At 39.9% G+C, this 60,948-nt stretch overlaps 3 protein-coding genes across 12 annotated transcripts; 2 read left to right on the top strand and 1 right to left on the bottom strand.

The window, feature by feature from the left end:
• Positions 1-1,368: 1,368 nt before the first annotated feature.
• On the bottom strand, positions 1,369-29,023 carry CPSF2 (cleavage and polyadenylation specific factor 2). 3 transcript variants are annotated; one of them, XM_030558892.1, is made up of 16 exons: positions 28,903-29,023; positions 28,138-28,239; positions 21,758-21,938; positions 19,214-19,373; positions 19,000-19,105; positions 17,120-17,249; positions 15,631-15,746; positions 14,847-15,034; positions 14,039-14,329; positions 12,128-12,228; positions 10,628-10,828; positions 9,791-9,943; positions 8,613-8,838; positions 7,482-7,784; positions 3,851-3,985; positions 1,369-3,741 (listed from the first exon to the last, which is right to left on the bottom strand). In XM_030558892.1, exons 3-16 carry the CDS (start codon positions 21,904-21,906, stop codon positions 3,649-3,651), a joined length of 2,352 nt encoding a protein of 783 aa, XP_030414752.1. In that variant the 5' UTR covers positions 21,907-21,938; positions 28,138-28,239; positions 28,903-29,023; the 3' UTR covers positions 1,369-3,648. The 3 variants fall into 3 exon arrangements, with proteins under 3 accessions (XP_030414752.1, XP_030414751.1, XP_030414753.1); XM_030558891.1 differs by lacking the exon at positions 28,138-28,239; XM_030558893.1 differs by lacking the exons at positions 28,138-28,239; positions 28,903-29,023 and having other exon boundaries at positions 21,835-21,919.
• Positions 29,024-29,223: 200 nt separating this feature from the next.
• NDUFB1 (NADH:ubiquinone oxidoreductase subunit B1) lies at positions 29,224-37,072 on the top strand. 2 transcript variants are annotated; one of them, XM_030558903.1, is made up of 3 exons: positions 29,224-29,359; positions 32,252-32,396; positions 36,975-37,072. In XM_030558903.1, exons 2-3 carry the CDS (start codon positions 32,257-32,259, stop codon positions 37,009-37,011), a joined length of 177 nt encoding a protein of 58 aa, XP_030414763.1. In that variant the 5' UTR covers positions 29,224-29,359; positions 32,252-32,256; the 3' UTR covers positions 37,012-37,072. The 2 variants fall into 2 exon arrangements, with proteins under 2 accessions (XP_030414763.1, XP_030414764.1); XM_030558904.1 differs by lacking the exon at positions 29,224-29,359 and adding an exon at positions 29,402-29,726.
• Positions 37,073-39,992: 2,920 nt separating this feature from the next.
• Positions 39,993-60,567, top strand: ATXN3 (ataxin 3). 7 transcript variants are annotated; one of them, XM_030558896.1, is made up of 12 exons: positions 39,993-40,085; positions 46,276-46,440; positions 46,883-46,927; positions 48,401-48,486; positions 48,975-49,041; positions 52,076-52,163; positions 52,459-52,591; positions 53,290-53,465; positions 54,172-54,295; positions 56,168-56,253; positions 57,141-57,162; positions 57,348-57,439. In XM_030558896.1, the coding sequence occupies exons 1-11, from the start codon at positions 40,014-40,016 to the stop codon at positions 57,143-57,145; spliced, it is 1,047 nt and encodes a 348-aa protein (XP_030414756.1). In that variant the 5' UTR covers positions 39,993-40,013; the 3' UTR covers positions 57,146-57,162; positions 57,348-57,439. The 7 variants fall into 7 exon arrangements, with proteins under 7 accessions (XP_030414756.1, XP_030414754.1, XP_030414755.1 ...); XM_030558894.1 differs by lacking the exon at positions 57,141-57,162 and having other exon boundaries at positions 57,348-60,567; XM_030558895.1 differs by lacking the exon at positions 57,141-57,162 and having other exon boundaries at positions 46,886-46,927; positions 57,348-60,567.
• Positions 60,568-60,948: the final 381 nt, after the last annotated feature.

The following is a 60,948-nucleotide window of genomic DNA, read 5'->3' on the forward strand; positions in this document are numbered from 1 at the left end:
TTTCCAACACTAGGAACATTCTTTGAAGACAACTGGAAACTTTGACTTGGCGGTAGATCTGGAAATTTCAGCCTCCTCTTCCTCACTAGATATGTCAAAACTACCCTCACATCTAGTTGTTAGCTCCTGAGCTCTGGCTGAGGAGTACCATCCAAATATTTGTTAACTCAGGTAACTTATGCCACGGACTAAACCTGGCTCCCCTGAATGGAAAGATTCCCCAGCAGTATCTAAATATATGTGTATGTATACATTGCATATATTTTTTCTCTAAATTTCCTCTCCCCCCCACTGTTTACTAATATCAAAGTGTTGCACACAAAAAGACCTGGATCATCTAAAGCCACCACTGAAATGCAACTATCTTTGCAGTACGATGTGACTACAAGGCAATGATACACTAAATAATTTTGAGGGCAGGGAAGTAACTCATAAAATAAGGGGAATTTAGGCAGGCAGAATGCAATGATCTCTTCCATAATTTGGCCATGATGGGTCATGCAATATGATATACATCAATAATCCATAATGCATACCAACCATTATCTCACACAAAGTAAGAAGTTTAATCTAGTTGGGCATTGTACCTTGAGGAAACAGACTTCACCATACAAAATTCTCTATAAAAAGCTTCACTTATTACATAGGTGTACTCAACCTTGCTGGAAACAGAGAGAGAGAAAAAAGCAGCATTTTCTAAAAATGAGTATATCAATAGATCAGGCCCAGTTAATTGCCCAATTCTGTGTCTACCAAACGCAAGAGTCACTATTCTACAGATTCTATTACAAAACAGAGCCTCAGAATGATTAACATTTGCTTTTGAACCAAAAATGTTTATTTTTAAACTCAGATGTCTTTTCAACCAGAAAGTTTCTCTGTAACACAGGAAAAGGTCTTTAGACCTCCATATTTATAACTTACCTTACACTGATAGTTTACGAAATTCTAAACATTTTAAAATATTTTGATGAGTAATGTCATTTACTGTGTGCACAGCGCACTTGGAACTTCCATTAAATAGTAATCCCTGACACAGATGATTTGGGGATTGAGCCCTATACCTCAAATCACCATCCAATTAAAAAGAAAAACCAACCCCTCCCCAACAATCATTATTTTTAAAGGGTGGGAAAAAACAAACATTGTGGTGCTTCGTATGAATTAAAAAACAAAACAAAACTGATTTCATCCTCCTGACTGGACAGATGTCTTTAACAGATTTGTATGCATAAAGGCTTTCAATTAATTTAACAAATTTAAAAAAATGAAATACCAGTAACAACCATGGAGTGTAAAGTACTATACGAGATTCTAGCTGCTTCTATCTTGAAATCTTACTGAAAGCCTTTTAAAAAAAAAAAAAAAAAATCTTATGCCTGACCTTAAAATGTTCTCCAAAGGCAAAATGCTTCCTTTCCCAATTGGAAAATTCACACACTTTTTTGAGCCATGCTACAGAGTGATTTTGATTCAGCATAGTAGCAATGAGTTTTATGGTGGAACTTTTATCACAGATGGGACCCAAAGGGGTTGTCTCTTTGCTTGTTTATATCAAATGAAGAAGTGTCTGACTACAATTACAATTAGATCAGGAGTACCAGACACCCCAATTTTCCAGCATAGTTTTACCAAACGATTGCTCTCAACTGTTCTCATAAGAACATTTCCATTTCAGTTTAATACTGGGCATATTCTCCTTCCCTCTGTTAAAACTTATTTTCAAAGGCTTCCCTGAATCTTTTGCCTTAAACAATTCTCAATATTGCTCAAGGGGCCGGGGGGGGGGGGGGAGAGTAGATTTTCAACTTTGGTACTGTGTATTTGGGTTGAAGTAAAGCAGAATGAATAAAAATTAGCCTTTCACACACATGAAAGTAAATCAGCTTCAAGGTAAACCTCAACTTAGATTATGGGGACTGATGATTAGAGCAATCTTCATTACATTTCTATATTAAAAGGCGTGATCCTACATTTCTTTCCCATAAAAAAAACCCGACTTACTTAAAATTCCTTCATGGCATTTCCTCCAAATTCTATGAAGTGGTGGTACGCAAGGAGAAGAGAATGAAGAAACTGAGGTTCAGCCCCCAAATACTGCAGATCTCTCATTATTTCAAGCCAGGAATTTGTGTGTATCAAAATACATACACTGCCTCTCGATCATATTTTAGAATGCATTACACATTTTTACATCTAGTATCAGAAGCTTTTGAACGCTTATCCCAGTTTTCTTTTAAGCTCCTATTCCAACTTTTAACTTTTAAACAGTATAAACAGGCAACTTGAAGAATAGCTATACAATGCCCAATAGTCAAGAATGAACAACAAACTAATCTTCACTTCAGCAGCCGCCCATAGAGCTGGTTTTTGCCCATATTTCATTAAAAGTTTGTTTGCCTTTTTTTTAATAAACAAATGAAAGCAGAACTAAAGTTTAAGCCACCGTTGTTGTAATAAACAAAGAATAATTTCAAACACTGGTTAAAACTAAAGGTCAAGAATAAAAAAGTAATTTCTCATTATAGACCACTGCTCTGCATGTGTTCCATCATTGTTTTCAATTCAGAAATGTAAGAAGTTAAGTGACCCAAGACGATTCATATTCAACTAAAAATATAACAAATTTTGGTACCAGTGGCTGTAATCCCACTGCCAGCAATAGGAAAAACAAGTAGTATGAATCCTGATACCAAGGGGATAAATCCACAAAGTGAAGAATTCAGACTTAAGGACAGAATACCTTCCTGAACTTAGCTCACTGTGCACTGCTTATTATAAGTAACAGAATGTAGATGTTTTTTTTTTTTCTTGAAAGTATTAAAATCAAAATTCTCAAAAGACAGATATAGCTGGCATAACAGATTGCAACAACTAGAAGTTATACATATTTACATATACAGTAGCGAGAAAATGCAAAAACATGTGATTAGCAGATCTGTCAGACAACTTTTGTTTTTCCAGTCATTCTGTATTAAAGTACCTTACAACATTTTAAAGCTGGCTTTTTGACCCAGGAAACTGAAATTTTATTTCACAATATCTTATGATGTACTGTATCAATCAGTAGCACAAAGCAGTTACAGTATTAACAAGGGTGCATATTAACCATTGCAGGAAAGTCACTATTAAGCACTTGGCCAATTTTCAATGGCCTAGAAACTTTTTACTGAAACTTCTACTGTTCAGTAGAAGAACCTCCCCACAAAAAGCAAAGACAACCCGTATATTTTTAAAATAGGAAAAATGATTCTTTTTCTATATTTGCATTCTTAGGCAGAGACTTGGAATGCCATGTCATGTGAAAAAGCATGTTTATGACCAGTTAAATCCTTCTTGGAAGAAAGTTCATAAAAGAAACTGTCAATCTCAGTTACAGCATACAAATGGTATTTGCAACAATATTCCTTACCAGTCTGAAAGCCAACAATGTGGAATGTACCAAGAGATGTCTTACATAGAACTGTGGTAGCAATTATTTATCTGTTCAGGTTAGTTTACTGGATTTTGATGTCTAACTTTTCTGAAGAATCAGTATTCTCTGAAGAAATTAGAAAACTACAAAAAGATACCCACAAAAATAAAAAGGTAGAAATCTCCACTATCTTTTAAAGTTTAAGTAAAGACATCATCTTCACAGCATCTCCTTTAGACAATGGCATATTGCTCGTATAAAAGATCTCTTATTCTATAGAAGTCCTGGCAAAGACAGCCTTCCAATCCAATGCGCCCTGTTTCAGTCTGAAACAAAAAACATACTTGAATCTATTATCTTTACAGTGAAGTGGTGAGGGAGATGCACATAATGCGCTGCATATATTCTAGATATTTTTTAAAACAACATACTTACCCTACGAACAGCCACTAGGTTGTTGCATACAAGCACTCCTCCTACAAATTCAGCTTGAATTCCTTCTCGCAGAAGAACTTGTTTAAAATCAGACAGTCTTGGCTCATTCATGAAAACAGACTGATGTCCAATAACCTTTCAATGAATAAAGATTGTAGTAAAACATTTTTATGAAGACTTTATAATAAAGTAACTCAGCATATGATTGGAAAAAATATATATTCTAGGGCTGTCAAGCAATTAAAAATATTATTGTGATTAATTGCACTGTTAAACAATAACATAATACCATTTATTTAAATATTTTTGGATGTTGTCTACATTTTCAAATATATTGATTTCAATTATAACAGAATACAATGTGTACAGTGCTCACTATTTTTATTACAAATATCTGTGCTGTAAAAAACAAAAATAGTTCACTTAATACAAGTACTGTAGTGCACTCTCTTTATCAAGAAAGTTGAACATACAAATGTTGAATTATGTACAAACAAAATAACTGCATTCAAAAATAAACCAACACAAACCTTTAGAGCATACAAGTCCACTCAGCCAGTCACTCAGACAAACAAATTTGTTTACATTTGCAGGAGACAATGCTGCCGGCTTATTTACAATGGCACCTGAAAGTGAGATCAGGTGTTCGCATGGCACTTTTGTAGCAGGCATTGCAAGGTATTTACATGACAGATGCACTAAAGATTTATATGTCCCTTCACGCTTCAGCCACCATTTCAGAGGACATGTCCACACTCAATAATGACCCAAGATGCATGTTCACTTTCATCATCTGAGTCAGATGCCACTAGAAGAAGGCTGATTTTCTTTTTTGATGGTTAGGGTTCTGTAGTTTCTGCATCGGAGTGTTCCTCCTTTAAGACTTCTGAAAGCATGACTCCACACCTCATCCCTCTCAGATTTTGCAAGACACTTCAGATTCCAACCTTGGGTTGAATGTTGTAGCTATCTTTAGAAATCTCACATTGGTACCTTTTGTGCGTTTTGTCAAATTTGCAGTGAAAGGGTTCTTAAAAGGAACAACATGTCATCATCTGATACTGCTATAATATGAAATACATGGCAAAATGCGGGTAACACAGAGCAGGAGACATACTATTCTCCCTCAAGGAGTTCAGTCAAAATGTAATTAACGTATTTTTTGAACAAGCATCATCAGCATGGAAGCATATCCTCTGGAATAGTAGCCGAAGCATGAAGAGGTATACGAATGTTTAGCGTATCTGGCACGTAAATACCTTGCAATGCTGGCTACGAAAGTGTCATATGAAGGCCTGTCCTCACTTTCAGGTGACACTGTAAATAAGAAGCCGGCAGCATTATCTCCCGTAAAAGTGAACAATCTTGTCTGACTTAGCGATTGATTGAATAAGAAGTAGGACTGAGTGGACTTGTAGGCTCTAAAGTTTTACATTGTTTTGAGTGCAGTTATGTGACAAAAAAAAAAATCTACATCTGTAAGTTCCACTTTCACAATAAAGAGATTGCATTATGGTACTTGTATGAGGTGAACTGAGAAATACTGTTTCTTTTGTTTATCATTTTTATAGTACAAATATTAGTAATAAAAATAATAAAGTGAGCACTGTACACTTTGTATTCTGTGTGGTAATTTAAATGAAAATATTTGAAAATGTAGAAAAACATCCAAAAATAGCTGTAAAATTTCAATTGGCATTCTATTGTTAAACAGTGTGATTAAAACTGAGTTTAATCATGATTAATATTTTAAATCAGAATTTAATTTTTTTGAGTTAATAGTGTCAGTTAACTGCGACTAATCGACAGCCCTAATTTATTTAATTTCCCCTTTAATAGGTGTAATGATTTTAAGAAGTCCTCATTCGCAACTCCTGGTCTGTGCTGGGAGCATGCACCTGTGGGACAGGGCATGGGAAACTCTGGTTTCTTTTTCAAGCTCTGTGATCTTAGCAAAGTCTACTAGGGTGAAATTCTCACCAATACTCAAGCCCTTTTATGCCAGATGAAAGAGCCCTATAAGCCCTGGATCTAGTCAAGAGATGATTTCCCCCTACATAGGCATTGTGTAAGACAGCCATAAGGCTACCCTTGTAGGATGTGCTCACATGCCCTGGGCAAAGGGTGTGTTGGGAGCGGTGCCCCGACAATCAACACTGTGGTTCATAGCACAGCCCAGGGAGGTTGCCATAATTTAGATAGCTCTAGGTGCCTTCCGAAATTATGCTCCAAGGGATACAGAGGCCCTCAGCAGTACTGGTTTTGGAAGATACAAAGGTGGCAACCTACCTCCATCTGGGCTAAGAATTGCAGCACAAGACCTTACCCTTAGTATCTGTATGTCTCAGTTTTCTCTTTTTTAAAAGAAGTTAATGGTATCTACCCAAATATGCAAAAGTATTTGAGGACTAAGGACGAAGAGTGCTGTTAAGAATTGCACTGTCTGACCCTCTGCTGGTCAGTTAGGTGCTCCTTTTTGAAATGATATTTGTGCATGTATCTATCTTTAACCTACATATGATAAGGAAACATTTACCAGTGTCAGATGAAATTTAAGGAGTAAATCCAAGGAGTGATACCAATTAGGGTTGTCAATTAATCACAGCAAATGCCTGCAATTAACTGAACACAAAATTAATGTGTTAATTTTTTAAACACATTAATTGCATACCTCTGGGTGGAGGGGAAGGGCAGAGAGGCATTGACAGTGAGGGGGCTGAAGCCCCAGCTCGGAGCCTGGTGTAGGGGTGGAGGCTTGAGCCTGGAGCCTCACGCAAGCCCCGTGCAGGGCTGAAGCCCCAAGCCCTCTGCCTATATTTGAAAATATAGAAAACATCCAAAAATATTTAAATAGTATTATGTTATTGTTTAACAGTGCGATTAAAACTGTGATTAATCGCAATTTTTTTTTTAATCTGAGGATTAATTGCAAGACAACCCAAATACCAACTGATTTCCAAAGCCATGTATGGTAAATGCACAGGTCGCATAATAAAATTTTTTTTTTATTGCATCAGTACCTAGAAGCCCCATCTGAGATCAGGGTCACATTGTGGTAGGCACTGTATATTATATATAATAGAGACATTCTCTGTCTTGAAGAGCTCACATCCTGAACAAAGAAAGCAGTAGCTGTGTAACAACTGTAAAAATGACACTAAGGACTGGTCTTCAATATGGGGATATAGACAGTGATCGATTTAGCAGGTCTAGTGAAGACCCACTAAATCAATGGCAGAGTGTTCTCTGGTTGACCCCGGGTACTTCAGCTCCCTGAGAAGAATAAGGGAATTCGAGGGGAGAGCATCTCTCATCGATGCAGCACAGTGAAGACACTGGGGTAAATCGACCTAAGCTGCCTAGCTGGAGCAGTGTAAATTAGGTCGACTTACACCCGTAGTGAAAACAAGCCCTAAGACACCAATTTACAACATGAACAGTCCGATACTGGAGGCCTTATTCAAGCAAAGCTCCTGACTTGAATGAGACTTTTACCTGAATAAGTCCCACTGAAAGTAAGGCTCTAAATGTTGAAAAAACTATACCAGCAAATCATCCCCACAAATATAAGACTCAAATCCCCACAAATATAAGAGAGCATGTAGCCAAGGGAAGGCAAAAGCTTTTCTACCTCATGTGGTGGCAGTGGTTCTAGAGTAGGAATGATCTCACTCTCCTCACATACTTCCTTATCATCATCATCAAACAAACTCTTCATAGCCCTTTGCTGTGCAATAACACTGGAGTCAGAAGAAGGCATATCCACTTGCATTTCCAAGTCTTCTCCATCTTCTCTCAGCTCTCCTTCTTCCAGAATGACTCCTGTGTCCACTTTTGAAACCCGCATGTCCAGGACACCATCTATCCAAGCTAGTTCTGCATCTTTCGCTTTACAGAACTGAAGGGAGCTGACCAGAGAATCTTTTAACCTGACCTAAGTTGCACACAGACAGAAACTGTAATGACTTATTTACATAAGCAAACCTGACAGCACGTTTCACTAGCTCTTTCGAGAATTTCGAGAAGCATTTCAGTTTGGATTTCCATTGGAGTTTCTCCAACCAGCTCTCGCATGCTCTCTTTCATACCCTACTCCCTTCAAACTGAGGTATGTACTCTTCTCTCTAGCCCCATTGCCCCGTCATTAGATCTCTACTTCAAAGCTTAGTTGGAACCATCTATAATGCTGACATGCTCAGGCAATTTCTCTAGTTTCTTTCATGTTACACACACACACAGAGAAACAAACATACAGAGTAATGGTATAGTTAAGGTTTTTAGTAAAATTAAGTTGTTCTTACTTGACATGCATATTTTCAATTACTACGTATGCTATTTCTTTTGCACCCAAAACTCTTATAGCAGTTTCAGTAAGAATTTTAGATATACGTGGAATGCAGGACTGGGACTCAAATGCATACCTAAATATATACAATGTGTTAAGCAGAGCAAGTTGAATGAGATACTTTCCTTTTGCACTTTATAATTGCAGGCTTCAAATGTAATCTCAAACATCTATTAATGCAGTGATTGCATTAATAATGTATTAGTATAACATATGTAATATCCACAAGAATATAATGGAAATGTTTCCATCTTTCCCCAGAAACAAGTTCTTTGTCTTGCCACAATATGACTAGATGTAAGTGCTCATACCATTATCTTTCCCCCCAAAAGCCACAGCCAAATGATGACAATCTGATCAATATAGGGCTCTCATAACCCTCAGTACTCATACAATTGATGAATTCCACCATCTTACCTGATAGATGTGAGTCTCACTGGTTGCATCTACAGTTTCATGCAGTTTAGGCATATAAACTTTAATATCTTTCCCACCAAAAGCTCTGCAAGATTCTGAAAGGTCCTGGCTAGCCTCAGGTGGACCATGGACAATGATCAACTGTCGTGGCTTCATCTGATTAATTATTTTTTTAATGGAGTCACCATCTGAGCGTCCTTCATAGTCTATGTATGTAACTCTGGCTCTAATTTGATTTTAAAAGAAAAAAAATAATTAATGCTTTGTCCTAAATTTTGAGAGAATAATTATGTTGTCTTATTGCTGTAACACTTGCTCTTCCTTTCCCATTCCCCCTCCTGCCCTATCCCACATCATGTATAAAAGTAGATCAACTCTTCAGAGTAGGAACCATAAGTCAAATTCTGTGCCACCTCCAGGAGGAGCAGCACAAGAGGTGCAGCCCACAGGAAGCTTTAAGCCACTTTGTGCCTTCTTGACTTCAAAACAGGCCCCAGCCTAGTTTAGGCAGCCTGAGGAGGTGGGTCTGCTGTAAGTTACAGAAGCTTCCCCAGTGTTGCTTGCAGCATAAGCCAGAATGGCAGTAGTTATGTGCACTATGCCCCTCAAAATGCCAGAGACTGCAAGAGGAAGAGAGTGGGGAGAAAGCCACAGTTGGGCCATATATGGCAGCCCAATGCAGCGCCTGCACCAGTGGAATTCTCCCCCAGCCCCTTTAAACCACCCAAGCACCATTTAAGGTGGGGGTGAGGGAAAGGGGCAAATCTTCTTTTGTGTCTTTTCATCTGTGCTACAAGGCACATAGCATCCTTCTGGGTGCCATAAAATAATGATTAATGCTACATTGCGGTAGGTTTCTTTCAATTAATTTTCTTTTTTTAAAAAAAGGATTTAATAGGTGATACTTGAAATACATGCAGCTATTTCAATGATTTTTCTACCCTTTTCACAAACTTAAAAAAAAAACAACAACATTATCTTCTAGTTCCCCAGAAAAATCTCCTTCTGGACTTGGAAAAAAAATAAGCAGCCACCATGAAGTTTCAGCCTGAAAAATATTTTTTGAGGAAAAAACAAAACAAAACATAAGCAACAAAACACTGTTTGCAATGCATCAGCCATTTCAATTGTGAATCCCTGACAAACAGTGCCCTCAAGCTTATCTAAAAATCACTCACTTTATTTCCATTGATTCTGTCGCTGAAATACATTTGGTAGGAACATCTGATAAATCTTGGTCCATAGGCTCATCTCCATTTGTCAGACCAGATTCTAATTTACTCTTTTCTTCTTCAGTTGCTTGAAGCTCTGGAACTAGGAAATCCTCAGGCCTAATGTTGAAATTTTTAATTATTTGTATTAAAGTCGCAAAAGGGTTCTAGGTGCTATACAAACAATATTTAGTATTACACTATATTACTGTTGAGTTGCTTTGCAATTAAAAGTATATAAGCTCAGCAGAAACGCTTTTAAGATTTCAATATCTAAACATGCTCAAGGATATTCCACCCCGAATTAAACTATATCTCTGCCAGATTAATATCTTTTAGATATTCCAATTTCTGGCATTTACATTCAGCCAACAGTCTACAAGATTCTCTCTCTCTTTTTAGTATGAGTTCCTTAGAAGGCAGATAGCCTCTTTGCTGGAAGACAGCGGTTTCTGTTTTCTCTCCTTTTCATTTCAAAGTTTACAAATCAGATTGGGTATTTTAAACAAAAATCAGGTTCACATTGAACAGAAAAGAATTTAATCACTTCTCTCTTCTAGGAGAAAGAAAGTGCCTAGAGAGGCAGCATGATTTAAATGGATTGAGCATCAGGAAAAAAGGAGGAACTTCTTAATTTCAGTCTTGGCACTATCACTAATTCTCTGTGTGGCCTACAGCAACTTGTCTTAATTTCTGTCTGTTATCCTTTGTCTAAAGTGGGGAAATACCTACTTCACAGGTCTGTCGCAAGTGCTTAAAAAAAATACTATACAAATAATAATATTATTTTTTCCTCAAACATACTTGATAATCTCCCCATATTCATCCCATTTAATTCTTTCTTCTGGGGCTGGAAACATCGGATAAGACTTCTTGGCCTGTTTGAAGAAGCTTCCTTTTCGGCTTCCTTCACCTTTCATCATCAAGTCATGTTTAGTTTTATGCACTGATGGCTGATCAATATCCTCTTCAACATCACTCTCATCACTGGAATCAATATCTACCCTGAAATGTCACCCCAAAATGGATTTTAAGTTATTTCTTTTAAGTTTCATTTTACACACCCACTCCCACACATATATAAAATTTCATTTTAAGTTACATATCAAACATTTGCTGGCCATTGCCTGCACTCAGATGGTCATATGCCTAATTTTGCAATTAATGAACACTTAGAAACATTTAAAATCAGTTATTGCTGGAGAACTAAGATGATTTACAAACTTCAGAAAGGATTTGTGACTGTTAAAGAGATCAGCTAAAAGAGGCCCATTAAAACAAAATTCCATAGCTGACTAATGAATGATCTGATATACATAGTAACTCCTCACTTAAGGTTGTAGTTATGTTCCTGAAAAATGTGACTTTAAGTGAAACGATGTTAAGCGAATCCAATTTCCCCATAAGAATGAATGTTAATGGGGAGAGTTAGGTTCCAGGGAAATTTATTTTTACCATACAGTACAGTACTATGGTTGGAAGGTGCCCCCGCCTTACCCCACACAGGCACAGCCCACTGGCACTGGGGACAATGAGGCAGGCAAGGAGGCTGAAGGTGCTGTAGGCTAGGAGAATCACGTTGTGCAGCAGCAGTGGCAGCTTCCCCTACTCTGCAAGCACCAGGGGCAGGGGGCTCAACCCTTGGTCCACCCACTCCACCCCTTTCCCCAAGCCCCCACCCTTAACCCGCCTCTTCTCCCTCCCACCCACCCCCGTTTACTCAGCACGCCACGTCCTCGCTCCTCCCCCCCCCGCCTCCTGCTCATGGCAATCAGCTGGCTTACAGCATTCAGGAGGGAGGAGCGAGGACACGGCACGCAGGCTCCCACATCCCGTTCTGGAGACAGGGGAGGGAGCAGGAGCCTGCATGCCGAGTCGTCACTCCTCCCCCGCCTCCTTCCTGAACACCGCAAAACAGCTGATTGCCGCGGGCAGGAGGTGGCGGGAGGAGACAGAAGGCACTGATCTGCAGGGTCTGCCGGAGGGCAGGAGGCACTAGGGGGAGGAGGGGAGCGGGCATAGGGGAGCTGATAGGGTGGCTGCCAGCTGTGAACAAAGCAGGCAGCCAAACAACATTATAGCGAAGCATTGCACAACTTTAAATGGAGCATGATCTGTAATTGAGCAGGGACATAAGATCGAAACAATGTTAAGTGAGAGGACGTTAAGTGGGGAGTTACTGTATTTTCACCTATGGAAGCTACAATTTTCAGCTATTTCCAAAAGGTAGTAAGGTATATTGGTTACTTGAAAACTGTGTCTTTGGCATTAAGAGCCCACTGCATTAATAAGAAATATACTTACTCTTTGGACTGTTCTAACTTTTTAGCTGCTTCTTTCTTTAGTTTCTCCTTTTCTAGGTACTCCTCAAGTTCCTTCCCTTCAAGTTTGACACGTTTCCTCAACTAAAAAGAAAAAAAAAGTGTGTGTGTGCGCGTGTATAAAAATATAAAAGGAGGGGAAAAACTATATTAGAGTAAGCAACTTCAAAACAAGCTGTAACTTTTATTTGGAAGTTTTAATACCCCTTCTACTGCACCAATTAAAACTTTTACCCAGTCACAATCAGTATCAGGATACCAACGTGATTAAGGCTACTTCTGCCACTCACATTGAGTTCAGTAGTAACTTACTCTAAAATGTAAATAAAATCCCTAGTACTGCTAAAATTAAGCAAATATAGTATTATCATGCTTAACAATAAAATAGTTATAGTAAAACTGTATTAAAAATCAACTGATTCACTTTGCAAAACTCCTAAATTGAAACTGATCTTCATCTAGCAACTTACAGTGGAGGAATTATTTTTTTCCCCTTCTTTCAATAACTGAACAGGGCAAAATTAATCCCTAAATAATATCTGGTGTTGGTATAATGGTTTTCCTGTCTTTGCCGCTGACAAACAAGAGCAGAATGCCAAAATTGAATATTATTATAGGGAAGAGTAGCAAATTTTGCTCTGGCTTTAAAGAAGGCATACCACAGTACACCTCTAAACTGCTATTTAGAGGGGCGTCAAAAATCCCTACCGCGTTATAGCGGAAACCCCGTTATATCGGGGTACGGGCGGCAGGGCTCCAGCAGAGATTTAAAGAGCTCTGGGCTCTAGTTGCTGCATGGAGCCCCGGGCCCTTTAAATCACCGGTGAGTTCCACTGCCATAGCCCCAGGGTAGCGGTGGCAGGGCTCCCGCGGTGATTTAAAGAACTCCAGGCTCCAGCCACTGTGGGGAGCCCAGGCCCTTTAAATGGCCGGCAAGCCCCGCTGTCGCAGTCCCGGGGTAGCGGCGGCAGGGCTGCAGCAGGATTTAAAGGGCCCAGGGCTCCTTGCAGCAGCCGGAGCCCTGGGCCCTTTAAAGTGCCACCTTAGCCTCACTGCCACAGCCCTGGGGTAGCAGTGGCAGGGCTCCAGCGGTGATTTAAAGGGTTCCCCACAGCCCCGCTGCTACCGCGCTATACGTAAACCCATGTTATATCGGGTCATGTTATAGCAAGGTAAGGGTGTATACGTTTTTCTAAATAATACTGTATCCTGAGGACAATAATGCATGAAGCATCATTCTGTTCTTTTAGGAAATTATAAAAGAAAGCTGTAGAATCTATATGGGAATTGCTAAAGAATCCCTTTAAAGCCACAGGTGTACACACTCCCATACAAACCATAAAATTTGCAGGTGGAATCAGGAGCAGGTGTAGTATGAAAAATTACTGAAATCAGCTGTATAAGTCAACTATTCCCTTTTATTTTCCACCTTTCGTTTTCTTTTTAAATTTCTTGTGTGATATTTACCTCACTCAGCTTAACTTTCTTTTTCTAAATGATTTTTTTGTCCAAATAAGCAACTGTATCTTGACATCTAAACGACAACGGGAAACTGTATAATTACTTTCTGTTTACTGTAACATGGGTGCGTTTCTGTGATTTGAAAGGTATTTTTAGTAATTTTTATGCTACAGATTTTATAACCTTGCCCTTCAGCTAATATATAATAACTCCCTACCACAAAATCTACTTTTGATCCTATTCTTGTTTGACGATGCCATGCTTAACTATAACTACAGTTTGACACATCAGGAAATAAGTGGCTTAAGAGTTCTCTCAGCAACTAGACAAAATTTTCAATAGTACAATCAAAAAAGAAATTTAAGCTAGGTCTTGCACACACTTCCACAGTTGGTAAACATCAGAAAAACTGAATTGTAACATATTGCCTTACCTCTATATCTATAACCTTTTCAGAAGGGTTATCTATAAGAAATCGTGCTAGCGTCCCAGGTGTGGTCCTATAAGTTAAAATTACAGAGTTTTTGGAATCCTGACACCACTGTATAAAGAGATCTCTTGAAAACCCACATTCCAAATCAGGTTGGCTGGCAAGCACGACTTTTGGGCTAGGTACTCGAGCCAAGTCAGAAAGACCATGACATAATGAGAGATGGCGGAATTGAAATGGATTGTTCCTCTTGTCTTCAAAACACCTCATCAGTTTGTCACTCATCCATTCAACCTAAGGATGGTATTGGAAAAAAGGGTTAAGTCATCTGTAAGATTTTTACATGGTACTTTGTAATAACTAAAACTGATGTACAAACTTGATACTTGTACCTGACAACATTAAAAAATGCTCTTCTAGAGATTCGCAAGTTGACGGGTACAGTATGCACACACATCAAATCAGTCTCTTTACCAATACCTCTCTGTGGGCAATCACATATCATGTATATAAATTAAATATTCTTTATCACACCTGCAACCTAGGCTAACAGATCAGTAGTACAACGAAAATGGATTTCCCTATCTATCAAATCATACTACTGGCAGTATTCTGGTTGCATATTACTTGATGGAGGGAATTTAGATCATGAGTGCCCACGCTGGAATAGGGAAGTCAGATCAGTAACACAGAAATTTTTCTTCCTGTTAAACAGAACCACATGTCTTTGGATAAGCCTACTGTTATCAAGCAACATTAAGAATGAAAATAATTAGCCCTTTCATAATTGTATTTTAATATCAGAACACACCTGTGATTTAGAAAACTCCACTACATTGTAGCTGACATTATTTAAAAGTGCTAAAGAGTAGACTCCTAATCCTGCATCTTTTGTTCTCCAAATCTGATCAAGAAGTTGGGCAAGTTCCAGAACTCGGCCTGCTGTATCCACGGCTATTAACACATTTCCATCACCTCGCAACGTCTCCAAGACATTGGCTGGAGTGGGATGGGAGGGGAGAAATAAAAATAAATAAATAAAATAAAGTAGCTGCACACTGAACGACAATTAGAAGAGGAGAAAGATTTTTATTTTCTCTACCAAACATCAACTATAATCGGAGGAAAACTAAACTCAAAGATTAACTGACAATAAGCAGCACTGAAAAAATCTCAGCTTCAAAGAGATATTGATGCACAATTCCCATTTTGGGAGCTGTGCCCCTCTTATACAGCTTTCAAAGGCTCAGTCTTAATATTTAATAGTAATTTCTTTTTTTAAATCCATTTTAATGATTTTTTTTAAATGAAGTACAAAGAACCATTGAAATTTATTTCCTTATCTCACAGGAATAGATCAGCTCAGGCTAGATCAAAACATCAAGTCTTTGATTCAATTTTAGCAAGCATGACTCAATCACTTTTTATCTGAAAATACGTTTATTCACAGGATCACTAGTTAGAAAAAATATAAATAAATCAGAAAATTAAAAGAAAATTAAAGATTCTCAATTTTCATGTACATTACATTTGTTATAGAAGTTTATAACTCAATTGAAAAACAGATATTTTCCATTACTACTGCTTTAACATACTTAACAGTTGTTCATCTCTTTGCTTCCGTCTGGGTTGTACATACGTAGCATTAAAGGAATCTGTGATAAGCAGCGAAGGCCTGCTCAACATTTCCAGAGAACATCCATTTAAATGGCTGAAGAAAAAGAAGTTAGGCCACACAAGTTCAGTTTTTGTATTGCTAACGAACGACAAGGCAAAAAAGTCATAAGATAGTTCTCAATGTGATAGTTTTCAATGTGCAGAACTGGCATTCCCCATTATTTGGCAAATTTTCTATTAGATTCTTACTGTCTTTTAATAACAACAACAACCACCACCTTGAAAAAACCCCTCTATTGTAGGAATAAGATGATACTTCTTAAGAGAAAATGTATTAGAACATGGATGATCTGGCTTCATAACCATGTACTTATGCCATGTTTAGAAAGAACAGTTTTTTGTTAAGCCAAAAGCATGGGCACTTCATGCTGCTTTCATTTTCTACTTGCCATGCCTTTTCTTCCCTGAAACTTCTCACCAACCCTTAAATTTAGTTTAAGACAAACCCCAAATAACTTATGTTTTAAATCTGCAAACTTCTTCCACTTTGATTTTATTCTCGTCTCCATTTGTCCCTTTAACACATTTTAATTTAAAACAAAATCTTCCTAAAGCAACACAGAATATAATCTCTCTTTTCTGCAGGAGTGGGAGGGGAAAGAGAGAAGAGATTTGCTCTCTTCTCTTTTTAAAGGATCTCAAACATTTCCACAATAATCTAAATATAATTATTTCCTCATTTTAAGCACCAAGTCACCTATGTACTTTTTTTCATTTTCTAAGAAATGTCTGTCCCATTCGACTTATTCTTGAATTACTTCTATATGAGACCAGCTGCGAATACTCCTACAAGCAAAAATTGCCCTGTAATCACATTTTGATCAAAGGAGAAAATGAACACTGCAATTTCCCACAAATACGAATCTAAGATTCAAACCCTCCTTCTCCCCTACATCCCCACCCCTGAAGCCTTTGGTATCTGCATTTTGTACCTAGATTATTATGCAACATTTATGTCTGTCCAGACTCCCAGCGCATCTGCAGTCTTGATTACAAGCTGGACCTTATACTGGCATTCAGGGGCTCATTAGCATGGTTGTTTTTCCCTTGATAAAAGGGACAGTTATTTATCATTGTCTTATTCTTCTTAGAAGACTGCTTCTTTTTATTTTTATTATAAAAGACACTATTTATATTTTTATACTCCTTTTTCAACTGGAAGGAGAGATTTCCCCTCCTCTTCCCAGCTGTAGCACTGGACATTTTCTGTTTCAAATTTTACAATTAAATTGAAAACAGGATTTGATAACGAGGAAAGCCACCATCAAATCCAGCTGAGTTGAAGTGAAGTTGGCAATCTTAATATTTCATGCCAGTGCAAGTATTTATCATGCACTGTTAAATTACATCGCAATACTAACTGAAATTTGGGGGAAAAAAAAAAAAGATTTGCTGTGTTGTACATACATCTCCCTCTTGTGGTTGAAGTCAACAGCATAAACAATTTCTTCTTCTCCATCTTTGACAATCTTCCAAATTGTGCCTCCTATCATGTGACCAGCCGGCAGTGGTGTAATAGAAAGACCATGTCCTTTCCCTACAGGAACAATATTGTAACCTCTCAATATTTCAGATATAGCATGCCTATTACAATACATTATCCCAACCACAAGGCAGTTTGAAATAAACCACTAACCCATAGTTACTACTGAGGGAGGTCAGAAGTCATTATTCCCTCCAGCCTGACTACTAACAACAGTGTAAGGTTCCAGTATTCCCTGTGATTAAGGATTCTTCCCCATTTGGCCTCCGGAAAACAGAGAGCTGGGAAAGGTACACCAATCTCAGGTTAAGTTTGTTCCAGCTGTGCTGCAATGTCCATGAAAACAGGAGGAAAAGAAACACATAACTGGCAGCACTTTTTGCCAGTTATTTTATGAACATAACATACAAACCACACTGGTGAAATGCAGTCATCACAGAGTGGCTGCATTTAACCACATAGCAATATTACAGAGCTAATAGCAAGAGAACAGCAAGCTTTAAATTAAAGTTTCTAGGAAATTACAGAGGGTGCATGTACACAGATTAGAAATCAACCAGACCATGAGGACACACAGTAATCTCTTATGAAAAATATCAAGAAATGTGTTTCTAGTGTTCCACAGTATAGGCAATATACCACTTATCTGCATGGAAATACTCTTAGAATTGATGACAACACACAAGTGTCGTCATGCAGCAGAAGAGGGAAAGGTGGAGCATAACTTAGCCTGTAACCAGCACAAACATTCTAATCTTAGAAGTGTCCAGCATGCACTCTCTGAATTCATTTACATTACAAATATGACAAGTCAGGGGGCCCAGTTATAAGACAGTTCAAACTTTACATGTCTTCTCATTGGTTTAGTTAGTGTGGACAGGACTTCACTTTGTCCCAATAAATGTGTTAATGCCTTAAACCAGTGGCTCTCAACCTTTCCAGACAAGTGTACCCCTTTCAGGAGCCTAATTTGTCTTGTATATCCCCAAGTTTCACCTCAGTTAAAAACTACTTGCTTACAAAATCAGACATAAAAACAGAAGCATCACACTATTAATTGCTCTCTCATTTTTACCATATAATTATAAAATAAATCAATTGCAATATAAATATTGTACTTACAATTCAGTGCACTGGATATACAGCAGTATAAACAAGCCATTTTTTGAAATTTTAGTTTGTACTGACTTCTCTAATGCTTTTTATGTGGCCTGTTGTAAAATTCGGCAAATATCTAGATGAGCTGATGTGCCCCCTGGAAGACCTCTGCATACCACCATCGGCAGGCATACCCCTGGTGAGAACCACTCCCTTAGACTACTATAATTTGAGCAGAAATCTCCAACACTCCTGTCCATTTCCTGAAGAACTTGCCTTTCTGTTTTTATTTGTGCTCCTTTTCACTTGGGGAAAATATGTAAGCAACTGTCAATGTTGCCTTCAATTAGCTAGCAACAAGATGTATTTTAGAGATGCGGAAGGTATCAGAAAAATAAAGATGAGAAATAAAACATAGGATAGGACAGTCAAATTCAATCCAGCATAACCCTTACTAACTTCAATGGGAGTTGGGCCTTTTTCTGAAATGTAATCATTGGGGCAGATCCTCAGCTGGAGGTGGATCTATGACAGCTTACACCAATGAGGATCTGTCACTTTGTGCTGCTACTGATCCACTTTTAGTGAGTCAGAGGACCTATGCCACGTACTCTCCTCAAAAAAGCAAATTCCAGTTCAAAATGAAAATGCACATTAAATCCATTAAAAAACAAGTCATCTTCTGCATCTTTTGCTGTGTTTTTACCTTTCAAGTTCACAATCTGAGAGAACTTGAGCTGCTGTATTTTATCAAAAGCTGCATCTACATCATCCAATGTAAAGAGAGTGAAATCTTCTGTATTGTGGCGAGACTAGCATAAAAAGGAAACAAAGGAAAACATATTAAAAAGTCCGAAAATCATCTTCTATGAAACAGTTTAATAAATTAAATACATGTGAAAATGAGAAATAAAATATACCTGATACAGATCATACATAAACATTTGTCCCATTTTATATACAGGAATGGTTGCATAAATAGCACAATTTAAACCCATTTTTCCAACTGCATAGGGGAGAGCACCAAGATGTAGAGGATCAGGGTGAGAAAGTAGCACTGCATCAACCTGGTGTACATATCTAGGAGGAAAAAGGAGATATACATGAAAAAAATTACTGAAAAAAACAAAAAAGACTATTTGTAGTAACATCAAGTGCAAAACTTCCAAGCAGAAAAAAAATCATTCAATTTATCCCCAACAGAACGGGAACTTTGAACTAAGGAAAAGTTTTAATAACTGTTACAAAAAATAAAAATTAAGGATAAAATGTTGAGAAGCTCTGAAGTGACTTAGAAGCCTAAGTGCCCAAGTCATTTTTCAAACTGGGACTTGGGATCCCAAGTCACTTAGAGTAAACGTTTCAAAGTGCCTAATTTCCTAATTTGACAAACTCCAGACTCACAGGAATTGCATTTCTATTATTTCAGACAAGTGATAAATAGTAAGATAAGGGATTAAAATATTTCCAAATTGAAATAGATTGAATTCAGTATTCAAACAGATTTAGTATGCAATTTCCCTTAGCTTTTCACACAACTAGTTTTCCAAAGCTCTTTGAAAACTATACACAGTTAATTATTTATGACTGGTTGGTTGGCTTTGGAACATGAAAACTTCTAGCTGTACCATGCCAACCTGATATTTTAATGTAATATTTTCTTTCTCCTCCAGAATGATAATGCTTGTTTAGTGCTTATTAGTATTACAATTATAAATCATAAAACATGAAATGACTTAATATATCTGCTACTTAATTGAATGGCTAACACTATCAAAAGATTTTAAGAAAGATTACATTTATTAATTGTGAAATTAAGTTAGCCTAGGACTCAGGGCCCAATTCTACAGCCTTTACTTACTTGAATAATCCCATTTAAAAAACCTGAATAAAGGCTACAGAATCAAGTCCCAAATCTGTAAAAGCCAAATTAAAAAAATATCTGTTTAAAGAAAGAGGAAGAGGTCAAATGTAAGTATTTCAAACAACAGTAAGTGGCTGGATTGTTTTTAAAAAAGTAAAAAGATGAATTCTTTGACCTACTGGCTAAACATTTTATAAAAACAGACATCTCGAACAACAGACAAGTGAAAAAAATGTATTAGCTGAAATGCTAACAGCATGTATATTGCACATATCTGAGTAGCATGTAGCAGGAAAGCCCTTTTCCTGAAGAGTAACTGTCTGGTTCAAGAAACTTTTCAAAATATTAAAGGCCATATTGCAATTATTGTATCATAATATGTAGTTGAAAGATTTTAATGTGTGATGATGCTATGAATAGTGATTAAAATTGGCATTGTGAGGATTTCATGTTCTTTCAGGAACTTCCATATTTAGACCCTCACCTTATAATCACTGGGAGTACAGGATGACCCCTTTCTGCACATGCACAGAGCCATCATTGAATTAAATGGGGTTCAGTGCAAGAGCCCACCTGCTCAGTTTAAAACACAGATTTTTTTTTCTTGACAGCCCAAACACCCGATAGCAGGTGAGGATCAAACTGTTTTCTTTCTGGCTTATACATGATCAGCAGTAAGATTCTACTATTTGTATTTAGTTAATTCTGTTGATAATTAAGGCTACATTTTAGACATGGGTAATTTTAGTAAAATTCACTGCCTGTGACCTGTCCATGACTTTTACTAAAAATATCTGTAAATAAAACTTGGGAGGGGGGCCATGGGGACTGTGGGTCCTGGGGGAAGTGGCTCAGGACCCCTACTGGTGCTCAGGGGTGAAGTGGGGAGGGTTGGCAGGGCCTCTCTATCTGGTTCCACGTCCCTGCAGCTCCTAGGCAGCGCAAGGGCACAAGCACTGGCTGCTGCAGCTCCCATTGGCCAGGCACTGCAACCAATGCGAGCTGTGGGGGCGGGAACTGTGGGTACAGGCAGTGCGGAGCCAGTTCCCCCACCCCCGACCACCTGGGAGCTGCAGGGCCATACCAGTGGGAGCCCTTACCCTGAGGTAAGCTCCCCCTAAACCCCCAATGCTCTGCCCCTAGTCCTGAGCACCCTCCCACACACCCAAACTGCTCTTGCTGGCCCAGGGGCTGCCCACTTTGGGTAGCCCCTGAGCCAGACCCAGCCACTGCAGAAGACATGGAATCCATGGCCTCCCTGACAGACTCACAGCCTTATTGATAATACACAGACCAGAACTGAGCCAAGCTAAGTATCTCATAGCTGTATATAATGGATCTGCAGGGCTATTAGATAAAAAAAATCATATTTATGTAATTAATTCAAGCTGATACAACTCAGAATATACACAGAGCAGATCTATTTATTAAAGTTTTAGAAGACTGATTTTTCCTATCATATATGCAATTTTAAACAGAAAACAAAAATTCTGGATTTTCATTCTACATCATGAGCATAAAATATCATGCTTTAAAACATGCAGTAATGTGTTTCAAGGCTTTTATTAGAAAAATAAACAAAGGAGAAGCAATTACTTACTTCCTTAGAGAATCAATGATATCCATTGAAAAATTCTCATCCCAGCCACAGTCCAATAAAAAACGAAACTCGTCTACCTGCAGCAGATAGCAGAGAGCAGATTCCTCCTGCACCCCTGAGAGCGTAGTCAACTTGATAATGGAGGTCATTTTGCTGTCCAAATGTCTGCTTACCAAAACAACTATTTTAAAAAGAAAAAAATGTAAACACCTAATACAAAAGAAGTATTTAGATATTTAGACGAACCATTATTTTATTATTTGTGTAAACGTATGCAAGTCAGTAATAATTTTGTATTATTATTATTACTAGATAATAATACCTCATTATCAATTACCAGAAATTCTACTGACACTGTTATTTGAGCTGCTATATTTTAAATACAAAGACAGAAAACAACCTCTTATTGTTCTTAAATTGGGATTGTTTTCAGATACTTCCCCAAAACCTAACAAATTTTATGGATGTCAACAATCAAAAATGTCAAGTCAGTGTATGGCAACTTCCTATTTAAAAGGGATTGTTCATTAAAAGAAAGCTGGATGGAGACAGACATACACAAGCTTCCACTGAAGATGAAGAGAAAGGCAGATTGACAAAGAAACAGAAAAAGCCTGAGAAACTAGATCATAAAAATGTAGGACTGGAACAGACTTCAATAGGTCATCTAGTCCAGTTCCCTGCACTCAAGGAAGGACTAAGTAATAACTAGACCATTCCTGACAGATAATTGTCTAATCCAGTGGTTCTCAAACTTCATTTCATCTCCACTCCCTTCTGACAACAAAAATTGCTACACAACCCTGGGCAGGTGGGGGGAGGAGGGGGCAGCCAGAGTCCTGACACCCCATGGAGGGAGGCTGTAACTTGAGTCTTCCTGTACAAGGCCCAGCAAGAGAACTAAATAAATTCATGGAGGTTAAGTCCAATAATGGCTATTAGCCAGGATGGGTACGGAATGGTGTTCTTAGCCTCTGTTTGTCAGAGGGTGGAGATGGATGGCAGGAGAGAGATCACTTGATCACTGCCTGTTAGGTTCACTCCCTCTGGGGCACCTGGCATTGGCCACTGTCGGGAGACACGATGCTGGGCTGGATGGACCCTTGGTCTGACCCAATATGGCCATTCTTATGTTCTTAAGTCTAACACCAGCCATGGTGACCCCATTAAAACAGGGTCACAACCCAGTTTGAGAACCACTGGATCTATTTTTTAAAACTTCAAAAACAAAGATTCCACAACCTCCCTAAGCAATTTGTTTCAGTGCTTAACTACCCTGACAGTTAAAGTTTTTCCTAATGTCCAACCTAAACCACTCCTGCAGCAATTTAAGTCCATTGCTTCTTGTACTATCCTCAGAGTTTAATGAGAACAATTTTTCTCCCTCGTCCTTGTAACAAACTTTTATGTCCCCTCTCCCCCATCTTCTCTTCTCCAAATTAAATAAACCCAATTTTTCAGTTTTTCCTCATAGGTTATGTTTTCTAGACCTTTAATCATTTTTGTTGATCTCTTCTGGACTTTCTCCAGTTTGTCCACATCTTTCCTGAAATGCGGCCCCTGGCACTGGACACAATACTCCAGTTGAGGCCATATCAGCATGGAGTAGACCGGAAGAATTACTTCTTGTGTCTTGCTTAAAACACTCCTGCTAATACAATCCAGAGTGACATCCGCTTTTTTTGCAACAGTGTTAAATGGCTGATTTATATTTAGTTTGTGATCCACTATAATCTCCAAATCCCTTTCCATAGTACTTCTTCCTAAGCAGTCATTTCATATTTTGTATGTAATTGTTTCTTCCTAAATGGAGTATTTTGCATTTGTCCTTACTGAATTTCATCCTATTTACTTCATACCATTTCTCCAGTTTGTCCAGATCATTTTGAATTTTACAGTAGAACCTCAGATTTATGAATATCTTGAGAGTGGAGGTTGTTCGTAACAACAAACCATGGTTGTTCTTGCAAAAGTTTACAATGAAAATTATGCAGAAGAAAAATGCTGCTTTTAACCATCTTAATGTAAATGAATCAAGCACAGAAAGAGTACCTTACTTGCTTGGGGGGCGGGGGTGAGGAGTGCCTCTGCTGCTGCCTGACTGCGTACTTCCGGTTCCAAATGAGGTGTGTGGTTGACCGGTCAGTTTGTAACTCTGGTTCTACTGCAATCCTATCCTTCAAAGCACTTGCAACCCCTCCCATCTTGATATCAACCACAAACTTTAAAAGTGCACTCTCTATGCCATTATCTAAATCATTTATGAAGATATTGAACAGAACTGGACCCAGGACTGATCCTGCAGGACCCCACTAGATATGCCCCTCGAGCTTCATTGAGAACCACTGATTACTCTCTGCGAATTGTTTCCCAACCAGCCGTGCAGCCAACTTATAGTAGCTCCAGTTAGGTTACATTTCCCTAGTTTGTTTATGAGAAGGTCATGCGAGACAGTATCAAAAACCTTACTAATGTCAAGATATACCACATCTTACTCTTGAGGAAATTCTGCACCAAAAAATTAAAAATTCTGCACATATTTTAAAATTCTGCATATTTTGTCAATAAATGTACAGGCTCTAACATGGCAGTGGGGCGCACTTGCCCCTAGCTGTATGGAGGTGGGATATCACCTTGCAGCACCCCCCCCCCCCCGAAACAGACTCAGCAGTGATGCTCCTCCTGACCCTCATACAGCAAAAGGGCTTTGCCTGTCCCACAAACAGCCCAGGGTCATGCCCCTCCACACCAGATGAACCAAGATAGCAAGGGAGAGGGGCATCCTCTCTCACACATACCCACTGGTCCCCAATCCAGGTGTAGGGCAGGCAGGCTCAGACCTGCAGGACTCAAGTGTGGAGGAGGGATCCAGAAGTGGGGTGAGAGATTTCTATGTGGGACAAGCTGGGTGTGGGGGATCAGTGGGGCAGTTCCTGGCCCGTTTGCCAGAAGCTGGGAATGGGCAACAGGGGATGCATCGCTTGATTAATACTTGTTCTGTTCATTCCCTCTGAAGCACCTTGGCCAATATTAGAAGACAGGATTCTGGGCTAGATGGACCTTTGGTCTGACCCAGTATGGCCATTCTTATGGTCTGAGTGTGAAAGGGGAGGGGGGTAACTAGATGCACAGGGGCTCATTGTGGGAGTTCCCAGGGCAGAGGGAATGGGACTCTGCAGAGGGGTCCAGGTGAAGATGGCTGGGGCTCAGCACGGAGGTGTGGGGGAGATGGGAATCAGAAGAGGTGTGGGAGGTTCAGCGAGGGGATCCAGGTGCTGGGGCAGGAGTTCAGGTGCAGCTGATTGGGTCTCAGTGAGTTGGGGGTCCAGGCACAGAGCTTGTTACGGTTGTCCAGAGAGTTCACTGGGGTGGAGGTTCAAGTGTGGGGGCTCAACAGGGGCTGGTAATCCAGATGCGGGAGGAGCTCGGCCAGGTGGAGGTTCAAGTGCAGGGAGGGTAAGGCTCAGCAGCTGTAGGTATGGAGAGATCTGGATGCACAGGCATTGGGTGGACAGGGGAGCAGGTCCCCATACACTGACCCCGCCCTCCCATGGCTGAAGGAATGATGGGGGCAGGAAGTGGGGATGCGAAGCTTCCTGCAGCCAGGAGAGGTTTCTGATCCAGTCCCAGCCACTACTTGCAAGGGAAGAGGAAGTTCTGTCCTCCCCAGCCTGGCCGAGACTAGAAGCTGAGCCTGGCACAGGGTAGGAGCCACCAGCCGGGCATCCCCCCCATAGTGATTTACCTGTCCGCTGGCTCCTCCCGGCACCCGAAACGACATGCCTGTGCTGCTGGGAAGGGGCCCATGACCACTCTTGTGACTTCCCTTTGCTTCCCCCTCAGAAGTCATATTTCTACAGGGAAGCAGTGAAATCTGCAGAGGCCATGAATTCTGCATGCAGTGGTGCAGAATTCCTCCAAGAGTAAACATTACCCTTTTCCCCCATTCAAAAGGCTTGTTACTAAGGCTATTGGTTAACTGCAGTTAACTCACATGATTAACTCAAAAATTAATCACAATTAACCACAGTTTTAATCACATTGTTAAACAATAGAATACCAATTGAAATTTATTAAAAAGTGTTGGATGTTTCTCTACATTTTCAAATACATTGATTTCAACTACAACACAGAACACGAAGTGTACAGTGCTCACTTTATATTATTACAAATATCTGCACTGTAAAAATGATAAAAGACATAGTATTTTCCAGTTCACCTCACACAAGTACTCTCGTACAATCTCTTTTTTGTGAAAACATAAACGTAGAATTTTTTTTGGTTACATAACTGCACTAAAAAACAAAACATTTCAAAACTTTAGAGCCTGCAAGTCCACTTGGTGCTACTTTTTGTTCAGCCAATTGCTAAGAAACAAGTTCATCAACATTTACAGAAGATAATGCTACCCACTTCTTATTTACGTCACCAGAAAATGAGAACAGGTATTTGCATGTGACTTTTGTAGCCCGCACTGCAAGGTATTTACGCGCCAGATATGCTAAACATTTGTGTGCCCCTTCATGCTTCAGCAGCCATGCCAGAGGATATGCTTCCACGTTGATGATACTCGTTAACTAAATGCACTCAGAGGGATGAGGTGTGGAGCATGCTTACAGAAGTCTTAAAAGAGCAACATTCTGATGTGGAAACTACAGAACTCAAACCACAAAAAACACCCAACCTTTTGCTGGTGGCATTTGACTCAGATAATGAAAATGAACATGTGTCAGTCCCCACTGCTTTGGAGGTTATTGAGCAGAACCCGTCATCACCATGGAAGCATGTCCCCTGGAATGGTCGTTGAAGTATGAAGGGACATATGAATCTTTAGTGCATCTGGCATGTAAATATCTTGTAAGGCCAGCTACAACAGTGCCATAAGAACACCTGTTCTCATTTTCAGGTGATATTGTAAACAGGAAGCAGGTAGCATTATCTCCTGCAAATGTAAACAAACTTGTGTCTGAGCGATTGGCTGAACAAGATATAGGACTGAGTGGACTTGTAGGCTCTAAAGTTTTGCTATGTTTTGTTTTTGAGTGCAGTTATTTTTTTTGTACATATTTGTAAGTTCAACTTTCATGATAAAGAGATTTCACTACAGTACTTGTATTAGGTGAATTGAGATACTATTTCTTGTTTTTACAGTGCAAATATTTGTAATAAAAATAAATATAAAGTGAGCACTGTACACTTTGTATTGTGTTATAACTGAAATCAATATATTTGAAAATGTAGAAAACATCCAAAAATATTGAAATAAATGATATTCTATTTTGTTTAATCACACAATCGCAATTTTTTTTTTTTTTTTTTAAACAGGATTTGTTCTTGTCCAATCCATGTTGACTGTTACTTATCACCTTATCATCTAGATTCTGGGTACTGAAGTTAAGCTGACTGGTTTATATTCCCCATTTTTATAGACTGACACTATACATTTGCTCTCTGCCAGTCCTCTGGAATTTCTCCCATCTTCCATGAGTTTTCAAAGATAACTGCTAATGGCTCAGATATTTCTTCAGTCAGCTCCTCAAGTATTTCAGGATGTATTTCCTCAGGCCCTGCCGACTTGAAGATATTCAACTTGTCTAAGAAATTTTTAATGTGTTCTTTCCCTATTTTAGTCTCAGGTCCTACCTCATTTTCATTGGTGTTCACTATGTTAGATATCCAAAAACTACTGATCTTTTTGGTGAAAAATGAAACAAATAAAATCATTTAGCACTTCTGTCATTTCCACATTTTCTGTTATTGTGTCCTCCCCGCCCCCCTGTGATTTAGTAATGAGCCTACCCTGTCATTGGTCTTCCTCTTGCTTCTAATGTATTTGTAAAATGTTTTCTTGTTACCTTTTATGTCTCTAGCTAGTTGTGCCTTGGCCTAATTGTGTCCCTACCTGTTTTTTTTTAAAATATTAATTCTTTTTAATTTGACCTAATTACCATTTTTATAGGACTCTCTTTTGAGTTTCAGATCATTGAAGATTTCCTGGTTAGGCCATGGTGGTCTCTTGCCATAATTATCTTTCCTATGCAGGACAGTTTGCTCGTACCCTTAATAATGTCTCTTTACAAAACTGCTAACTCTCTCAAACTGTTTTTGCTCTTAGGCTTGCTTCCAATGAGATCTTACCTACCAATTCCCTGAGTTTGCTAAATGTCTGTCTTCTTGAAGTCCATTATTGTTATTATGCTGTTTTCTCTCCTACCATTCCTTAAAATCATGAACTCACCATTTCATAATGGTCACTACAATCATGGCAGTTTTTTAAAATATAACTTTTAAGAAGTATAATGAAAACAGTGAGTCACACTTTGGCCTCTTTTTCTGAAAATTGGGCATATTTAGTCTGGAGAAAAGGGAACAGAGGGGACCTAAAAATAGTCTTCAAATATGGTAAGTGTTGCTATTGAGAGGATTATGCTCAACTGGTCTCCATGTCCACTGAAGGCAGGACAAGAAGTAAAGGGCTTAATCTGCAGCAAGAACAAAAACAGAGTTAGATATTAGAAAAATATTTTCCTCTAATAGTAGTTAAGTTCTCTTCCCAGGAAACTTATACAACACCCCTCTTTGGAGGAATTTAAAAACAGGCTGGACACATACCTGGCAGGGATGGTCTAGGTTTACTTGCCATGGGGCTAAACTAAAAGACCTCCCAAGATCCCTTACAGCCACGTCTAGGATTTTGTGATTGCCAGAAAGCTAGACGTCTCCCCAAAGGAAATGCAATGCTAATAGGACACACACACACACATATAGACCTGGTGCATGACTCCTCCACTCACTGTCCCCTACCCCCACTCTTTGAGAAGCGACTGCCACTCCCGTCTCTCTCTGGAGGTGCCCCCCGCTCGCTCGAGGGTCTCCTGCCCCCAACTCGCTCCCGCTCATCCCTGCTCTCCAGCGCTCCCGGGGAGAAGGGTCCCAATCCCAAGACATCCCGAGGATGGGGATGCGCCTCTCCCCGCTTTCACTGATGAGAGGGGGCGCTCAGAAAAGTCCCCCCACCCAGACCAGTCCCCCGGGCCTCATGCGCTGGGACGGGAAGCCTCCTTGCTCGCCAGGAGCCAGTGTGCAGATCGCTGTATCAGGCTCTTCCCGGAGACATGGGCGGAGCGAGGCACCCCAGCACCTACCTCACCACCAGCCCTACGGCGCTGCCCCCAGGCCGCTAAACCTACTGGGGACAGCACAGGGGGGACCCTAGCCGCCTTCTCAATCAGACCCCATGTCTTCCGCAGCCGCCGCCATTTTGAACTGAGATGGGGAGGCGGGGCTCGGGAGTCTGGCGTAGGAGAAAGCGACAGGGGAACGGACTGTACCATTGGCAGCCCGAGAGAGTACGGAGTGGGACACTCGAGCCTCGCATCCGCTTTAGTTACCGGAGCCGGGCCATAGAGGCTCATAAGGGCGACGGCGTGGAACTTTGAAATAAACGCTCCCAGGGTGAAGCTAATCCCCACCTCCCCTTCACTGCTAATGGTCTGTCCTGCCAGGCTGGTGGCTTGTCCAGAAGCAGCAGCTTGAGTAGCCTCAGTTGCCCTTGGGCTCGGCGCAGGCGGCAGCAGGTCTAGGCTCGGCCGCGGGTGGCAGGTGAGCGGGGCCTGTGGGTGAGGAGGCTCCGGGGGCTGCACGTTTGCCTCGTGCTGGTCGCTGGCCGTGGCGCCTTTTTGGCTGGGAACACAGCTCCGGCGCGCGGGGTGGGCCGGGCCGGGCCGGGCCAGGCCAGTCGCTGTTAGTGCGGTGTGCGAGGGGGCTACAGCAATAATACTGGGCCCGTGTGGAGTGGCTCTCGTCCTCGGATCGTGTGGGACCTACACCGTAATGCTACTGGGAGCAGCCGGGGCCCTGTGCTAGGTGCTGTACAAGTTGAGTGGCTGACGCCTAAGTTCCAGAGTGATGGACAAACCAGGATAAATTAGGCAGCAGAACACTTAACTTGCTTGTGGGGCCTGATCTGGTAAGTGTGTTCGGACGTCATCTACCGGATTGGGCCTTATAGACAAGTTCACACAATGGCTAGCGGGTCATAATTTTTAGCCCAATGGTTAGGTTACTTATCTCTGAGGTGGGAGACCACTGGTTCAACTCCTCCCTCTGCCTGAAGGGGAGAAGGAACGTGAACAGGATCTGCCACTTCTCAGGTGAGCTTCCTAGCTACTGGAGTATGGTATATTCTGTTGTGGGCCTCTGTCAGTCTCTCTGATTGAAGATGTTCCACTGTGTATGAATAAATAAATGTCACTGAAGCAGGGGGACAGGATCATGGATCTTCTACCTCTGTAGCAAGTGCGCTAACCACCAGACTACAGAGTCATTCTCACACAGGCACTTTCTAGCTCTTCTCCCCCTGACCTCTTTCTGACCTCCCCCGATGCTGAAACTGTTGCACTGTGAATAATAATGAAAGAATTATTGGACCAGAGAGAGAGTGAGAGCAAGCATGAGAATGACTTTGTGGCCTTTTAGCTAGAGTATTCACCTGGGAGGGGGGAGACCCAGGGAATATCTACACTGAAACTTCAAAGCGCTGCCACGGAAATGCTCCTGTGGCAGCACTTTGAAGTATGAGTGTGGTCAAGCACAAGCTCCTGCTAACTGTGCTCCCCACGCTTGGAGCCTGTCTACACTAGCGCTTTAAAGTGCTTGGACTTGCTGTGCTCAGGAGGGTGATTTTTCACACCCTTGAGCCAGCAAGTTAGAGTGCTATAAAATTTGTGTCAACAAGCTCCCAGAATCCAGTTTCCCTGCTCCAATGACTGTTTAAAATATTTAGCCACAGTGGAACAGCTTCAACAGGAAAGATTGAGGGAGCCTCGGATTAGAAGAGCTCCGAGCCCAGTAGCTAGGGCACTCAGTTAAGAGATGGAAGATCCCTGTTCAATTCACATATTTTCCTCAAGTGGAGGGGGGACTTGAACTTGGGGTCTCCACGTCCCAGGTGAGTACCTGACCATTGGGCTAAGGGTTATGATGGAGCTTCTCCTCTCATAACCCTCTGTCCTCTCCGTTCATTCTGTCCCTTCCCCGCTCCTTCCCCCACCATCTTCTTGCAGAAGTGGTATAGGTACCTATCTCCAAGACAGCATTTGCAGCTGAGAATCCCAATCAGAGGGATACATATTCCTGCAGTCCAGACTTAGGTGCCTAGCTCTGAGAGAGGGGTATGCCTGAGAGAGGGGCATGCTTCCTGTTGGCTACCTTAGGCAAAGAATGTCCTGCATGCTGCATTTTGTGAATTCCATTTTTAGGCACCTATCTCTGCTCTTAGTCTTTCACTGTATAGGGTACCAAACCCAGGTTTTGTGAATCCTGTTGATTTTCTAGGTGCCTACATTTCTTTGTTAATCTAGCCTAGCATGCCCAGTTCTTTCTGTTTTTTCATGTATTTCACCCCTGTTAATGTATACCAGAGTGACAGTAGCCTTTTTCACAACAGCATCATAGTGTTGACTCCTATTCAATTTGTGATCCACTAAAACCCCCAGATCCTTTTCTACAGTACTGCTGCTTAGCCATTTATTCCCCATTTTGTATTTGTGCATGATTTTTCTTTCCAAAGTGTAGATTTGCTGTTGTCTTTATTTAATTTCATCTTATTGATTTCAGACCAATTCTCAAAAGCATCAAGATCATTTGAATTCTAATCCTGTCCTTCAAAGTGCTTGCAGCCCCTCCCTGCTTGGTGTCATATGCACATTTTATAAGAATACTCTCCGCTCAATTATTAAAGTCATTAATGAAAATATTGAGTAGTACCAAACCAATGACAGATCCCTTCAGGTCACCATCTGATAGGTCTTCCCAGTTTGACAGTGAACCATTGATAACTACTCTTTGAGGGTGGCCTTTCAACCAGTTGTGCACCTACCTTACAGTAACTGCATCTAGACTTATGAAAATTCCTGCTTTATAAGTATCAGGGGGTAGCTGTGTTAGTCTGGATCTGTAAAAGCAGCAAAGAGTCCTGTGGCACCTTGTAGACTAACAAGTTTTGGAGCATGAGCTTTTGTGGGTGAATACCCACTTCGTCGGATGCATCTTTGCTGCTTTTGCTTTATAAATGTTAGTTGAGAACAGGTATTATATTTTACAACAAGGCAGACTCCTCATAAATGGTGCATTATTAGAATGATTTCTAGTGAGGGACTTTTGCCATAATTTTAAATGCAAATACTCAGCCTATGATCACCTTGAAATAGTTTATTAATTGGGTTGCATTCCTATTCCCTTAGGGCAAAATTCTACTGTCAGTACTGCAAGTTCAATCTAGATTCCAGTATCTGGCTGTTCCCAGGAATTCTGTGTGGACCTGAGAGCAGCGTTTTTCTCTTGTTAAAATATGTGCTAACCTTCAGATGTTCATGATTGCATAGAGAAAATTCCAGTACGGGAGGTTATATGTACTAGGTATATGCAGTAGTTTCTATGTTAAGATTTTTGTCTACTCTGACCCCCGCCCCGATTTTTTTTTTTTCCTTCTAGCAATCATGGTGAATTTTGTCCAAGCTGTGCGTGAATACTGGGTCCATATTTTGTGTCCCATGGGATTTGTTATTGGATGCTATCTGGACAGAAGGAATGATGAAAAACTATCAACTTTCAGAAACAAGAGCATGTTATTTAAAAGGTTAGTTTATGACACAACTTTTTAACAAAATAATCTGTCTGAAAGGCCTAATTCTGCTCCGATTGAAATGATGTGAATTTTGATATTGACTTCAAAGGAAACAGGATTTTGCCCTATAAGTCCTGTCCTGCAAAATGTTGGCACCTCAAGTGAGGTGATCATTGTTCTCAACTGCCATTTAAATTAGTTGGAGTTAAGAAATCTTGCAATCCTTCCCCATGTGAATGTCATAAGAATGGCCATACTGGGTCAGACCAATGGTCCATCTAGCCCAGTATCCTGTCTTACGACAGTGGCCACTGCTATATGGTTCAGTGGGAATGAACAGAACATGGCAATGATTCATCCCCTGTTTTCCAGTCCCAGCTTCTGGCAGTTAGTTGTTTAGGGACAGCCAGAGCAAGGTTTTCTGTCAAAGAGTTCCCCAAGGTGACCTCATTGTGTGAAGAAATACTTCCTTATGCTTGTTTTAAAACTGTTGCCTATTAATTTTATTGTGTTATGTTAAGGGTTAAATAACACTTCCTTATTCAGTTTCTCCACACCATTAATCATTTTATGTAGACCATTAATCATTTTATCATCTCCCCCTTTAGTTGTCTCTTTCGTAAGTTTAACAGTCACAGTCTTTTTCATCTCCTAGTATGAAAGCTGTTCCATAGCCTTATCAATTTCGTTGTCCTTCTCTATACCTTTTCCAATTCTAATATATCTTTTTTGAGATAGGGTGGTCAGAACTACACTTAGTACTCACGATGTGAGCAAACCATGGATTTGTATAGTGGCATTATGATATTTTCTATCTTCTTATCTATCCCTTTCCTGATGGTTCCTAACATTCTGTTAGCTTTTTTGACCACTGCTGCACACTGAGCAGATGTTTTCAGAGAATTATCCACAATGATTCCATAATCTCTTTTAGTGGTGGTAACTAATTTAGACCCCATCACTTCATATGTTTAGTTGGACTTACATTTTCCAAAGTGCATTACTTTGCAGTAGGGCTGTCAAGCGAATAAAAAAATTAATTGTGCGATTAATTGCAGTGTTAATAATAGAATACCATTTAGTTAAATATTTTTAATGTTTTTCTACATTTTCAAATATATTGATTTCAATTACAACACAGAATACAAAGTGTACAGTGCTCACTTTATATTTATTTTTGATTACAAGTGTTTGCACTGTAAAAAAAAAAGTTTTTTTTTCAATTCACTCAATACAAGTACTGTAGTGCAATCTCTGTATCATGAAAGTTGAACTTACAAATGTAGAAGTATGTAAAAAAAAAAAAAGTATTAAAAAATAAGACAATGTAAAATTTTTGAGCCTGCAAATCCACTCAGTCCTATTTCTTGTTCAACCAATTGCTCAGACAAACAAGATTGTCTACATTTGAAGGTGATAATGCTGCCCGCTTCTTATTTACAATGTCACCTGAAGGTGGGAACAGACATTCTCATGGCACTGTTGTAGCCGGTGTTGCAAGATATTTACGTGCCAGATGCGCTAAAGATTCATATGTCCCTTCATGCTTTAATCACCATTCCAGAGGATATGTATCCATGCTAATGACAGGTTCTGCTCAAAATATCTCTCCAAAGCAGTGCAGACTGATGCATGTTCATTTTCAATATCTGAGTTGGATACCATCAGCAGAAGGTTGATTTTCTTTTTGATGCTTTGGGCTCTGTAGTTTCTGCATCAAAGTGTTGCTCTTTTAAGACTTCTGAAAGCATGCTTCACCCTTTGTCCCTCTCAAATTTTGGAAGGCATTTCAGATTCTTATACCTTGGGTCGAGTGCTGGAGCATCTTTAGAAATCTCACATTGGTACCTTCTTTGCGTTTTGTCAGATCTGCTGTGAAAGTGTTCTTAAAATGAACAACATGTGCTGGGCACAGTTGCCAAATTTCACACGGTAAATAAGCACCTGACTTTCACAATAAGCCAAAAATCAGGCTAATCTCCTTTCAAAATGAGGCCAAAACAAGCCAGTCCCTAAGAACCCCAACACTCTATGTGACTAGATCCCCCAGCGTGCAGTCTGGGACTGTGGTGGGCCTGCTGTGCACCCCTGACTCTTCTCTTCCCCTCCACCCCCCGTTGCTTGCCCCTGCTTGCCAGGAGCTGATCAAAAAAAAGAATCAACAAGCTACAAGCCAAAAACTGGCAAACAAGGAACTCTTAGCCAATTGAGCAAAAAACAAGCCCAATTTCTGTGGTGGTGTTTTTTTTTCACTGGTTTGGCACGTCTGGTGCTGGGTCATCATCCGAGACTTCTATAACATGAAATATATGGCACAATGCGGGTAAAACAGAGCAGGGGAGATACAAATCTCCACAAAGGTCAGTCACAAATTTAATTAACACATTTTTTTATGAGTGTCATCAGCATGGAAGCAAGTCCTCTGCAATGATGGCCAAAGCATGAAGGGGCATACAAATGTTTAGCATATCTGGCATGTAAATACTTTGCAGTGCAGGGTACGAAAGTGCCATGCAAATGCCTGTTCTCACTTTCTGGTGACGTAAATAAGAAGAGGCAGCATTATCGCTTATAAATATAAACAAACTTTTGTCTTAACAATTGGCTGAACAAGAAATAGGACTAAGTGGACCTGTAGGCTCTGAAGTTTTACATTGCTTTGTTTTTGAGTGCAGTTATGTAACAAAAAAAGAAATCTACATTTGTAAGTTGCACTTTGATGACAAAGATATTGCACTACAGTACTTGTATGAGGTGAATTGAAAAAATACTATTTCTTTTGTTTATCATTTTTGCAGTGCAAATATTTAATAAAAATAATGTACACTTCGATTTCAATTACAACACAATACAATATATATGGAAAATGTAGAAAAACATCAAAAATATGTAATACATTTCAACTGGTATTCTGTTGTTTAGCAGTGCAATTAAAACTGCGATTAATATTTTTTAATCCTAATATTTTTGAGTTAATATTTTTTGAGTTAATTGCATGAGTAACTACAATCTTGAGTAATTTTGTATCAACTGAAAGTGTTGCCACCTCACTGTTCATCCCCTTTTCCAGATCATTTATGAATATGTTGAGCAGCACAGGTCCCAGTCTGTTCTCTGTAAGCTGTGCAGCAGTCTCTCAAGGGCTGCGCAAACGGGCAGGGAGAGGAGTCCCTCACACGACCTGGTGCAGCCCCGCCGGAGCTGCCAGGGAAAGGAGCCCCGCGCACGGCCCAGCCCCTGAACCCCTCCTGCATTCCTCATCCGCAGTCCCACCCCAGAGCGCACACCCCCAGCCAGATCCTCCATCCCCCCACACCCCAACTCTCTGCCTCAGCCCCCTCCCGCACCCCAGACACATCATCACTGCCCCCACCCCAGAGCCCACATCCCCAGCCAGCGTCCTCACCCTCCCCGCACCCCAAACCTCTGCCCCAGCCCTGAGCCCTCTCATGTTCCGAACCCCTTGGTCCCACCCTCACCGCATGAATTTTGTTAGCACTAATATGAAGATGATGTCACATACCACCTCCATATTGGTGCACATAACAAAATTCATTCCGCACATGGACATAAAAAATTAGTGGGAACACTGGTCCCAGTACAGATCCTTCAGAGATCCTGCTTTTTATCTCTCTCCATTGTGAAAACTGACCACTTATGCCTAGTCTTTATTTCTTATCTTTTATTCAATTACTGATCCATGAGAGAACCTTCACTTTATCCTGTGACTGCTGACTTTGCTTGAGAGCCTTTGGTTTGAGTCCTTGTCCAAGGCTTTCTTCTGTGTCAGCTGGATCACCCTTGTCAATGTGCTTGTTGACATCCTCAAAGAATTCTAATAGATTGGTGAGGCATGATTTCCTTTTACAAAAGCTGTGTTGACTCTTTCCCAATAATTCTGTTCTTTACTGTAGTTTCAAACAATTTGCCTGGTACTGAAGTCCCATTGAGTTTGTTGGGAACAACACCTACATGAGGGATTGGCTCCTAATTCCATCATTTGCTTTCAGACTAAAAGGGCCAGGGAGTGCTCAAGATGCACCTTGTTCAGTTGCTTTCTAGCAACTCATCGAACTATTTTATGGGTGTCTTTGTCATGCTCCTAAAGTATCTACTTCAAGCCCTCATTAGCCACACTTGATAACTAAGGCCACAGTTGTCCAGTGAGCTCAACTCCAATGTGAGTGGACCCTGCCATGAAGTCCCATTTTAGTCAATAGAGAGAGGCTGCTGCAGAATCTTCTCCACAGTGTTAATGGGGCAGGGGGGCTAATGTGGAAGGGAGTCAGGAGTATCATAAGGAAAGTATACAGAAAAAAGCGATCCTAACCTTTAAGAAAAGGGGAAGGAAGGAGAAGACCAGTTTTTCAAATGATGATAAAGTTTTTGATTAACAGTTACAGAGGAAGTCAAGGATATTAATTATTCATAAAAGTTAATGTAGAAATCAAGATCTGTTACAAAATACCTTGCAATTAAGCTAATGAAACACTAACTTAATCTGCATTACTGTTTATAGATTTACAGTCTGTAAAAGTCCTGTGCACTACCTAATTTTACTATCCTCATTTTTTTTCCCCCTCCACACAGGGAATTGAAACCTGGTGAAGAAGTAACCTGGAGATAAAAGCTGTCTGTGAAATGGGAAATGCTTCCATGTAATTAAATTAGCGTGTATAACAAGTGGATGATGTCTTTGTTACTGTGTCATCTGTGGAACAGGAACCATGTTTTTACATTTGATACACTTCATTCCTAGTATTAAAAAAAAAAATAAAGCCACTGAAAAGTGTAGTTTAGTTCTGCCAATTTAATTCCCTGTTCTTCATTTCCATTTTGAAGGACGATTTAATCATATGACTAATAAATATCCTGTTCAGAAATGTTTTTTCTAAAAAGTCTTGCTCCTAAGGAAAAAACATGCACAATAAGCAGAAAAACTATGTAAAAGGCACTCACATTTAAAACAAATGAACAAAAAACCCCTCTAAGGCTAGGACAGGTCTCTTCGTATTTTAATTGAGTAAAATGGAAAAAAAAAAAAAGCATTTACAAAGAAATGGAAATTAGTTTGCCTTTAAAAAAAAACTACTGGTTTAGTTATAACAAAGGGGTGTGTCTGCCTAAATCATTATAAAGTAGAGACACCTGTTGGTCTTCTACCTTATTGTTCTTGTGTAGGTATCCTGAGCAGTTCAGAGGGTGCAGCCATCACTTGGGCACAGGTGCTTTTGTCCTATGGCAGGTTGCAAATTCTGGGCATGGCTAGGTTTTTGCCATTCACCAAGCATAAAGTGGAGCAGCCTTTGGAACTGCTGTAATTTATGGAAACTTCTGGAAACCATTTATGGGCCATGCCACAGCCCGTTCTTTGCACCAAGGCCTGTAAGGGGTAGGGACATAGGGGCATTATGTTAGATCATAAGCGGCTGGAGCCAAGACTGGAGGATATTTGGTTCTGTATTTCTGCTGTGCCTAGCTCAACAGGATACTGGTCAGTGATGGGCCTCCTTGGTGCTACAGCAATAAAAGTAATTAACAACTCTATGGTGTTAAAGGAATTCCCTGTGCTGAGGAAATTTTTGGCTTTGGGGGAGGAGTTCCAGCTGCTTTCCAGACCTTTATGATTGTGGTGTGGTGTAAAGGTGCTTAAAATACAGCCTTAAATTCAGTCATAGAGTTTGACCGATTTTTCTCAGGGGTTGTTCTCCTTCAGAACATGAAAGGGTCACCCCTCAAACCAGCAGCTTTCCATAAATCTGCATATTGGTTCAATACCTCCCAGACTGTCTGCTATAAAAAGTCTTTGGTTTCCCCAACTGCTGCTGTTCCACAATCCATGATGGTTTTCAATGAGTTACGGTATCAGTATTAACTTACACCAAGATCCCTGTGGTGTTGAATTTAGAATGATGCTATAGAAAGCACTGGAGGTGAGACTTTTTAGTCATAATGCAGTGGTGTCAGTACTTCCCACTTCTATTTCTCCTTAATGATGACAGAGCTAGAATAGGATAGTAATCAGAATGTATTGCCTCCCTGAAAGCCCATAATTTGCCACACATGAAGTGGTAGACTACTGGGACAGCTCATCTGGAAAGAGGAAAACTCCAAATAAAGCACCTACTGTTAGGACATGCTCCTTTTGAAGAGCAAGTTTTCTGTACTCTAGAAATGTCATCTACCTAAACAATGTTCTGATGGATTTGTAGGATAAATTACATGCGCTCGCCAACAGTTCATCCTAGGACTGATAGTTAATGTGTTCAGGCTATGCCCATCATTCTGGTATCTGAGTGCCTTAGTGTTCAGATATTACAGTGATGGGCAATATAGGTATAAGACAAAACGGGTAATTTTATCTTTGCTGGTTGATTCTTTCTCCCTTTTCCTATTTACTGAGGATGAGCATGACCAGATTTGTTCTGTCTCAGTAAACTTTTTGGGAAAGGAGTTGTACCTTTCTCATGTTTGGCAAGAGCCTAACAGATTTCTGATACTGCTGCAATCTTTAAAAATGTATCTTCTTTTTTCCCTTTTGCTCCATTCTAGCCCCACACTCCTGCTGGAGCCCCTCCCTTCCAAATTCTTTGTGTTCTACTTTCCCTTCCCTCTTTTTCCTCCCTTGCCTTCAATATTAATATTTTATGTACCAGTGTGTCTATGACTGGCTGTTGCTTATGACTAGCTTGCTTCATTGCCAAGTGGTAGCCACTCACTCCCTTGCTTTCTCCATCCTCTTCATTTGCATCTTCCTTATGTTGCTTGAAAAGAATGAGTTTGGGGAAAGCAGAGAGAGAAAGAGGTCTAGGTCAGCAGAGCAGACAGCTGGTTCACTTAATTAAAAAAATAAGTCATAGTCATTAGTTTTCAAATGCCACCATTTGTACTGATAAAGGAGAGAGTAGGAAGTGGACTTCATAATTCATACAGACAGACACAGGGCATGCCTTCAGCAGGTGCCTCTTTTCATTTAAATGCCCTGAATCTACCTGACAATTCTTTCCTTCAATTAAATGGGCAGTTATGAGAAATGGGATAATCTGCTTTGAAAGTGAATTAAATTCATTTCTGACTGAGTTAGTGTAGAATAGTATACGGGTATTGTGACAAAACTGTGGCTAATTGAGAGTTAATTATCACCACATTGAACAAGGTGGATTTTGGAAGGACCTGGCACCTGTAGGAATAGAATAGACCCTGCTGCTCACAAAGCACAACCCTGCCGCTTAAAATATCATGGAAGTGCGGGATAATCTCCATCAGCTCCTGGCAATACAGGGCTTGTGACAGACAGGGCGGGGGGTCCTATGCACAGCTCCAGCCAACGCGTTACAGGGCAGACAGCTGAGACCGCCTGGGTAATCAAGTGGTTCTAAGCGCTAACAAAGCTCTTCAGACCACAGCAGCCGACAGGGGGCGCCCGCGCCAGCTATGCGAGCCCCGAAGCCACTTCTGGCTCCCGCAATCCCCGCCCCCAGGACTCCAGCGCAAGCAGTGATGTTGTGATCACATGACTGTCACGGAGCAGGAGAGGCCGTGGTTTATTGGGCGGGGTAAGATCACGTGGTGGGCAGAGGGCGAGGGGGTGCGGGGCAGCTGCGATGATTGGTTGCTGTGGGGGCTGGGATGTGGTCACGTGAGGTGGAGGCCGCTGCTGGCTTGGGACAAATAAACATGGAGGCCATCTTCCACGAGAGGGTGAGTGTGCGGCGAGGGGAGGGGCCGCTTACGGTTGAACGCGGGGCTCGGGAGTGGGGGGAGTGCGCCGCGAACAGCCAGCGGTTGGATGGGGGGGATGGGTATTTAAGAGGCTTGGGTAGGAGCTGGGGCTGGGCTGGGAGAGGAAAGGAAGGGGTGGTAGCAGCCTATGGCGGGGAGGGGGTTAGCAGGTGGCAGCGGAGCGGTATCCTGAGGCAGGGGAAGTGAGGGGAGCCGAAGCCAGTGGCTTGGAGCCGGGGCTGGTGAGTTCCCTCCGTCCCGTGGATGACTTAGGGCTTGTCTACATCAGAAAGTTGCAGCGCTGGTGAGGGAGTTACAGCGCTGCAACTTTGAGAGTGTCCACATCTGCAGGGCATCACCAGCGCTGCAACTCCCTCTTTGCAGCGCTGGCCGTACTCCCGTTTTGTCTCGGGTGTAGAGGATCCAGCGCTGGTGATCCAGCGCTGGTAATGCAATGTAGACACTCACCAGCGCTTTTCTTGACCTCCGTGGAAGGAGGAAGCCTCTGGTAATCAAGCTGGTTTCCTTTCCCGGTTTGCCCTCTCGGTCCCGGAGCCAGCCAGCAAACCGCAGGGAAGGAGACCTGCTTGCTCGGGGTTCCGGGACCGAGAGAGCAAACCGGGAACGCCGCAGTTTGCTCTCTCGGTCCCGGAGCCAGCCAGCAAACCGCAGGGAAGGAGACCTGCTTGCTCGGGGTTCCGGGACCGAGAGAGCAAACCGGGAACGCCGCAGTTTGCTCTCTCGGTCCCGGAGCCAGCCAGCAAACCGCGGGGAAGGAGACCTGCTTGCTCGGGGTTCCGGGACCGAGAGAGCAAACCGGGAACGCCGCGGTTTGCTCTCTCGGTCCCGGAGCCAGCCAGCAAACCGCGGGGAAGGAGACCTGCTTGCTCGGGGTTCCGGGACCGAGAGAGCAAACCGGGAAAGGAAACCAGCTTCGCCGCGGTTTGCTCTCTCGGTCCCGGAACCCCGAGCAAGCAGGTCTCCTTCCCCGCGGTTTGCTGGCTGGCTCCGGGACCGAGAGAGCAAACCGCGGCGTTCCCGGTTTGCTCTCTCGGTCCCGGAACCCCGAGCAAGCAGGTCTCCTTCCCTGCGGTTTGCTGGCTGGCTCCGGGACCGAGAGAGCAAACCGCGGCGAAGCTGGTTTCCTTTCCCGGTTTGCTCTCGCGTTCCCGGAGCCAGCCAGCAAACCGCGGGGAAGGAGACCTGCTTGCTCGGGGTTCCGGGACCGAGAGAGCAAACCGGGAAAGGAAACCAGCTTCGCCGCGGTTTGCTCTCTCGGTCCCGGAACCCCGAGCAAGCAGGTCTCCTTCCCCGCGGTTTGCTGGCTGGCTCCGGGACCGAGAGAGCAAACCGCGGCGTTCCCGGTTTGCTCTCTCGGTCCCGGAACCCCGAGCAAGCAGGTCTCCTTCCCCGCGGTTTGCTGGCTGGCTCCGGGACCGAGAGAGCAAACCGCGGCGTTCCCGGTTTGCTCTCTCGGTCCCGGAACCCCGAGCAAGCAGGTCTCCTTCCCCGCGGTTTGCTGGCTGGCTCCGGGACCGAGAGAGCAAACCGCGGCGTTCCCGGTTTGCTCTCTCGGTCCCGGAACCCCGAGCAAGCAGGTCTCCTTCCCTGCGGTTTGCTGGCTGGCTCCGGGACCGAGAGAGCAAACCGCGGCGAAGCTGGTTTCCTTTCCCGGTTTGCTCTCTCGGTCCCGGAACCCCCCTTGAAGCCGCCCAACAGCGCTGCAGTGTGGCCACATCTAACACCACTTGCAGCGCTGGTTGCTGTAAGTGTGGCCACTCTACAGCTGTATAGGGCCAGCGCTGCACTAATACAGCTGTAACAACCAGCGCTGCAAAATTTTAGATGTAGACATGGCCTTAGAGTAGCGTAGTACTTGAAACTGTCTTTTAAACACTCCCCAAAACAACCCCCAGGCTAAAATCTCTTATCCAATTTATCTTGATGTCATATGGCCCCTCACTCTAACATCTTAGTGCTGATAAGATTCCTCTCAAGAGGAAGGGGAGAGCCAGGTGAAATGACAGTTCAACTAAATACTTCTTAGATGAAATCTAGGCCCCTTTCAGAAGGGGAATCTGGGTTCTCGGGCAGTCTGCTGACATAACTTGCCAATACTGAAATTGCTACCAGCTGAGTGCTTTCAAAAAAAATGACTGGACAAATAAGTCTATAAAACTTCAGAAGTGGTCACAAACGAGTGTCAATATTACTTCCTCTTATAGAGGAACTCTTCTCATGTTGAGTTGTATTTCCTGATTTTTTTTCTTGATCCCTTAAAGATAAATACAGAAAGAATTTGATCGTGCAAAAAGAATTAAATGAGAAATGAGCATAAAGATGGGAAGCAGGAGATATGAGCTCTATTCCTGACTTCTACTGTCTTGCTGTACCTTTGCTCATGACAACCTCTCTCTTCCCCGGTTTCTGCATGTACCAAGTGGAGATTATGACACTTATTTCAAAGTGGGTGTTAAAATTTATTTAATGTCTTCTGCGGTGCTTCTGAAACTGTAAAGCACCATATAAGTGTTAAATATTTTGTTTCAGGTGACAAGTATCTCTGCTACTCATGATTGCCTCCAAACTCCTAAACAATAATCTCTGTATCACACCATCACATTCTAGTATCTTCTTTATGTGCTTCCTGTAATTTAGTTTCTTTAGCCATCTTTATTATTAATCATCTTTTTCAATTTGTCATTCTTAATAAATTTTCTTTTGTAAATGCAGATTGCTCTAGTTACCAAGAAACACAGTAACTAAACCAAACTAGTTCCTATCTGCCTAGACTGCCATGTGTTGGAGGGGAATTTAAAAAACAAACAAACAAAAAAACCCAACATTTTTTGGTTTTAAAATAAGTTACTGTGGAAAGATGGCTTTATAGGATTGGAATGATAGAAGTAATTCTGCTGAAGATTGATATTCTTATTTATACTCTGCCCTTTAATCTATGTTGCAAAATAATTGCCATTTATTGTGTAAGTGGTGTAAACTGCAAATATTTTACATCAGCCTGCAGTACAGGAAGTGTTTTTTTTTTTTATTTATATATATATAATGGAAACACACATGCTCTTTGACAATTTAGCAGTTAGATTACTTAGGCAGAGATAAATCATCTAGTTAGATATCTTTAGCAGTAAGCAACATATATTTTTGTTCTCTTGTAATGTTTATTTTCGTAGGTTCTGAAGCCAGAATTGTGGTGATCTAGTCTGACCTCCTGTATAGAACAAGCCATAGAACTTCCCCAAAATAATTCCTGGAATTTATCTGTTTGGATGTTTTTCTATCTTGATTTAAAAATTGACAATGATGGAGAATCTACCACAATCCTTGGTGAATTGGTTCAATGGTTAATTACTCTTGACATTAAAATGTATGCCTTATTTCTGGTCTGAACTTGTCTAGCTTCAATTTCCAGCCATTGGATTGTGTCATTCCTTTGTTTGCTAGACTGAAGAGCCTATTATTAAATGTTTGTTCCCCATGTAGGTACTTATAGACTGTGAGCAAGTCACCTCTTAACCTTCTCTTTGTTAAGATAAATAGTTTGAGCTCCTTGAGTCAGAAAACATGCCTTATGGTGACAAATCCTTTATTCTTTCTCATGGTTCTTTTCTGGACTCTTTCCAATTAATCAACCCCTTTCTTGAATTGTGAATACCAGAACTGGACACAGTATTCCAGCAGTGGTTGTGCTAGAGCCAAATATAGAGATAAAATGACCTCCCTACTGCTATTCGAGATTCCCCTGTTTATGCATCCCAGGATCGCATTAGCTGTTTTGGCCACGTCGTCCCATTGAGAGCTCATGTTCAGCTGATTATCCACCTTGACATCCAAATCTTTTTGGTCATTGCTTTGCCGGATAGTGTCCCCCATCCTGAAAATATGGCCTACCTTCTTTGTTCCCAGAAGTATGCATTTACATTTAGCCATATTGAAATGCATGTTGTTTGTGTGTGGCCAGTTCACCAAGTGATGTTAATTACTCTGAATCAGTGACCTGTCCTCTTCATTATTTGCCATGCCCTCAATTTTAATTGGCATCACTGGGGAAAAATGTGAACAAGTGTGTATGTAACATCATTTGTAATAAAGATCTGCATTTCAGTTCACTGGTAGTGCCCCCATTTCCTCCAAAATATTCAGAATACTGCTTAGGTGTTTATAGTTCAAGTGCTTTAATACACACACATCAAATTCTTAACCATAAAATCAAGCATGAAGAGAAAATAATGTAATTTGAAAAGGTATCCTTACCTACCTTTTAAGATAGGCATAGAGCTTGCCTCCCTTAGACCTAAGGAGCCACTGCTGTAAAAGACAGGAAGTTCTGCTCTAGGGTAAAATGTTGAAAGCTCTAATGAATGGCCAGAGCACAAATATATGTCAGGACAAGGTTGAACGAGGAGGCTTCTAATTATGAAAGAATGCTATGTCTTCCCATTTAAGGTTAAAGCTACTTTCAGTTATAAATTATGAGCCTAATTTTCTTTCCTTCCCCTGCTTGCGCTTCAATTCACCCTTAATGTCACCAAAGAAAAACCCCAGTACATCTGAACATTTGCATACTATATGTTATCTTAGGATGGTAAAACCCCTGCCCCTATTATCCTAGGATGGTAAAAATATTTGGGGCAAATCCCATGAGGACTTTCAATGAAGTAGGATTTAAAAATTTCCCTATCATTCTCTTTCAAAGATTTTCTTGATGCTTTGACTTATATTTTAAATCTGATTCACATAGAATCTCAAAACCAACTTTTTCAAGAGTCCCTAATAAATGGGAATGCCTTTCATATGATCGAAAGTGCACGTATATTGAAGTTCTTAAGGTAAAAAAATACAAAAATATGCATTTCTATTTACTTTGGAAAACACATGCTATATACATGTGTATATTTGGATGCATTTAATAGATGCATCAGTTTGAGGCAAACTTACAAAGTCTTCATGGCCTACGTGCAGAGGTGGGCAAACTACAGCTTGTGGGCCACATCTGGCCTGCGGGATCCTCCTACCTGGTCCTTGCGCTCCTGGCCCGGGAGGCTAGCTCCCAGCCCCTCCCCTGATCTTCCCCCCCCCCCTCCCCTGCAGCTCACTGCGCCACTGGCAAAGTGCTCTGGGCAGCCAGGCTGCGAGCTCCTGGGGCAGTGCAGCTGCAGAGCTCAGCGTGATCCGGTGCTCTGTGCTGTGCAGTGGCACGGCTGGCTCCAGCTGGGTGGTGCGGCTTTAGCATTACCAGCCACCGGTGCTCCAGGCAGCATGGTAAGGGGGTGGAGTGGATAGAGGGCAGGGGAATTTGGGGAGAGTGGTCAGGGGGCGGGTGTGTGGATAGGGGTCTGGGCGGTCAGAGGGTAGGGAACATGGTGGTAGGCGTCCGGGGGGGGGGAGTCAGGGGCAGGGGTTCTTGGGGTGTCAGGAATGAGAGGAGGGGTTGGATGGGGCAGTGGGGGGCAGTCAGGGAACAGGGAACGGAGGGAGTGGATGGGGCAAGGGTCCCGGGGGGGCCATCAGGGAACGGGGGGGTGGATGGGGCAGGAGTCCTGGGGGGGGGCTGGCAGGGGGGGTCGGATAGGGAGCGGGGTGCGGGCAATGCTTGGCTGTTTGGGGAGGCACGGCCTCCCCTAACTAGCTCTCCATACAATTTTGGAAAACTGATGCGGCCCTCAGGCCAAAAAGTTTGCCCGCCCCTGCCTATGGGTGTATATCCATGATGGGGGAAGAGACATAGGGATACATGGCACTGTTGTGGAGAGAAAAGAAGAGGGAGATTTATATGGGACAAGTGCATCTGGTATGGAGAATGAGAGTGTCGCATGTGGAGGCTGCCTGGGAGAGAATGAAGTATGTAGCTGCTGCTGTTTGCAAGAATAGTTGGAGTCCCTCTGTGACTTTATCAGTCTGCAGAGACTTCTGTCACTGGCCAATTCTTAAATTATCTTCTAAATTAAAAGTAAACTTATGGACTAAAAATGTTTACATTTCTTGAGAAATAACTCAGGGTCTTGCAGGCATGGAGACAAGTAATGCACTGTAGGAAATCTTGGGGGTAAATACACTCCCTTGGCAAACATAGATGATTGAAGCAATGAAGATGTAACAAAACATTTTTTAAACAATTCTTATATATATTTTTGTTCCTTTACAATTTTAGCAAGAAGGCTCATTATGCGCTCAGCACTGTCTGAATAACTTACTACAAGGGGAATATTTTAGCCCTGTGGAGTTATCTTCTATTGCACAGCAGCTAGATGAGGAAGAGAGAATAAGAATGGCAGAGGGAGGAGTGTCTAGTGAAGAGTACAGAACGTTTTTACAGGTAACAATCATTTTAACATTAGATTGCTTGACATCTGTTTGCTTTTTTTAAACATAATTTTTTGTTTTACTGATTTGTCATTCTTACTTTGTTATGGGAGCTCCATTTTCAAGTGATAATGCTTTTCAATTTTATAGTCTTTTTCATACAAGTGTTTTAAATTGGCATTTACAGACATTAATTCACTACTAAAGCATCATAACACTTCTATGAGAAATATATTATCCCCATCCTACAGGCATGGAGAGAAGGATATGGGATTGAGTTTTTTCACTAGAAGTGTATTTTGGGCAGGGCAAGCAGTCTTTTGAAATTGGTGTACAGAGTTTCTGATGTAGGTGTACACGATTGTATTTATTTTTACACTTGATTTCTCACAAACCTTTTTAGAAATGTTAGCTGATCACAATTTTTCTTTTTCTCCTCCACCCACATTGAACAGCAGCCTTCCGGAAATATGGATGACAGTGGCTACTTCTCCATTCAAGTAAGCATGACTCAGTGGTCAGAACAATTTCTTACAACCAGTGCAGTTGCATTATATATATTTTATTGAAAATAATTTTGATAACATTTAGTAATTCTTCTCCAATTTCTAGTGTGTAGGGTTAATGCAGGAGAGTTCTGGCTTTCTAGAGCATTGGGTTTAAATTATGGATTACAGAGGCCTTTTTGGTGATTACGGGGTCCATGAGAGAATCCTTCTCTTACAAAGTAATCTGCAAAATGAAAAGGCTGCAGAATCTGTGTTCCAAAGGCTTTATTTCACACTTCTGAAACTTTAGAGCTATTTGGAAAAAAGTTTATTTTTAAAAAAGGGAATTTACTTAATGTGTAATGAATCTTTTAAATATCTGTAATAGAACCAAAAACCCCATAAAAAATCCCAGACTAGTAGCTTTTACCTATATTGGATCCTTCTCTTTTTTGTTTCTCTTCTTGTGATCCCCATGTATGTTGGTCAGTATTTCTTTCCATACTCTCATGTAAGCTTCTGTTCCCATTACTCTGTTTTGTAGGTGCACAGGGCTCTCTTTTTATTTGCTAATTTCAGTTCCCGGTCTCATTTCTGAAATACATTTTCTGCCATTTCCAGCATGGCAATTCCTTACTTCCTAATGGTGCTGCAGTGACCTTGAAGCTGATAAAAATTGCTTCCTACTTTGTTTCTACTTTCTTGCTCTACCATTTCTTTGCTCACTTGCTACACTGTTGGCTGGCTGAGGTGAGGATGAATTGTTAATCTCCCCATACCTCTATCCCAAACAGCTTTAAGTGAGTAGTGTTAAGAGGTTTTTCCATCCATAAATTTCAAACGTACTGAATAATGTTTAAAATGAGTTAGAACTTTAGCAGATATTAGGGAGATCCCTAGTTGGAAGTCTAGGATTTTTGGTAAGCCTCGATGCTTAGGTCTACACAAGTTGTAATGGAGTCAGGGATCTTGTTGCAACATGGTTCTAGTTTGTAGTGTAGCAAAGTTAAGGACCTATTGAGTTAAAAGCCTTAGTGGACATGTCTTCAAAAAGGATGAGAGTAGATGATCCCTAAATATGTTAACAGTAGCCCTAATATTGTTTCATGTGTTATCTTAATGGCTGCAGAATGCCAAACAGTTTTAATAATGTAGTTTTGAGGGTGAAAATAAGAAGATAATAAGCATACAGCTGGATATAAGACTATAACCTAATCAAGCAGGTGTGCTTTGTGAGAATCTCTCTGTCAAACTGTAGTTTTGTAATTCATCTCTGTTGTATATGCTATCTATTTTGTATGGTGATCGTAGATTCATGAAGGTTGCATTTCAAATATTCTGATCCCGAGGTTTCCTTTTTGTATCAGCTTTTTAAAAACACAGCTTTATGAAAACAATATAATTGTTCATAGTGATTAAAATGGTTGCATTGCTTAAATTTGGAGTTGACTGGTTTGTCTCATGAAAAGTACTATTTTTTGACAGGTTATAAGCAATGCCTTGAAAGTTTGGGGTTTAGAACTAATCCTCTTCAACAGCCCAGAGTATCAGAGGCTCGGGATCGACCCTATGTAAGACTTTCTTTTTAGCACCCTGCTTTCATTTTACAGAAAAGTAATGCTGAAAATCTGTGATTGCTGAGTTTCTTTTAAAATTACTGTTTCAAGCTCTGTTACATTTTGATGTTTCCTTTTTTATCCCCTCAGCCTTTTATTTTTCATATTTTGGGGATTAATATGATCTGTCCTCTGAGCCTTCATGACATCTTAGTATCTGTGGCATCACAGTATGCTGACTGAGTTGCATGTGATGTCATATATACTTTATGATATTACCAGGTTTATACAGAATTCAGTACATAATTAAAAAGAACACTTTAAAATATTATGAACTATAATAAGAGCAATTTAAACACTCTATAGCATCAATAGTTACATTGTATTGCCAAAATATTGTAATTTATTTATAAATTAGTGATAACAAATAATTTAAAAGTTAGTATGAGCTCCAATATTAGAGAATTTAATTTTATGTATACCTTGTGTTTTTCTTTTTGCAGAAATGAAAGATCATTTATTTGTAATTATAAGGAACACTGGTTTACAGTTCGAAAGTTAGGAAAACAGGTGACCTTGTCTTTTTTTTATTTAAAAGTTGACTTCAGAGCGGGGGTGGAAAGAATGGTTGCAATGAGGCCATGTGCTGGCCTTTCATCTTTTGAAGGTCTGGGTTGAAATTTGTTTTAGACTATCCCAAATAAATAGGTTGGGTAAATGCTCATTTATATCATAATGCTGCCAGGCAGCTTGGCATTAATTTTTGCATAAAGAAGGACTCTGGATCAGATCCCCTAAGAATCTGTGCTGTTATAGGAAGCAAGAGCTGCAGCTCTGGTTACAGCTTTATGTGATATCACTACATATTCGTCAGAAAAGAGGGAAGACTTAATATAACAAACAGCCATAAAATCATACTTTTGAAAAAAGTTTGAGGTCATCTTTATACATTATAAAGAGATACTGAGGGTCAGATTTTGTTTTTTGTTTTTGCTGCATTATACATACTATTACATTGGTATTGTAAAAATAAATTGCAGGTAGTTTCTGCATCTTAAATGGCTAGTCAGTATATTGGAAATGTGATTAACACGTTAGACCTTTGAATATTTATGTTTGCCAACATTGGAGAGGTATTAGTAGGGTTATAGTGGGGAAAAGTAGAAACACAGCTTTTAACTCTGTAGGATTTAAGAGAGCTTTTAGAAGGAATTAAATTAGAAATAGTAAAGTAGATCCCTAAAAATAAGGGATGGTGTGCCTGTATAAACTGTTCATAACCAAAGAGCCAGATAGATCAGAAAAAGTTGTCTTTTTAACACACAGAGTACCAATTAAAGTTGTCCCTTTCTAGATGACATTCTATAATTCTTCATATAACTAAACTACATTTTTAAAATGTATAAAACACTCCTGAAGTTAGCTTTGTAAAACATGTACAATAATGGAAAGGAGCTCACATAGCCATAAATAAGGTTTTTGGAAGCTGCCGCCATGCTGACATCCAGATGAGAAAAAATAAGTAAATTTTTTGTAGATGAAACTAACCAGGCCACTGCCCTCAATATGGCACTGAAGCTTTTTATTTTCTGCTGAAAAGGCTCATTGAATGAACCAAACGTTGCCGATAAAGCCTCTTTGTTAAAAAATTAAAGCTCAAAGTGGTTTGGCTGCAAGTGTTGCCTTTTGCTAGTGATGATTTTTCACTCCAATACAAATTTCAAAAATGCATGTATATTGTGGTTTAGTTCAAGTGGAAATGACATCTGGTGAAAATGGGGATTACATTACAGACTTTACATTCAGGATTAGTTTAAAAATAATTTGTTTATTTTGTAAACATTTTTTCATGTGTTATATCAAAGGGACATTAATGTTCACTTTAAAACTGTTATCTGATGGGGAGAGCATTCCAGGCTAAATGTGTAGTTCAGATTTTTTTTGTAAGCTATTATTCTGTCACTGTGATTTTAAAAAAAAAATTGGGTTTAAAACTTCTATTTTTTTAGATATTACATAGTTTATGATCACAATAAAGCACTTCTTGGTGTCTATTCAGACAGATACAGAAGGAAGATTCATTTTATAAGCTGTTAATCCATCCCTAGACAAAATAGATTAGCTCAATGAAGGAAACATTAATTTGACTTTCATCTCTATTATTTGTTATACTATAAAGTAAAACTATTATCTCTAAAAGGTTTTTTCTTTAATCCCTATTTTAAAAGCTCAACACTCATGTACATATATCAATACCTTACCTTTTTATCTCTATCCTACACCCTTGGCCCACACACCATTTGGGGTTGGATTTTTTAAATTTTTTTAAGAGGAAATTTTGTGTCATGAATTTGGTAGAATGTTGGCAGTATGATATGGAACTATTTGATGACTCCATTCCTGGTGAACGGTAATCAAGACCCCAGTCCTGCAGACACATGCATGTTCTACTTCAAGGACATGAGGAGTCCACTGATTTCATTTAAATGGGTTTAAAATGTTGCAGGATTGGGCCCAAAAGTAATTGGTGGTTCAGTAGCATCTGAAATAAGTTAATAGTCTCATTCTAGCTATCAATGGACATTAGCCTCTATCACAAAGAATATACTTATATATTAATTAGTACTCTTGTTGACAGTTTCAGTAGATTGGCCAAGAATTGTGTGGAAAGGAGACTGAATTCTGTTGCCATCTGAAGTGGCTCTTGAAGATCATGATTTTAGCACAATGGAAGGGCGTTGTGAAGAATTTTTCTTCAAGCACTTGCATTTATTCAAGATAGTATCAAGAGATAGGTCTGACAGTTTTAATGGCTCCTATAATATCAGTCTCTCCCGAAATTGGATACATTTTCAGTTATTACGAGAATTACTGTTAATGACTAATTGGCCTTTTGGAGTATGTGTGCGTGAAGTGATTTATACAGACACATCTTTATGTCGTCTCGCCTCCTCCTAATATAGGCTGTGTTTGTGACATAGATAATAAAAGCATTCCAAGTGAACTTGGTTGATATAATTATCTTTAAAATACATATAGAGAAACCAGTTACCTATGATTAAAGCAATCGATTTTATAGGATCCGCAATTAAAGGCAGCATTGTTACACATATTCTTAACAGAAAATACTCAACTATTTCTTCAGCCATCCCTTTAAATAGAGATTCTGTTCACTCTCCACTACAAATATGACTCTATGGTGGAGTGACAGAAGGAAAAAAAGCCTCAGTGAATCAAATGACAATCTCCAAGAACAAATATTGCAAACCAGAACAAACAGTATCATAAAGTAACAGCAGAAACCATGACATAAAAATTGTTCAAATTTCTCCCCTTTAAACTCTCCTGATATTAGAAGGGAGGGAGCCTGAAGTTACATAAATTTCCCTGTAAGGTTTCAGAGTTTGTGTCAGCTGAGGACTGTTTGAAGGGTGGCAGGTAGCAATACTTATGTTGTGCTTTTGTGCTTTAAAGACATTTTTGATGTTTCACATGATTAGTTTTACAAATCCGATATTTCATTGTGGAAATTGACCAGATTGCCCAAAAATAAATTCCATGCTAATTTTTTTCTCTCAAATCTTTTTTTGTTTTCAAATTACAGTGGTTTAACTTGAACTCTCTCCTGATGGGTCCAGAACTAATATCAGATACATACCTTGCACTTTTCTTGGCTCAGTTACAACAGGAAGGTAATACTAGTTTGCAAATGGTTAAACCTCATTGGTTGAAAGCGCATGATTAAAATCAGATAATTAACCTTTATTTATAAGAGTGTTTGTATCCAGTCTATCTACATCAGTTTTGTGACTGAATTGGTGAAATAACTATACAATCCTTGTAATGAAAGGCAAAGCCTAATATTGAATGTCTGTATTATATTGCTGGTAATAAATTGCATTTTTTTTATTACATGGTATATTTAGTTGGGGGTATTTAATAATCCACACACTTTATACTTAGTATTTCTGCTTTTGTTATTCCCAGGTTATTCTATATTTGTTGTAAAGGGTGACCTGCCAGATTGTGAGGCTGACCAACTACTGCAAATGATTCAGGTGCAGCAGATGCAGCGACCAAAACTGATTGGGGAAGAGACTGCACAATCAAGAGATGATAGGTAAGGTAAAAGAAGATTTATTTTTAATAGTGTTGAACATGTTTTTTTTAGCGACTGATGCCTACAACCAAGGCACTTATTTCTAAGTAAACTTACAAAGTACTACTATTATATATACTATAATTTCACTGAGTTGTAAAGCTGCTATTTTCTGATTTATCCTACAACTACAACATTAATCCTTAAATGTTTCCAAATCTTAAGACATTTTAAAATACTCTAGTCAGCTGGTATAGTTTTGTTGCATTTTATCATGATTAAATTTTATTGCTTTTAAAGAGATTTATGAGAGATGTACAGTTTCAAAGGAATTACTTCATAAATGTTCCTTTCTCTTGGTATACAGCTTAACTTCCATGGCTCTGCAATAAGTAAAAACAGAGATCTTGTGTGGCAGTATAGCCTAGTTGATAGAGCATGGGACTGGGAACCACAAACTTCTGAGTTCTGCCCTTCACTGTGACACTGACTAGCACTGTGATTGTGGACAAATCACTTAATTTCTTTTGTACGTCTGTTTTTCATTTGTAAAAGGGGGAAAATATTTAACCACCTCAGAGGTGTGTTGTGCAGATAAGAATGTTTTTACAGTACCCTGAAAATGCAGAGCTAAATCAACACAAAGTATTATTCTTTATGATGAGATTCAAATGAAAATGTTATCTAAGGCTGATTGCAATGCGATATCTATTCTGCAGGGGGCAAAAAACTGACCTTGAACAAGCTTTAGACGTTAACCATCCCTATGATGGAACAGGCATGTTAGATGAAGATGAGGAGAATTTCCAAAGAGCCCTTGCTCTAAGTAAACAGGAAATTGATATGGAAGATGAAGAAGCTGATCTTCGTAGAGCCATTCAACTTAGTATGCAAGGTAAAAGACTTACTTTAAAAGAAGCTACAATTTTTATCCAGTGATCACTTTGACTAGTTGAGTTCTTGTGAAAAGTGAAATCTGACAGCTGAAATCTGTTCATAGGGTCAGGTTTTCCTTGTGAATGTGTCTCAGGCCCACTGGTTAGGCCCTCTGGAAAGTCTGCCTCCTAAGCATGAAGTGCTTAAGTGTGAACTTTGGTCCTTTCCTTGTGACTCTTAAAAATGTTGTCGGTGATGATGTGAATAGTTGATCACTAGGAAATATACTGAAAGTTCATTTTATTCTATGCATCCGAAGAAGTCTGCTGTAGCCCACGAAAGCTTATGCTGAAATAAGTTTGATAGTCTGTAAGTTTCCACAAGTACTCCTGTTCTTTTTGCGGATGCAGACTAACACATTTGCTACTCTGAAACCTGTCATTAATTTTTAGGTTGGCTACTGCCATGGGTAGATTTGAACCATTGATCTTCAGATGAGGTTTTCTGTTCCCCAAATCCCTGAGCCATTCACTCCTCGCCAGATCTGTTGTTTCAAGACTTTTGTCTGTAGTAATAGAGATTAGATAATTGTATATGATGATCATGTTATAAAAAAAATTTTTTCTTCATCGAGATTTGGAGAGGTAATTTTAGCTATGTTACATTTGTTAGTTTAAAATTTCCCATCTTGATTGGTGTAATGAAATACCATGTTTTGACTTTAGGAGGCCATCGAAGTGAGTTTTCAGACTCTGTATCACAGAATACACCTCATTCATCTGGTATAAGTCAGTCTGAATCTCTTTCTTCAGAAGAGCTGCGAAGGAGAAGACAGACATATTTTGAAAAGTAAAGTATCTGGTGAAAAACTGAATTTGCTTGTTGAATTAATTATATTTTAGGATGATAGAATATTTTTTCACACATTGAGGTCAGATTTAACTTTATTTATTTATTTATTTATTTAATGGCCTTTTTAGCACTGTATTCTGGAAACCCTGTAGCTTCTAATTAGTTACTTGAGATACTAGATAGAAGGAGATTGTTTGTTTGTTTTCCCATGGAGTGCACTCTCATTAAATCATGAAGGACACATACCTTCTATAAAATAATTAGTGTTATTTACAACAATACTCCTAAGACTTCATATAAAACCGTATCTTAGTACCTATGTGTGCGCACGTAGCTGGACCTTTACTTTACAGCAAACAATCAATATTTAGTGGCGGTATGTGCCTGAGAGGTGAGATATAAATGCAGGGAGTCATATAATTTTCATCTATTGAGTCTTTCCCCCTCTGAACAAAATGTTAGGCAGAGCGTGTTCTCTGCTAACCATAGCGATGAGCAAGTAGATTCTTAATACCAATTCAGCTTCTGCTTCAGAACTATAAACCAATTGCATCTCTTCTTTACTATTGCTTTTCCTTCTCTCTATCGTGATCTTCTAGTGAGGAAAGAGAGGGGGAACCAGAAGGAAAAGTGAAGTAGCAAGGGGATAAGATTGTGGATGAGTATGCCAGACATTTCAATTGAAGGGATTTGGGGTGCAAGGGCATATGATGGTGCCTAACACCATCCAAATATTTCTCACTCATTGGCTTTCCATGGAATGAAAAATGACTTTTTTTGCAGAGGGGAGGTGTCAGAACAGGACTTCAGAAAAAGAGACAATAACAACAAGATGAGGAGCTTTAAATGGAGACTTGTGAATTTAAATTTGGACCTGTATGTAAATTTTGGGGGGAGGGGGGAACAGATGTAAAGCCTCAGATCCAGGGAAATGTTACACAATTTTAAAATGAAAACCAATAAAAACAGTTGTTTTTAACAACTAAATATTTTCCTGCAATGTTTGGAACCCTAACAGTAAGGAACTGAAAGTGAATCTAGTATAATTGAAAAATATCAAAGCTGAAATAAATGTATAAATTGTGACACATTCTCTGGTATTTTAAAGTTTTGTCTTTTAATGTATGATATAAGAGAGACAAAGTGGATGGGTTAATATCTTTTATTGGAACAACTTCTGTTGGTGAGAGAGACAAGCTTTCACGCTTACTCTCTGCTCGAAAGCATCTTTCTCTCATTAACAGAAGTTGGTCCAATAAAAGAGATTACCCCCCCTTACCTTGTTTTTCTCATATCATGAGACTGACACAACTACAACAACCCTGCATATAGGGTTGCCAACTTTGGTTGTATGAACTCCTGGAGGTTTCATCACATGACGACATCTTTAATTAAAGATTAATCTTTAATTCCTGGAGACTCCAGGACATCCTGGAGGGTTGACAACGCTGCGCAATATATGGTGTTGAACATAGGTAAAGAAACTTTCTTTAGAACATAAGATTTTTAAGTTGACAGTACTACTCTAATACATTTTAAAAGTTCCCTTTTTCATAATTCTAACTACCCACTATGGGTTCCTTAAGGTTGATAGTAGGTAGCTATCTATTTTCTGCCCTTTTTTTTTTTTTTTTTTGGATCAAATTATTTGCAGGGATCAGAATACAGTGAAGTGAATGCTTAATATAAAACCCAGAGATTCTGGATTATTTCAGTCAGTTTTGTGTCTGGTAATATTTTCTTAAAGTGTAAATGTGGTAACTTGAACTCTACCAGATATGAGGAACTTAGAAGTTTGTCTAGTTTATATTATTTTTGTGCTCCTAGTTTTGTTTTTTCACTAATTTAAAACTATTTTGGTAATTTCAGACAGCAGCAACAGTCGCAGCAAGGCCAGATGCCAGATTTACACGATAAACCAACTACAAGTTCAAATGCACTAGGAACAGACCCAGGTATTGTTTTATTCAACCTATGGTTTTCAACACAGATGTTAATCTAGGTTTTTCCCTGGTGAGTTCTCTCTTTGCTGAAGAACAGTTCCCCAATTTTCCTTGCCTAAAAAAAAAATAAATAAAAAATTGGAGATAGGTATATCTCCTAGAACTGGAAGGGACCTTGAAAGGTTATTAAGTCCAGCCCCCTGCCTTCACTAGCAGGACCAAGTACTGATTTTTGCCCCAGACCCCTAAGTGGCCCCCTCAAGGATTGAACTCACAATCCTGGGTTTAGCAGGCCAATGCTCAAACCACTGAGCTATCCCTTCCTCCCTTTAATTCCCCTAATAACTGCCCTTGGGGCTGCATGACGTAGCCACTATTTTTCTTGCTGGGGAGGATACAATAGGACTTTTAGAGAGCCTGTTCTGCTGTGTTGGCCGAAAGGGTCACTTTTGAGTGATATGAGATCACCTGTCCCACAGGACTGGAGTGCATTACCTGCACACTGCTTTCAGCCCTGTTGGCCTAAGAATCTAGAGATAGTGATTGAATGTAGATCTCTCCTTCTTGGGAGTGCACAGCACTGCTCCTAGATCAAGCAGGTTCTGGTTTTACTTTCTTTCTAGTTGAATATAGTATTGTAGCTCTTGGTGTAGGTGTATGCAGCACTTCTTCTTATTACCAACAACAGAATGCATGTTGAAAAATAAATCTCTCTCTAAATGTCTGTTCTCAAGTTTTGTAAAAAATAAATGTCTCTGTTCCAGCCTAATGTATTATTCTTAATTATGTGTGGAAACATGTTAACAGTGTAATTGAGAGAGAAAATAAATCTGAACATTACTAATGTTAAATATCAAAGATCTAAAATTAATTATACATTATTTCATATGTTTTTATAGAATGATTACAGTGCATTGAAAAGTAAGTCTGAAATGGTCATTTGATAACAGAAAACAAAAAAAGCAAAAGACATCTGAAAAAACATGGAATGATAAACAAATAGAAACAAGAGGCAAGAAGTGATGTGAAAAATGTTTACTTTTTTTATAGCTGCATTCCAGAAGTAATTAGACATAAGTATTTTGTGTATGTTTGTCTTCTGGCAGGAGGCGATATGAGTGAAGAAGACATGCTTCAAGCAGCCATGAATATGTCCTTGGAAACTGTTAGGAACTGCCTGAATACAGAAGAAAAGAAATGACAAAATAATGTTTTTTCTTTAGTCAGAACACTCAGTCTCCATTATAATATTCTTGTGTGAATGCTGTACAAGCAGGGTTCATTTCAGAGACACAGGATATTGTCTTACCACAGATGAAAAGATGGGGGGCAGAGTTAAAAGGGTATCTGAAAATAACAAAAATATTGCACCAATTTAGAAATTATGGCCCTGATGCTGCAAAACACTTCAACACATGCATGATTTTGCTCAGGTGAGTAGTTTCATTGACTTCAGGAGGATTACTCAAGTGAGCAGAGTTAAGTGTCTTGTAGGCTCAGGGCCTGTGTGTTGGATGCCCCAAATAAGGGGCAAGTATAATTTACCTTCCTTTCTTATTAACTGTCAGCTGCTTGGAGAATTCAGCACAAAATTACTAAATTAGTGCAGTTTTCTTATCAGTGAACTCAGATGCCATTCAATAATAATTTAAAAATAAATACAAAAAAGTTAGGCTCTTAAATCATTAATAGAAAATATGGACAAATTTTAAAACCAGTAAGCACATTTTAAAATTAAAAAAAATTAATTCAATCTTTTACCCTCTAGAACCTGAGTTCATGGTTCTGTGTTTCTCCTGCAAGAATTGATGGTGTTTCGCTTCCCAGAACCTAGAACAGAGCTCTCTGCTTTGCTGTTTTGTGCTTGTGATAGGATCATTTCTGCAGGAGAAACACAAAACCATGAGGTCTTGGCAGTTGAAAAGAAAAATCTTCAATATATTTGTAATTATAACTTGGGTAGCATTATCTTAATGATTTAAGATCTACATTTTTTGTACTTGCAGTACCTTTAGCATTATTTGAAAATCATCATTAAAGGAAAGTTCATGTCAAAGATTTCTCCAGTTCTCTTACTTTAGGTCAGATGATTTGGCTCCCTCTTCATACTCTTCCCACTGAATGCCAAAGTTGGCTTTACTGGAGATGGTACTTTTTTCTGTGATAGAGACATAATGTGTTGGCAGTGGGCTAAACAGTTTATTCTTGTGTCTACTTCTCCTGTTTTGTCTTCTGTTTTTTCTCTCTGAGTTCCTCCCTTTACCTTGGCCTCTCGCCATTTCTTCCTTCACACTACAAGTAAGAATATCTGTCTTTTCCCTGGTTAGTTAGTTCATCAAGCTTTGTTGGGGGGGGGGGGGGGGAAAGAGATTTAGATGCCATAACTTCAGTGCCACATATCTAAGGAGCATTCCTGCAATCTGAAATGATCCCTGTGCAAGTAGCTTTGTTAAGACTGACTGTTTATGTTTGTATGTGTGCGCATGTTTTTTCTCAAATGTTTTTATGAATATTTTCTATTTTGTCAGAATTTTAGAGCTTTTTCAGGAATGGCCTTCATTCATGCACCTTACAATTTGTTTATCATGTTGTTTCTGTTACTGAGAAAAATGGGGAGCAAAGTATGCAAGCTAGCTTGTTCAATCAGTTGTAAAACTTACCCTTTGATACTCAAGATGAATGTGTGACAGAGTGACCAAATTTGGCTTTCAACTTTACTGCAACATTTTAAACATGTTCCTTTTTCATAAATGGTGCTTTAACTATAAATTCTGTTTACATATAAATTATATGGAAATATGTTATAGATGTATGGGTGTAAGTTGTTTTTCATTTAGTAGGTAAGCAGTTGCCACAGACATTCTAAGAATATTTTTTTGAAACTATACATTTGATTTCTTTACCAAAATATTTTAAAATTATACTATTGCACCATAGTAATGTATTTAATTATAATTAGGTAGAGTGAATTATAATTAGATGGAAATAAACATTCAGCACAGAATAGTACTGTATATAAAAGGGCCGTTATGTTTTGGTAAAGATTTGTATAGAATGATGGCTTCTTGATGGCTTAGAATATTACTGTAAAAGAGATCCTTAGGCTAAATTCTGTTTCCTTTACTTGTATGCTTAATTTCCACTGATTTCAGTAGGACCACTTGCATAAGTAAGGCAATGTGGATTTGACCAGAGGACAAGTAATGCTTTTTAGAATTGCTTTTTAGTTCCACCATTCTCATCCTTGGTAGGCAATACTGTTGTGCATTTCAGTCTACCTAATTGACTAACAGATTAACTCCTTTGCCATGCCTGCTGCACCAAGCTTTTAAAACAAAATCACTTCTTTAAAAAAAAAAACAAAAAAACCCCACCATCCTTCTCACCCTCCCCCACCCCCCCCCCCGAATGGCTGCACAAACCTATCAGTATAGATTTCAGCTTCAAGATTGACTGCTCCTTGTAAATGAAAGTGAAAAAGGATGCATATAAAGCATGAAATACTGTTTTTGTGTGGCTGGAAATTCATAGTGACTTTTCTTTTTTTCTGCCTACATTTTGCCTGTCATAAACATTCTCCTTTTTGGCATGAGGCAGACAATAGCTGGATGAACTTATTTGACTTAATTTAAAATGCAGGGTTTTATCTTTATAAATGGATACAGATTTGTAAAGACTGGTTAAAAGACTTCTTTTTTAAGACATGGTAATTGCTAATTTCCTCTTCAGTTATGTTATGTTATAAATTAATATTTCTTTGGCTATATATTGTAGCATTCCTATATAAAAATCTGAATTCCTGTATTCTAGTGTTGTTAATTATTTGTTTTTATAATCACTAAAGCATGAAAGTTCATGATTAAAGCGCTAAATCCATCCTCAAACCACCTCACTGCCTAAGTATTGTAGCATACAAGAAATGTAAGATCATATAATGCTTAAAAGGCACAGCAGGGTGAATCAGATGTTATGGATAGCCATATTCCTTTCAATAAACAGTATCATCTAAAAATTAAGTGAGCTAATTGTGCACTTGGCCTTCTGAGAAGTAATAAGCTCACTCAGACTGGTGACCTGTTAGAGAATCAGTTAGGAGGTAGCCCTGGAGGCTACATACATTAATTGCACCAAAGGAAAAGTTGAATATGAACTAGTGACAATATACATATTACAGTGTAGATCCAAAGTACAGAATGTGTGGAGCTGCCAAGAAGCCATCAATAAAAACTGATCTCATTTTCTCAATGTGCATTCTCTAAGTGATAAGCACTTACTGACATGTATAAATTGTGAAACACTTTTGTAAATAAAGTTTAAACTATTTGAGTCTTTTGCTAGCAATAGCCATCTTCTGAAGCTGAAGTTTCATCCTAATGTTGTAGCATTAGTAGAGAGCCCATTATGCAGGAGAATAAATCATTTTTGTTCCAGTCTGACATTCATAAGATCTTTAAATCCTGACTATCCTACAAAAATTATCATCTTTATCATTATTGTGGTCCATATGATGTAGTATGTTCCTCTGTCCACAGAAGTCAGGGAAGAAAAAGTGATATCCATGTTGAGTAGCTACAGAATTAAAACACAATTCTGTAAAATGATGGTAACTTTTTTTCTGTCCTCCCAGGTAAGGAAATGATCATGCTATAACAGTTTCAGGCCAGGTCACAATGATGCTTAATTATGGTTAATTTTAGGCACTATAAT

Source organism: Gopherus evgoodei, chromosome 4 (genome assembly GCF_007399415.2).
Source record: "Gopherus evgoodei ecotype Sinaloan lineage chromosome 4, rGopEvg1_v1.p, whole genome shotgun sequence".
Classification (NCBI taxonomy): domain Eukaryota; kingdom Metazoa; phylum Chordata; order Testudines; family Testudinidae; genus Gopherus; species Gopherus evgoodei.

What these genes read in the sequence shown, in the direction of transcription:
- CPSF2 (XM_030558891.1), bottom strand. Translation starts at nt 21,906, where the DNA reads ATGACCTCCATTATCAAGTTGACTACGCTCTCAGGGGTGCAGGAGGAA. An exon ending in TCAGATTGTGAACTTGAAAG is followed by an intron (nt 17,250 to 18,999) that starts GTAAAAACACAG and finishes TTGTTCCTGTAG; the next exon opens with GGAAAGGACATGGTCTTTCT. An exon ending in AAAAGGTTATAGATATAGAG is followed by an intron (nt 12,229 to 14,038) that starts GTAAGGCAATAT and finishes TTTTCTTTTTAG; the next exon opens with TTGAGGAAACGTGTCAAACT.
- ATXN3 (XM_030558894.1), top strand. Translation starts at nt 40,014, where the DNA reads ATGTGGTCACGTGAGGTGGAGGCCGCTGCTGGCTTGGGACAAATAAAC. An exon ending in AGGCTCGGGATCGACCCTAT is followed by an intron (nt 48,487 to 48,974) that starts GTAAGACTTTCT and finishes TTCTTTTTGCAG; the next exon opens with AAATGAAAGATCATTTATTT. An exon ending in GGCTCAGTTACAACAGGAAG is followed by an intron (nt 52,164 to 52,458) that starts GTAATACTAGTT and finishes TGTTATTCCCAG; the next exon opens with GTTATTCTATATTTGTTGTA.
- NDUFB1 (XM_030558903.1), top strand. Translation starts at nt 32,257, where the DNA reads ATGGTGAATTTTGTCCAAGCTGTGCGTGAATACTGGGTCCATATTTTG. An exon ending in AAGAGCATGTTATTTAAAAG is followed by an intron (nt 32,397 to 36,974) that starts GTTAGTTTATGA and finishes CCCTCCACACAG; the next exon opens with GGAATTGAAACCTGGTGAAG.